The sequence below is a fragment of the Gymnoscopelus microlampas genome, assembly GCF_963454915.1.
Source record: "Gymnoscopelus microlampas genome assembly, chromosome: 8".
NCBI lineage: Eukaryota > Metazoa > Chordata > Actinopteri > Myctophiformes > Myctophidae > Gymnoscopelus > Gymnoscopelus microlampas.
In genome coordinates, this window is record NC_139945.1 from 919,750 (window position 1) to 991,209 (window position 71,460).

Below are 71,460 nucleotides of genomic sequence, written 5' to 3' on the forward strand. Positions count from 1 at the left end.
CCTTTGATACATTTTGTCATCGATATGTGTTTATAATGTTTTTATAGTCATGTGTCACGTGAAGCTTGACCAATCACTTTGTTGACGCACCTGACCAATCAGAACGTTGACGCACGCGGACAAAGTCGGGTATAGACCGGCTAGCGCCGCTAAAAAGCCTATTAGAGACCAGTAGAGTCTAGTACAGTACAGCCTAGTACATCCAAGACTAGTCCAGCCTTTTGGGAGAACAGACTAGGGGAGGGTGGTATAGGCTATACTAGCATGGAACAGGCTGGACTAGGCTAGACTAGGTTGTACTAGGCTGTACTAGACTCTAATAGGCTCTATTAGGCTGTACTAGGCTCTTGTCTACCCTGTAGATCCTCAACCCATAGGGACTAACCACTGTGTACACGGGCAATAGTTTGTGTGTGCACGAGCAATAGTTTTGCATGAACATTTGTAGGCCAAAGTAAAGTACTGCCTTCTATAGCCTAATAGAGCCCAGTAAAGCCTAGCAAAGGCTGCTAGAGCTTAAAGCAGACTATTAGAGCCCAGCAGAGACTAGTACAGTAAAACCTAGTACACCCAGGTCTAGCCTAGTCCAGCCTGGTGGGTGAACATAATAGGGAGGGGGTACCAGGCTATGCTAGGACTGATAAGGCTGGACTAGGATAGATGAGTCTGTACTAGGCTGTACTAGACTCTAATAGGCTCTATTAGGCTGTACTATGCTCTTGTCAGCCCTGTAGATCCTCAACCCATAGGGACTAACCACTGTGTATACGGGCAATAGCTTGTGTGTGCACGAGCAATAGTTTTGCATGAACTTTTGTAGACCATAGTACAGATCTGCCTTGCACAGCCTAATAGAGCCTAGTACAGCCTAGCACAGCCTACTAGAGCTTAAAACAGCCTATTATAGACCAGTAGAGTTTAGTATAGTACAGCCTAGTACACCCATGACTAGTCCAGCCTTTTGAGAGAACAGAATAGGGGAGGGGGTACAAGGCTATGCTAGGACTGATAAGGCTGGACTAGGATATGCTAAGGCTGTACTAGGCTGTACCAGACTCTAATAGGCTCTATTAGTCTGTGCTAGGCTCTTGTCAGCCCTGTAGATACTCAACAGGGACTAACCACTGTGTACACGGGCAATAGCTTGTGTGTGCACAAGCAATAGTTTTGCATGAACCTTTGTAGACCATAGTACAGATCTGCCTTGCACAGCCTAATAGAGCCTAGTACAGCCTAACACAGCCTACTAGAGCTTAAAACAGCCAATTATAGACCAGTAGAATCTAGTATAGTACAGCCTAGTACACCCATGCCTAGTCCAGCCTTTTGGGAGAACAGAATAGGGGAGGGGGTACAAGGCTATGCTAGGACTGATAAGGCTGGACTAGGATAGATTAGGCTGTACTAGGCTGTACTAGACTCTAATAGGCTCTATTAGGCTGTGCTAGGCTCTTGTCAGCCCTGTAGATACTCAGACCATTGGGACTAACCACTGTGTACACGGGCAATAGCTTGTGTGTGCACGAGCAATAGTTTTGCATGAACCTTTGTAGACCATAGTACAGATCTGCCTTGTACAGCCTAATATAGCGTTGTACAGACCAGCACAGCCTACTGGAATTTAAAACAGTCTATTAGAGACCAGTAGAGTCTACAACAGTAAAGCCTAGTACACCCATAGCCTAGTCCAGCCTTTTGATGGAACAGACTAGGGGACGGCGATATAGGCTATACTAGCATGGAACAGACTGGACTAGTTAAGACTAGGTTGTACTAGGCTCTATTAGGTTGTACTAGGCTGTACTAGTCCCTTGTCAGCCCTGTAGATACTCAGACCATTGGGATTAACCACTGTGTACACGACCAATAGTTTGTGTGTGCACGACCAATAGTTTTTTTCCCTGTTGGCCATCTAAGTGTACCTATAGCCATCCCCATCCCACTCTATATAGTTGTGTTGAAAGTAGTTTGTGTTCAGTTATCAGTACCAGTTCTGTGGCTCTAACTCCTCCTGGGGGTGAGTTATACAAGGCAGAAATCCCCATGATAGCGTATTTATGGAACGTCACATTTATTTTCTGGTCATCAGGGGCCAAATGTACCAGGATTTTTACATCATCTAAATATTTTTAGATGTCCTAAGGATGGTAAAAATACAGATAAGTAGAAATAAAATAAAATAAGGGGGATGCGGATGGATCACTTTAAGTACGAAACCGTTTTCTGTAATAGTGGCCTCTAATTTGCATATGTATTTACATTATTTACATCTATTACATTATAAATACCTTCCACACATTGTCTGACCCTCAGAATATAAATATATACACTTTATTTGTCAGATTTGATTGCTTTGTTATAGAGTTATTTAAGAAATACTTCAAAATCGGCAGCCATTTTGATATGCAAATTAGGAGGTTAAGCACTAAGAATTTTGCTTGGGAACAGTGTTTTTCTGATTCAGCACCCTTGAATTATGTAAAATGGCTTTGTTCCCAACTTTTACCCCCAAATGCCTCTAACCTCCTTATAGAAGGCCTTTTTTTCTGAAATCCCTCCTGTCTATTTTGACTATGCTAGCACCTCCTGGTACTCCAACACCTCAGTGTCACTGAAGACTAAGCTTCAAACCTCCCAAAACAAACTGATTCGGCTACTCCTCGGATTGGGGCCCATGACCCACCTTTCTCCCACCCATTTTGCCAGCCTAGGCTGGCTCAGGGTGGAAGACAGGGTTAAACAACTAAAAATGGGAATGGCCTTCGAAATTGTAAATGAAAATTTGCCCGATATGCCCCCTATTCCCGCATATCTGAGTAAATACCTCCAAAAGGTTAGTGACACCCACAGTCACAATACCAGAGGGAGCGTTAACAACAATTTGGTACCACCCACCCATAAAACAAACATGGGCAAATTCTCCTTCTACAGCACTGCCACCCAGGATTGGAATGGTCTAACCCCATCCCTCAAAAAATGCAGTTCGCTGGGCTCATTTAAAACAGCCTTAAAAAAATCACCTTTCAGGAGGCCAAAAGAGGAGGTAGTACCATTTTCCTGTTAGACAGCCGACCCCCCCCCCCGTTCTTGTACATATCTTTCCCCCCTTTTTTATTTATTTTGTTGTACATAGTGTTTTTTTTTTTTTGCTGTTTTATTTTTATTTTCTTTGTGTAATGATATTGAACTGTGGTGCCACTATATATGTCTATGAATTGAATACAAGGCCCTCATTGGAAACAAGTCCGCAAGGACTTTTATGAACGGACCTGTTAGACAAAGTATTTTAAATGTAAATGTGGCGTTTTACATTTTTTGCCTAATAAAATATTCAATCAAATATTCAAAAGCATCAATAATATATCTGTCAATAATAAACTGTTTACAGGCATTGTAATAGTTACCATAATATATAATTGTATAATTATCACTAATAACTATAATTAACCTATATATAGAATCATAAAATATAACCATACTGTTATTACATATATATAGTCCAGGCGTTTCGGGCCAGAATCGTGCACTTTACGATACAAGCATGACATTTGGAACACAGTTAGAGCATGCCATAAGGAACATTTTTGGCTATAGGGCCATCGCAGATTTGTCCTGTGGTAACCATGGCAGCCATTTTCCAAAATGGCCTCCATCTGCTGTTATTTTACCAATAACTCAGGTGCTAGAGCACCTAGGATCTTGATTCTGGTGACTAATCCTACATTTTCAAGGATGAGGAATACAGCGGTACTATTTACAACATTCTACTACCTAACTACATATATCTGGCATTCAGTTAATTAACTCATTCAGTGCCACAATCCGTCAAATCCGTCAAATTGACCAATGGCCTCGAGTGCCACGATCCGTCAAATCCGTCAAAAAAAAAATTTTGGGTGATTTTTTTTTTTTTTGGGTTTCAGTTAGATGGGGCTCTTCCCCAGCCTGTGACTTAATTTGGGGCTTCTATCATGAAAGAAAACATGAAATCATGCCATCAAAAGTCAGGGTGACCTATAATCAAAAACATCTTCTTAAAACATCTTAGTTCCCACGATCAGAAGAACAGCTTCTGTGACGGTCAAACATAAACATTCTGTGATCACTGCCGCTGTCGACCACGTGATCAAAACAACTGTGGGAACACACACACACACACACACACACACACACACACACACACACACACACACACACACACACACACACACACACACACACACACAGCGGTTTCTTTGGTCTAAGGAAACACGTGAGCGAAACAACACACACGCACACGCGTGCGCGCGCACGCACACACACACACACACACACACACACACACAGAGCGTAGGAAAACAAATCCTTGGTGCTTCTTTGATGAAGGAATCACGTGAGAAAACAACTTATTGGGGCCTCTGTGATCAAACAACACCGACGTCAAGTATGGGTCATCTGAGGACAACTTCTTTGAAGAAAGGGTCACGTGAGAAAACAAAGTTGTTGGGACCTCTGAAATCGAACGAACCCAGTGACAACAGCGATCAGGACTGATCATAACAAGCTGTGAGGCTCCGAAGATCAAAGGACCACCTGATCACAACAAAAGTTTATAAAAGTGTGTGGGACATATTGCCCGTTGTGGGGAAGCAGTAAGGAGAGCTTGAGAGAGAGAGCGTAAGCGATCGATCTATTCTATACAGAGAGAGTTTGAGAGAGAACACACACACACACACACACACACACACACACACACACACACACACACACACACACACACACACTAGAGATAACATGCCTGGCCCTAAAAAGCCAGTGAAGCGCAAGCACCCGGCGGCCGCCGAGCGCAGACGCGCTGCTTCCAGTCGCCCTGTCGGCGACCCAGACCCCGGGCCAAGCAGGGCCAGTACTGCCAGCACAGCCAGTACAGCCGCACGTCGCCAGCAGCGCCAGCAAACGATCGAGGAGACGATGAGGTTCCGTCGCGTCGAGGCTCTGGTGACCGCAGTCTCCGCGACCGCGAGCATAGAGGATGAGACGGACGCTGAGATATCTGGCAGTGAGGGGGGACACGTTGAACCGACCCAGCTTCTCCGTCGCAGTGCTAGGGAGAAGACCAGTACCCGTGAGCAACTAGAAAGCCCGTATAATTCACAAAGATCCCTGTCAGACCCAACAGATACTGAGCTGGAGTCAGATGGTGAGGAATGGCTTCCCTTGAGAGAGCTGGACACCAGACCACGTTCTTTCCCAGACAGCAGTGGTAAGAAGTACATTTTATCGTTTATCTATCTATGTATCTATGTATCTATGTATCTATCTATCATCATCTTTCTTCCTATACAATCATCTTTCTTCCTATAAAGTGTGTGTGTCTGTCTGTCTGTCTGTCTGTCTGTCTGTCTGTGTGTGTGTGTTGTCTCTCTCTCTGGCTGTGTGTGTGTGTGTGTGTGTGTGTGTGTGTGTGTGTGTGTGTGTGTGTGTGTGTGTGTGTGTGTGTGTGTGTGTGTGTGTGTGTGTGTGTGTGTGTGTGTGTGTGTCTCTGCCTGCCTGCCTGTGTGTGTCTGTCTGTCTGTCTGTCTCTCTCTCTGGCTGTGTGTGTGTGTGTGTGTGTGTGTGTGTGTGTGTGTGTCTCTCTGTCTGTCTGTCTAGCTGCCTGCCTGCCTGCCTGCCTGCCTGTCTGTCTGTATGCTACTACATACACAATCTGTATAGATTATTGATTATTTATGTGTTATTTTCTTTTTTCTTCTTATATCTCCTGCTCTATCTATCATCCTTCTTCCTATAATATATGTCTGTCTGTCTGTCTCTATCTATCTATCGAAATAATTTGTGATTTTGTGGACATCATCAAATCTAGGTTGCATGTCTGTTGTGTTGCATATCTATCTATCTATCTCCTGACATAATTTGTGATTCAGATATAGATAAGAGTGTCTGCTAATGCCTGAATCTGTCTGTCTGTCTGTCTGTCTGTCTGTCTGTCTGTCTGTCTGTCTGTCTAAATGTAGGTTGCATGCATGTCTGTCTATCTGTCTGTCTAGCTATTTATTTATCTATCTATTTATCTATGTGTCTGTCTGTCTGTCTGTCTGTCTAAATCTAGGTTGCATGTATGTCTGTTGTGTTGCATGTCTGTCTGTGTGTGTATCTATCATCTTTCTTCTCGTGTGTGTGTGTGTGTGTGTGTGTGTGTGTGTGTGTGTGTGTGTGTGTGTGTGTGTGTGTGTGTGTGTGTGTGTGTGTGTGTGTGTGTGTGTGTGTGTGTGTGTGTGTGTGTGTGTGTGTGTGTGTCTCTCCCTGCCTGCCTGTCTAATAATTTGTGATTTTGTGGACATCATATTTACCTACCAATATTTTACTGGGTGTCTTTTTGGGGATTCAGATATAGATAAGAGTGTCTGCTAATGCCTGACATTTGTGATTTTGTGGACATCATATTTACATACCAATATTTTACTTAGACACGTCGGAGGAGGAGGAGGAGGAGGAGAGGGGTGGTGGTGCTGCTGCACACAGTGGCAGTAGAACTAGACCCAGACGTTCTTTCCTAGACAGCAGTGGTAAGTACATTTTATCGTTTATCTATCTATGTATCTATCTATCATCATCTTTCTTCCTATACAATCATCTTTCTTCCTATAAAATACGTGTCTGTCTGTCTGTCTGTCTGTCTGGCTGGCTGGCTGGCTGGCTGGCTGGCTGGCCTGTGTGTCTCTGCCTGCCTGTGTGTGTGTGTGTGTCTCTGCCTGCCTGCCTGCCTGTGTGTGTGTGTGTGTGTCTCTGCCTGCCTGCCTGCCTGCCTGTGTGTGTGTGTGTGTGTCTCTGCCTGCCTGCCTGCCTGCCTGTGTGTGTGTGTGTGTGTGTGTGTCTCTGCCTGCCTGCCTGCCTGTGTGTGTGTGTGTGTCTCTGCCTGCCTGCCTGTGTGTGTGTGTCTGTCTCTGCCTGCCTGCCTGTGTGTGTGTGTCTGTCTCTGCCTGCCTGCCTGTGTGTGTGTGTCTGTCTCTGCCTGCCTGCCTGCCTGTGTGTGTGTGTCTGTCTCTCTCTGGCTGTGTGTCTGTGTCTGTGGCTGGCTGGCTGGCTGGCTGCCTGCCTGTATGCTACTACATACACAATCTGTATAGATTATTGATTATTTATGTGTTATTTTCTTTTTTCTTCTTATATCTCCTGCTCTATCTATCATCCTTCTTCCTATAATATATGTCTGTCTGTCTGTCTCTATCTATCTATCTATCGAAATAATTTGTGATTTAGTGGACATCATATTTACATACCAATATTTTACTTAGACACGTCGGAGGAGGAGGAGGAGGAGGAGAAGAGGGGTGGTGCTGCTGCTGCACACAGTGGCAGTAGAACTAGAGGTAAGCTTTTTATTTTTCTTACTGATATATTTTCACAACAGAATCCAGCTTGCATTGTAGCATACAATAAGTCAATGAATGGAGTTGATATTGATGTGGACCCAAACATTGTGTATTACCTGGGAAGTCAAACAAGTGGACAAATACATTTGTCCACTTGTATCTAAAATGTATCTGTTGGTTCAATGCTAAAAAACCCACATGGCAACTGTAAAAGTCTTCTCTGATTTTGTGCATATCTTTACCATAACTATCTGATATTTTACTATGATTTCAGATACTGAGTCAAGGAAGAAACAGCCAAGATCCAGTTCTGCCGCACGTGTTGGCAGTACAGCTCGAGGTAAGGTTTCCCTGCACATGTGAGATGATATGAATGTATATAGTAAATGGGGTCCATTTGTACACTCTTAGAGTTACAGACCTGTAAGGATCCATTTGGAACCCCCCCACACAAATACAAAAAAGTATTGTAAAATATAATATGTATTTTATAGTAATTATGTATTTCTGTAATTTACAGGTAGACCACAGCCAGGAAAGGAGCGTTGTCGTGACGACGAGCAGCATTCGCAGTCATCTGATGAAGACCTGGGTCTTGGCAGTGGAGCGAGAGGTAAGCTTTTTCTTACTGATACATTTTCACAACAGAAGCCAGCTTGCATTGTAGCATACAATAAGTCAATTGAAAAATCCTTTACAAAGATAAAAACCCACATGACAACCCACCCACACCAATACAAAAAAGTGTTGTAAAATGTAATATGTATTTTATGGTAATTATGTATTTCTGTAATTTACAGGTACACCACTGCCAGGAAAGAAGCGTCGTAGTGGCAAGGAGGTTCCTCTGCCGTTTTTTGACATGGATGACATGGAGTGGGTGCCAGAGGCCTTCCCATTCACAGCAGATCCCGGACCTCTCGATGCTGCTGCTGACCTGGAGTCAGATGATCCAGTGGACTTTCTTGGACTTTATTTGACGGACGAGCTTCTGCAACTTATTGTCGATCAGACAAACCTGTATGCAGAGCAGGTCATTGCGAGTGTCATAAATAAGCCAAAGTCAAGAGTCCATGCATGGTCTGGTCATCTACTCAAAATTGATGAACTGAAAACCTTCATAGGGCTCCTCTTCCTGACCGGCCTGATTCGGAAGAATTCCCTGAAACAGTACTGGTCCACAGATGACGTCTATGCAACTCACTATTTTGGCAGGATCATGCCCCGTAATAGGTTTCAGTTGATCCTTAGATTTCTCCACTTTACAGACAACAGTGTGGCTGATGTGAAGCGTAGAGAAGCTGACAAAATGTACAAGGTACGTCCTGTTTTGGACTACCTAGTGACCAAATTCAGGGACTTGTATCAGCCAGATTCCTCCATCTCAATAGATGAGGGGACCTTGCTATGGAGAGGCAGACTTTCCTTCAAGGTGTATAACCCCCAAAAGCCTATAAGGTATGGCATAAAATCGTACATACTATGTGATTCAGCTACAGGGTACTGCCATAATATGAAGCCATATTGTGGGAAATCTGAAAGTCTACAAAAAACAGTACTCTCTCTTCTTGGTACCCTAAAAGGTCATGGTTACACTTTATTTATGGATAATTTCTATAATTCTGTGAAATTATGCAATAAACTCCTCAACAGGAAGACACACATCTGTGGTACACTCAGGAGGAGCAGGGGTGAACCACCGGCCATAAACTTGGCTTCCAATGCTTCCCTGGGGTTTGGGGAGAGAATTGTCTTGCACAACACAAGGGTGATGGTTACGGCGTGGCGAGACACGAATGTGGTCAGGATGGTCACAAGCTGCCATGAGGACCAGATGCAGAGTGTACCAGCGTGGCGTCGGGTGAAGAAAGGAAAGAGCATTCGAGTGGAAAAACCGAAGCCCGTCTGTGTGATCCAGTACAACCACTCCATGAATGGAGTGGACAAACTGGATCAAAATATTTCCTACTATCCCTTTGCCAGGAAGACCATGAAGTGGACAAACAAGTTTGTCTTCTACTTGCTCCAGATCTGCTGCTTCAATGCCTTCATACAGTACAAGAACAAGAATCCACAGGGCGGGTGGCTAACCATGGAGAAGTTCATGGACAGGCTCGTCAAGGGATGGACCAGGCCTGTACGGGATCCAACAGCACCACCCATTGACCCCGGACCCCTGCAAAGGCTGTCTGCTCTGGGACATGTCCTTGTCCATCATGCGCCCACCCCCAGAAAGGAGCATCCATCTAAGCGCTGCAAGGTCTGTTATAACAAAACAACGAGCAAAAGAACGGAGACAGTATACCAGTGTGCTAAATGTCGTGTCCCTTTATGCCCAGCTTGTTACGAATACGAATACGATCACAAAGTGTAGAACTTGTGAGCAATGTGAACATTTTTGTGTTTGTTATTACAGTTTTTTTGTTATTTTCTACTTACTACACACTCAGAGTCTCAGAGTTCTAGACCTGTAAGGGTCCATTTGGTCCATTTGGTTCTATTTGTACACTCTCAGAGTTCCAGACCTGTAAGGGTCCATTTGGTTCTATTTGTACACTCTCAGAGTTCCAGACCTGTAAGGGTCCATTTGGTTCTATTTGTACACTCTCAGAGTTCCAGACCTGTAAGGGTCCATTTGGTTCTATTTGTACACTCTCAGAGTTCCAGACCTGTAAGGGTCCATTTGGTCCTATTTGTATACACTCTCAGAGTTCCAGACCTGTAAGGGTCCATTTGGTCCTATTTGTATACACTCTCAGAGTTCCAGACCTGTAAGGGTCCATTTGGTCCTATTTGTATACACTCTCAGAGTTACAGACCTCTAAGGGTCCATTTGGTTCTAGTTTTATGTTATTACTCATTTATCACTTTTTTTTTACTACTATTATTACTACACACTCAGAGCTCCAGATCTGTAAGGGTCCATTCGGTCCTATTTGTATACACTCACAGAGTCTCAGAGTTCCAGACCTGTAAGGGTCCATTTGGTCCCTATTTGTATACACTCTCAGAGTTCCAGACCTCTAAGGGTCCATTTGGTCCTATTTGTATACACTCTCAGAGTTACAGACCTCTAAGGGTCCATTTGGTTCCATGTGTGTATATAATCTCAGAGTTGTGAACTGTTTTATTTTATTTTATGTTATTACTCATTTATTACTTTGAACACTTGGAAGTAAAATTTTGTTTTTTATTCAATCTTATTTTTTGTCATTTGTTTGAACATGACTACTGGACACATGTCTGCATCACTGGAGCCAAAAATAAAATGAAGATTGACACAAAAATGCCTTTTACTCATATTTCTATTCTCAGGGCTGTTTTTGATGAAATAGTTTTATTCAACTGCCTATACATAAAAAACGGAACATGCTAGCAACTCACTTTCTTTTCCTGGGCAAAGAAAAGACTCTCATCTTTCTTTTGATATATGGTACGTCATTTTAGTCATAGCACAAAACATTCTGTGGGTCTTTGAAAGTAGATTTCTGCCTGAAAGTTGTCTCCTTCAGAAAAAGGCCTTTATCTCAGGTTTCTATTTTCAGAGGGCTGTGTTTTACATGGGGAAATTGTTTTATTCAACTGCCTATAAATAAAGAACGGAACATGCTAGCAACTCACTTTTTTTTCCTACGCAAAGAAAAGAGTCTCATCGTTCTTTTGAGATATGGTACATACTTTTAGTCATAGCACAAAATATTCTGTGGGCCTAGAAATAGTTGTAAAAATGCTCATACATGTTGGCACTGGGAGCACGTTGCCAGAAAACACTGTGGCACTGAATGAGTTAAATAATAGTAAACCCATCAAAATATGTAATGATGTAGTACAGTAGATGTTTTCAAACTGACACGTGTCAAGAATGCAGTACTTCACTGTTTCTTTTATTAGTAGTAGTATTGCATAATTATTTTCAATGGACTATAAGACACAACAAAGGCAGAGTACTCATGAGTCATAGCCTAATGGCATATAGACCAATTATTTGTTTACCAACATTGAGACTGGACGCACAGGTGATTGTTTCACACAATAAATTCTCAACCTGTTGTTTTGGGGTGCGCTGATTTCAGCACACCCCAACCCCCTCTTGTGTGTTGGCTAGTGAGGCGCGTCCTAGCGAGACCTGATAGAATGGGTTTCATTGCGCGCACACTGGTTCCGCGCAGACTGGTTCTTATCAGTGTGACGTCGACTGTTAAGGGGTCTATTCAATAAAGCCAGATAATCTACACAATGTTAGTTGCACAGTCCACCACAGTTGCAAAGGGCAGTACACTGAAGTGCTGCCTTAACACATCTGCATTGTCCACTGCATCCCTTTTTGCAACCACAGCGGAGGAGTTCCCGAAAGGCCAGGCTCGCTTCTGTGTGGTCCAGTGCACTTCCCATCCTCCTGTCAAAATTAGAATCAGCTTTATTGTCAGATCACAGGTTTACAAGTGTAAAGAAGTGGATTCAATTATTTGTATTCACCCGTCTCCTTCCTCTTCCACCCCCATTCACCTGGGGATGGGAGTTCAGGGGCTGCAACCATCGCCTGTCCCCAACAGTGGCCAGCTTGGTAGGCTGCCCTCTTTGTATGTTGAATCAGTGCAGCTCGTGTTGGGGGGAGTGCATCAATTGTTCTGCCCTTCTGGGTGAATAGCTGCTTCCGTGCCCGTTCACTGATGCCTGGCCGCTAGTGCGGTCATAGAGCAATACCACAAATCGCTCCAGAGGCTCCATCCAGTCATCTATTTTGTCTGGGATGGCAGCTAAGGAACTGAAGGCACGTGTGACGTCACCATAGTTTTTCCAGGTCTCCCATGCCGTCTTCTTGCCTCTGCCTCCAAAAGATGACACTGTGTCACATCCAGTAAAGGCATGGAACATGGGTAAGGCTAAGCATCGATCTGGGCCTAATGCCCTTGCCATCTCATGAGCTGCTAAGTTATGGAAACTTTTCCCAGTTCCAAAAGCAACCCACAGCTCAGTCAAGTGGAGGCGTTGGGCTGACGTTACTGCCAGGACCATGTGCCTATTGTCACCTTGCTATACCCTTTCTTCACATTATCTTCTAGGTGTAATATGACACGAGTATCAGCCTCCTCATGTACTGTAGTTAGTTAGGTAGTTACTAGCATGTTGTGAATAGAACCACTGTATTCCTCATCCTTGAAAATGTAGGATTAGTCACCAGAATCAAGATCCTAGGTGGTCTAGCACCTGAGTCATTGGTAAAATGACAGCAGGTGGTGGCCATTTTGAAAGATGGCTGCCATGGTTACCACAGGACAATTCTATATAGTACCACTGTATTCCTCATACTTGAAAATGTAGGATTAGTCACCAGAATCAAGATCCTAGGTTGTCTAGCACCTGAGTTATTGGTAAAATAAAAGCAGATGGAGGCCATTTTGGAAAATGGCTGCCATGGTTACCACAGGACAAATCTGCGATGGCCCTATAGCCAAAAATGTTCCTTATGGCATGCTCTAACTGTGTTCCAAATGTCATGCTTGTATCGTAAAGTGCACGATTCCATCAAAATATGGCCCGAAACGCCTGGACTAATAATCATAATAACAACAACTATAATAACAATAATTGATAGGACATTATACCAAATATATTGATGGTGTTGCTTACTGTAAAGGTACCAATAATACAATTGTGTTAATAAATACTTTAAACTATATCTGCTCTGCTTTGTCTCTACTTATTATTCTTTTTACCATGTGTTTGAAAAGTGAATCTATATGTTTGGTAATGTATTTAGTCACATGTATTTAACATTTGCAATGAATACAGATGTGTGTTTTTTTTTTTGAATTACTATTCACGATCAGAAGGGTTCTTCACTACTAAAGCTGAACAAAAAGTGAAACTTTGGAATGTAACCTCTCATTAATGCCTAAGCCCATACACATATGAACATAATACACAAAAGTTGTTTGTTTAACTGACAATCATTTTTGCCTTCTACAATCTGGTGTTTTAATTTATTTGACCAACTTATACACTTAACGGTTTGATCCATGCAAGAGTCAAAGCTTGTAATTGAAATTGTTGTCAGACTATAATCTCTGCCTGCTGGACAAAATGGACTTCAATCCCTCTACTGTGTGTAAAATTGTGAAGCAATCTACATGGACATTAGAGCTTATCCAAAACTCCTGCCTGGTGATGACAAGTCTGTCACAATGTAGGCTAAACAATAGTTTTTCATTGTGGTATTGACGTCATTCAGTAACATTGATGTGCCTGATATGCTGGGGAGTATCTATTTTACAATATACAAAATGGTATGGCTTCAACCCAGCTACTAGCCAGGTCAACAAGTATCGTAATGGTTCCACATGTATTATATGGTGAGACATTCCCAAGTACATTACAAGGTATTTAATATCTATTATCAGGCTGGGGGAAAATAGGTGCTGAATCTTATACTCACAAAACATGACATCATAATATAAGGAAAACGTGAAATGTCTTCTGAGTATTTACAACTTGTTTGCAAATGGCAGATATGCCATTTACTCTATATACACAGGGTATTGTCTCCTCTCAATATCTCAGATCAGAACAATAAGGTAAAAAAAAAGGCAAGTTTGCTTTAACAATAATTTATTTTGAGATCTTCAACACCACTGGGGACTGGACTGTGAACTACTATGTGACGATGGATTCCTTGGACCCCCATGGCCGCAACCCAGAACTCTGCGTCGGCGCAACCACACTTTGCAATTGCCCTGAATTGTGAAAATTCTAGTTCAGTTTTATGCTAGATGTGCTCCTGTTTCTGCTCAACATTGTAACAGGGCCTTTTATTTATATGGTATATATTTTACCACGAATGTTTAGCAAAATGTCATGATTCCCAAATCATACCCCATCAACCAAGACAGTTAATAATGGAAAATTATATTATTGAGCATTGGAACACACATTTAATTTAATGTTTAATATGTCCATAATGATTGATGAAGAGCATAGAGTTAAAAAAAAATAAGGGACAGCACCCTCTATGTCTTGTCCGTCAGACTGCAGATGGACCCTTCAGATATCTTCCCAAATCTCGCGAGAGTGTGTTGCTGGGATAGAGAAAAGTCAATAACAAAGTTGATTTCCTCCTCATTTGTGTCTCTAAAAAAAGCCATTTTCCTATGAAAATCTTGTACATATTGTGTGTCTTGTGACGATTGGGTCCAATATTTAGTTCAGTAACCATGGAGCTAAGGAATGGTTCAGAAGCTGTGTTCACGTTCACAAAATAAATATTGGAATTGGTCTATTTGTTCTATTTGATGCCTCTTTGTTATTCATCCTTTGGGAGGCCAAATACAGGCTTATATTTTTGTAACTGTCATTATTCGACTGTTCTCTTGGGATAAAAAAACTAAAACAAAACAAAACAATGAAACGTCAACGGTATAGTTTGAATTACCGGCTTGCTCCTCCGGACGCGAAACGTAACGTCTGGGGGGTTACAGATACATTTTTACACCCACCCTTTGTTATTGTGGTCCAAGTGAAGACGATGATTACTTTTAATTGAAAGCCATGTGTAATAATTCAAAGTAACTTCCCCTACACTGTCTATGAATTGACCTTCCTTCACTCTGTGTCTTCCGGGTTGCAGTTGGAGGTTCTTCACCTGCTGTCTCCAGAACAGAAGGCTGAGCTGCTACTGAGGCCTGAGGTTGCAGGCCTGGACAACGGGACCCTCAGCCTGGTCTTCCACAGCTTGATGACCGGTGGTCCTGGGCCCACCCCCACCTCCACCCCCGGATACACATACACCTCACATAGCCCCTACTCACCACCATCACCACCACAGAATAGCTTCAGAGAGGTTGCATAGCTTTAAATATTATACATTTCTTTCATCCAATTAAACTTTTACCAGATTGTTGATGGTAATCTTCATAACCTTAAACAATATTATTTTGTTCTTTTTGAAACACTTGCAGGTGGTGAATGGGTTGATGGGAGCTTTCAGACCTGTTGGGAGCCTCGTCAGTGAGTTTGTGTCTCTCACACGTGAGGTACATACAGCGTACATACATATACTATATGCATATATGAGAAGCCAATTACTTGTTTTTATATGACTAGTTTATTATGATTATGCATATTACATCTGCTAACCTGACATGACCCTGACATTCCTATCTATCTGTTGCTCTCCAGAGAAATGTATCCGAGATCGGAAGCATGACTCTGACCCAGACCCTGCTGAACTGGACCCTAGCTGAGCTGGCTGGCATGTACACGCCACATAATACGTCCATAGCCCAACCAATGGAAGAGTTTGATGTGACAAATGTGGAGGATTGGTTCAACCATGTTGTAACGCCACTATTACAGAGATTCTTACCCCATGGGCAACTCCCTGACCAAATCAAGTATACCTTCCACCAAGTGTTGTAAGTACAATTCATATTCTTTCATACAGTGAGTAGATGCATGTACAGTCCAGCGTCCATGTCTTTCCAATTATGTTGTGCAGGCTAGTCTTGACCAAAGTCCCAGATTTTCCTGGATGAGCCGAACTAGTTTAATTAAGAGTGCCGGTGGTGTTAGTGGACTTCTGTTTCCTTTCACATTCAACACAACACAACACAAAATAATGGAAATCAACAAAAGGGCAACGTTTATTTATGGATTAACTCAAAACGTTTCTTTGAATATTACATGAGAGATAGCAAATATTGAGTGAGTAATAACTGGAATTGTTGATTGTAACCTTAAACAAGTGACCCAAGCAAGGCAGGACACAACGATTACAAAAGGAAAGACAAACACAAGCCCTTTACTAAGATGTGAACACAGGGTAGGTGGCTGAACAAAGTACAAATTATTAAAGGGAACTTAAATACAAACCGACACAAGGAATTTGTCACTTTGTGATAGTGAACCTAACAAGACAAAGGTCAACAATGTCCTGCTTTTGCAGTGATAACAAAGGTCAGCCTCTGGGCACCCTCTGGTGGCCATCCAGAAATATTGCAGGTTATGTCCTTTGTAAGTCCCTTGTTTTGTCCACTGTCCATTATCTATGAATATGATGCTGATTATTGTGCTTGCTTGTTGAACAGCTATTTGGACATGGGCAATGACACCACTGAGGTCCAGGACACTTGCAGCATCACCCTTGAAGAAAGATCATGTGGCGTGAGAAGGCTTTATTAATTGTTTCTGAATTTCTTTAATTTAAATGTATTACACAAAGGATTCCAGATTCTATTCTAGATGTCGTCAGATAGGAAAGTCATGCCTGTACATCCATTATCCTTCTCCCCATCTCTTATCTATAATATTTTACAACTCCTTTCCCCCCTCGTTTTAGAACTTCAGTGAGCTTGCGTCCCACTTCAGAGAAGTGTTTGCTCAGGTGGGGTCTCCATCCCTGACCCAGGAGAACCTGGAGGACCCAGACTTCATCAGGATGTGGTTCCAGATCAAACTGCTGCCTCTGCTGCCTACAGTTCCCATAAGCCTCCTCGACTGCCTCAGCTTTAAGAACTTCACCTGTCCTGTTTACCAAGCCCTGTGAGTTGTCCCGTTTATAAAGGGAATGCTATATTCTCTAGAACATAACTGTTTCCCAAACATTTTCAGCTTGAGACCTGAAAGATACATTTGGTGACTTCCTGGGACCTAAACTTTTAAGAAAAGTCATTATGAATTATAAAGTATGCATATTTAAAAAATGTATTTCTTAAAATCTTCTGAAAATCTTTTGTATTCCTTTTCCTTTTCTTTCATTTCTGAAAATCTGTTGATTTTTTTTTTTAAAGATTGTGGGACTTTGTTTATTTTTGAAAAAACAAAAAACAAGCAGGATATTTACTTTACCTTACTTTAATTCATAAAACCTGGTCTGTGACCCAAAAATGGGTCAAGAGTAAGACCCTACGTTTGGAAAACACTTATAGTCGAAATACACAAAATAGTCCCGGAATAATGATACATTTCTTTGCATTGCTGGGTCCAGAGTAAAAGATCTGAGTCATCATATGCGTCTCATGGATCCTGATCACAACCACAGCCCAGTGATGTACGAACACTTCATCCATTCCTTCTTGCTACATCACAACACGTCCGGTAAGTGAACCAAGTAGCCATAGCTAGAGACAAGCTCAGAGGACCATTTGTCTGCAGATGTACAGGAATTTCTGTTGCTTTCAGAGTACATTTTTGAGTAAAACATTACTCTATTCTAATACTATTCTATTATAGCCTACACTGACTTGTGTATTTATCTTCAGATCCTCAGTGTGTCTCCTCATTCAGCCATAGTGCAGAATGGCTGGAGGAGAACTTTGGATTCTTCTCCATGTTCGCCCCCATCACAGACTTCTATGACCTCAACCGTGACTTCTCTGGAGTGAGTGTGGATAATCTGAACATTTTTACTGAAAACATTGATTTGATTGTTTGTACTTGACACTACAATTTCAGTAACTTAATAACCTTTCAACCTGGCGTATATTTTGGGCATGTCATCACAGGATTGCAAGATTTTCAAAAACGTAATAGCTGATTTGCGAGTGTGACATTATAATTCGATTACGTATAAAATAGGGCTTCAGTGGTTAAATCTCCTATCCTGCCCTCTCCTATTATGTCCTGTCTGTCTCTCTCTTGTCTTAAACGTGTCCAGATTCTACACCTCCTGACTCCGAAGCAGACTGCAGAGATGCTGCTAGTGCCTACTCCTCCAGAGAAAGACGTCATCATCCATGCAGTGTTTGACCATCTGACACAGTCTCAAGGAGACTTTCCTGAGTTCCTGCACCACCTGGTTCTGCTCGCCAGAGAGGTATCCTCATCTGTAGAGCAAAATAATAATAATAATAATACTAATTATAATTATCATTATTTTAATGGATATTTTATTTCTTAGGTTAAGCCACCCTGTGATGTCTACCAAGTCATGTGAGTGTGTTTTTTAAATCCATAGTTTTAAATGTGGATTTTAAATCCACATTTTAAACCCATAGTTTTTGGAACAGTTTCCAATGTTGATGTGTATTCTGTGGTAATAGTTGTTGTTTTTAAATATTACTTAATATGTTTATTGTGCCAGTGTGGAAAGTCTGTACGAGGCCATACCATATGTACTACCAGAGATAGAACCAGCCGTCTGGGCCAGCATAGATGACCTGAGACATTCTGCACCAGAGGGTTAGCTATACTCACACACTCGCACGCACGCATATGCACAAATGCCTCCCATCATGTACACAAGAGCCAGGACATTTAACTTTGTTTACTCTAGTCTACTACTCAAGAGAAGACTTAATCATTGCCGTTTTCTAAACTTTTTCTGTGTTGATTTGGACAGGTTGTTTGACAGCCAATTTCACGGTGAGATTTCATTTATACTCCGACTGCTATTGCTATTATGGCTCTCATTTTAAATCCTTTGATTTGATGATCTTTATAAATTGTCCAACCTGTCATCCACAGTGCCCAGTGACTCACTTCAATGGTAAGAGCACTTACATAAATAATATAACTCATAAATCAGCTACTTTTCCCTTAATTCATAATGGAGCCTTATTTGCTTTCATCTTGCCTTTAATTTAACAGGTAGTATGATCTGCAGTGGAGTTGACATGTAAGTCATTCTCCTGTATTGAGCATTTTCTATAATATATCAGTGTTGACCCTGTTGAAATATTTACTGGTTTATTAATTAATTTGTATTTATTTTCTACATCTATTTACAGCAATGAGTTGCAGAATGACTTGGACACATCTGGTCCCATGGATTTACCCTGCAATTTTACCCTTGAGCAATATGCATGTGCAGAGGTAATTATTTTGTTATTTATTTATTCAGATCGAAATCTGATTCAATTAGCAAGGACATATGGACATATTCCTCAATCAGAGTAGATTTTAAGCACTACCTTTCTTATCTGGCTGAATAACCATTATGTCTCACAATACAAAATCAGGAGGTAAGACATGCATATGAAGTGTTACATGTGTTTGCTTTATTAATTTACTTTTCCTCCTCTTTCTTTCTCTCTCTCTCTCTCTCTCTCTCTCTCTCTCTCTCTCTCTCTCTCTCTCTCTCTCTCTCTCTCACAATCACTCACTCACTCACTCACACACACACACACACACACACACACACACACACACACACACACTCACACTCACACTCACACTCACTCACTCACTCACTCACTCACTCACTCACTCACTCACTCACTCACTCACTCACTCACTCACTCACACACTCACACGGTACTACTACTACGGTAGTTAAAGAACTTTACAGCGAATCAGCTGGTGTCTCTTCTGCAATGTCATCTGCCTGGTATGAGCGGAGCGTCTAAAGTCACATGGAAGATGCTGCTCAGCAAGCTGTCCTTTGTCTTGGACCCAGCTTTGGATATAATTGCTAATAAGGTTTGTGGATAGACGTGTTTCAAAGTGCATCAACGGTGCAACATCTGTACACTTTTTTTCAGTTGAAAATCATCATCTTTTCAAGTTCCAAGTCTCATGTTTTTATGTGGTGAATGTGGATAGAAACAACTCAATGTCAAATGATCAATTCATCAATTAATGAATAATAAATATCCTTTTGGACAGAGCCTGTTTCTGAGTGGCCACCAGAGGGCACCCAGAGGATGAACTTTGTTATCTCTTGATCAGTTTTAGGGAGAAACGTTAAGAATAACTCTCAATAATCAGCTGTTCAATTGCATCTTTCTCTTAGTCCCTGACCTTTACTGGTCCATCAGCCTCTGTGGTTCTGGATGTGATTGGAGAGATGAGAGTGTCAAAAATGACTGATGAACAGTTGAGGGACAGTGAGGTCATCAAGACGTGGTTCTCTGGACGTTTGAGAGGGTTCCTGTCATCTGCATCAGGAATGTTTCTATACTGCCTCAGCAACAGGAACCTCAGCTGTCACACATACCAGCAAATGTAAGCACAGAGCTGGATAATCCTTTAACATTATATTACCCTGTCACAAATTCGTCACATCTGCTGTAACTCTATCACATCTATGTATTTTGTGTGTGTATTTTGGTCACTGTAACATAAAGTTACTCTCACAATCTTTATATTAAACATTTGTTTCTCTAGTCTAGACGGATAAATCATCCATTGTGAAGTTGAATATAAAGCAAGTATTTCTCATTCTGTGTGCTGTTGTTTGACCCACAGATTGCAGGAGTTTTGCCATCAGTTTGACAACATGACCTCAAAGCAGCAGCATTTGGTCCTGAATGAACTAATCCTCCCTTTCCTGTCCAAGCCACAGTCAGGTACTGACTACAATATCTCAATAACAGACTGTTTGGCTCTCATTTCCAAATTTGTTTGAGTGGAATCGGTCTAATGTAAAACCCATTAACCCTTGAAATAGTATCCTAAAGTATTTAGTGTTTCCAGACCTCTTCATATTTGAATGCCTTAATGTTTCGTTCTGATCTGTCCCCTCCAAACCAAGCCTGTGTGTCCAACACACAGCGTGCGTCCAGCAGTGTTTACTGGTTGCAGAAAAACTTTGGCCGATTCTCAGTCCTTGTGTCTGTCAGAGAAATCCTGAATCTCAACCCGAGCTTCTCCCCTGTAAGACTTTAGAGCTGCTACTTTACAAAACATTGATTCATTATTAGAGCTATATGAGATAATTACCTTGTTACTATCAAATAAAATCCAGTTGTGGTGATAATGCTTTCCTTTGTGTTATTTCTGTCCAGCTGGAGGCTGTAAAGCTCCTGTCTCCATAGCAGAGAGCAGAACTTGTGGTGTTGCCTCTTCCTGCTGAGAAAGACGTTGTCATCAACTCAGTGTTTGACTCCCTGACTGCATCTCCAACTGAGTTGGCTGAGTTTGTGTCCCACCTTGTTATGTTCTCTGTAAAGGTAAAAACTATAAAGTAATAATAATAGAAACAGTAACTATGCACATTTGGTTTTTAATGACAACCTCTTTTTCGTAATTTCTCAGGGACTCGTCATTCCAAATAATGTGAGTTCAAAGTTATCTATATCCTGGATATTGAAGACGTGGTTAATATTTCATTAAAGTGGTATTAACTTCAACTTGTTGGGTTTCAGTTTCACCAGACTGGACCAGGCCATGCCTACTGTTCCTTCAAGTGTAGCATCATTGATCTCATACAACAAGCTGGCTTTACTTCAGCAAGTTCCACCAGGTGAGATTGTCTATCTACATAACTTAAAGTGATGTTTCACTTTGCTGTTGTTCATATTTACGTGTAATTAGCAGTGGATGTTTTCTAATCGTGTTTGTTATTAACAAAAACTATGTGCAATTGTATTCTCCTAGGCTGCATCACATACAGTGGAGCCCTAAGTACCTGGAATTGTATTCAGAGTTTAAAGTCTAACCAGAATATTGACTGAATGTCTGCAAATTCACAACCATTTCACTCTTTTTCTTTCCCAAGTGCAACATTACTCAAGCAAATGGTAAGTGTATTGTGTTCTTGATTTCTTTTTTTTATCAAACATTTATTCATTCTTTTGGCATTGAAGAATACGCTTGTGCTTCAGTAAGCCACTAAAGTCTTTCAGATTTAACTCAACAGCACCTTTTCTAATCTTGACTTCTTTAAACGTTTCCTGAATTTCGTTCTGTTCTGCTCTGTCCATGATCTCCACCCAGGTGTCCATGTTGACAGCACAGGATCTGGCAGCAGTGATGAAGTGTAACCAGTCCCCCAGCTCCACTGGTTCCAGACCAGTCTGGAAGCTGTTCCTAGGTCCAAGGCCTCTGGGGTGTTGGATGCAGCTCTGGATCTTCTTGCCAACACGGTACATAAAATGAGTTTTAACCAGACACTTAAATAAACTCAAATTTAACTTCTAAGTATTATGGTGAAGATACAGTACAGTATGACCAATCACAGAAAGGAATGAAAATGGCAGATGAAGTTAGATAACAAAAATACTTCATAAAGCATACCGTGCAGATTTACAAACAGTTACATGTACAGTTTATTGGTCTAATTAATCTTTATTTAAATGCACCAATACAAACAAAATATATATATTTTTAAATCAAGCAATTCGGTGAAAGATTTTCAAGATTTCTGTAAACTATGTGGCTGACTATGTTGACAATGGACAATGACGTAGTAACATTGGCATGGTCCTTCAAGATTTGAAATAAATCGCTCTAATATTATAGAGCGAGAATGCTTATTATTCCATTCTCCAAATGTCCTCTCATATAGTAATTCATATTTAAATGGAATATTGATCCATTCCTTGTCTTTCCCCTAGTCCATGACCATGACTGGTCCATCAGCGTCTGTTGTTCTGGATGTGATTGGAGAGATGAGAGTGTCGATGTTGACTGATAAACAGTTGAGGGACAGTGATGTCATCAGGACGTGGTTCTCTGGACGTTTGAGAGGGTTCCTGTCATCTGCATCAGGAGGGTTTCTACAATGCCTCAGCAGCAGGAACCTCAGCTGTCACACATACCAGCAAATGTAAGTGTTGAGCTGGAGACTCTCTACATACTTATTACCCTTTCACAGAATTATCACACCTTCTGTAATTTTATCAATTCTATATGTGTTTCACATTTAATAATTCATATTGGGGCGCTTCGCTGACTCACCTGGTAAAGAGGCATACCAAGCTGGCCCGGGTTTCAATCTGGCCGAGGTCCTTTTCTGCATGTTCCTCCCCATGTCTCGCTCCTGCCAGTTTCACTACACTATAGCTATCAAATAAATAATATTTCTTATTGGTGTGTTTGTTTCAAGAGGTTAAGTCCCCAAACCTTTAAGTCACTTCCAGAATGATTTAAATGTTTTTTTTCTCTCTAGAAGAGTGGGGTAATAAGTCATCTACTGTATAGTAAAGTTGAATTGAAAATAATTATTTCTCACTGTGTTTGTTTTTGTATTTGATTCACAGATTGCAGGAGTTTAGCCATCAGTTTGACAACATGACCTCACAGCAGCAGCATTTGGTCCTGAAGGAACTAATCCTTCCTATCCTGTCCCCGATCCCGGCTGTGTGTCCAACAACAGTGTTTACTGGTTGCAGAACAACTTTGGGCCATTTTCAGTCCTTGTATCTGTCAGAGATTTCCTGCATCTCAACCCGGGCTTCTCCCCTGTAAGCTACAACATATCAATCACTGATGAATTATTAGATCTTAGACCCTTTTACTTTCTTTTCTTTTGCTTTTCATATTTTTTTACCATCAAATAAACATCAGATGGTGGTGATAATGTTTTTCTTCATGTAATTTCTGTCCAGCTGGAGGCTGTAAGGCTCCTGTCTCCAAAGCAGAGTGCAGAACTTGTGGTGTTGCCTCTTCCTGAGAAAGACGTTGTCATCAACGCAGTGTTTGACTACCTGACTTTTGAGTCTCCAAAGGAGGGGGGATTGGCTGAGTTTGTGTCACACCTTGTTATTTTCGCCGGGGAGGTAAACACTATGAATTAATATAAATAGAAACAGTAACTGTAAATCTTTGGTTTGAAATGACAACTTCTTCTTTTTATTTTTTTAAGGGAAACATTTCCTGCTCATCGTTCAACATAATGTAAGTTTATATTCATCTATATTATGGTTTGACCCATTTAATAATAATAATAATAATAAACTTTATTTGTATAGCACCTTTCATGACATGAAATGCAGCTCAAAGTGCTTTACAGAGCAAGAATACAATTACAGAAAAAGTACAACTAAATCAGGCAAAACAGTGAGGACATCACTAAAAACAACTAAAAGCAATAGTGAAGAAATAGGTCTTGAGCTGTGCTTTAAAGCTATCCACAGAGGCTGTGTGTAGCATTTAGACCGGGAAAGCATCTGTGTCATTTTAGATTGCTTTGTTAAAAAATAGCAGATCTACAAGCTCATAGCACAGCACCGAGTGCCGTGCTATGAGCTTGTAGATCTGCTATTCTTTTTTAAATCGTGTTTTTTTTGTGCAAATCATTGAATGTATTTTTCATTTAAAAAGTAAATAAATATATTATTTTTAAAAATTGAAGACATTTGTAGAATCGGCCTCAGGTCGTTAAAATCAGGTAGAAATAATTTCATTCATTATTATTGGCTGATGCTAACCCTGACTTGTTGGGTTTCAGTTTCACCAGACTGGACCAGGCCTTGCCTACTCTTCCTCAGAGTGTAGCATCATCCATCACGAACAACAAGCTGGCTTTACAGCAACAAGTTCCACCAGGTGAGACTTTCTATCTACATGACTTAAAGTGATGTTTCACTGTTATTGTTGATGTTTTTTACAGGTTATTATTAGCAATGGTTGTTTTGTTTTCCCATTGTGTGTTTAAATACATATAAAACTTGTCTTTTCTTAGGCTGCACCATATACAGTGGAAAAGTAAGTACTTGACATTATATTTAGGCTTTAAACTCTAACCAGAGTATTGACTGTCAGCTAATTCACAACCATTTTCCTCTTTTATTTCCCTAGTGCAACGTTACTCAAGCAAATGGTAAGTTTAAAGTGTTTTTAATGTATTTTTTAATCAAACCTTTATTGTGTTTTTGTTATCATCCTCATTAATTCATTTACTCTCATGTTTTCACAGAAAAAGACATTTGTATTGGAGTTAACAGGTGAATTTCCTGAATCAAAGATTCCGATATCTCACCATTATTATTATGCTTTTCATAAAGAATACTTTTGTTGTAATGTAAGAAATGTTTCATCTTCTTTTCCATTCCTCTACCCTAGCACTGCACTACAGCTCCTCCTCAACAATGGGCAGATGAGTGGACGTTTTTGTGACTTTGCCATCGAAGAATACGCTTGTGCTTCAGTAAGCCACTAAAGTCTTTCATATTTAAAACAGCAAAAACTTTTCTCATTTTGACTTCTTTAAACATTTCCTGTATTTCTTTCTGTTCTGCTCTGTCCATTTGTCTCCACCTAGGTGTCCATGTTGACAGCACAGGATCTGGCAGCAATGATGAAGTGTAACCAGTCCCCCAGCTCCACTGGTTCCAGACCAGTCTGGAAGCTGTTCCTTTCCAAGGCCTCTGGGGTGTTGGATGTAGCTCTGGATCTTCTTGCCAACACGGTACCAAAACTTCTAACCAGACACTTTAATAAACTGAAATTTAACTGCTAAGTCTTATCCAAGTTCAAGTGTATTATGTTCCAAACTGGGCAATTTATGTTTCAGCAGATAATAATAAGAAACTCCAAAACACAGTAAACATACATACATAAGACATAAATATAGACATAGACATGATCACAAGCTCCAGATAATAATGGCTATCTCCTCCTGCTTCCATTATTGATGGCACAAATGGAAGGATTGTTGTTTTTAGTTGCAGGGGTCTTTAACCCCTGGCCGGAAGGCAAGAATTCAAATTCAGGATTTAGGCGATGAGATCTGTCCGCTCTAATAGATGACGCTTTCTTAAGCACCTGCTGGTCATATATATGACTCAGACAGCTGAATTGTACCCCCACAATCTCGCTAGCCCCCCTCACAACCCCGTTAAGGGCATTTTTCTGTCTAACGCCAAGGTCTCCATACCAACAAATGGCAGCAAAGGAAATAACAGACTCTATGAAAGCTCTGTAGAACAAAATCATCAGTGACTTATCCACCTGAAATGGCGAAGATAGAATGACCAATCACTGAAACTAAGTAAACTAAAAGGCAGATAAAGATAGATAACAGAAATGCCTCAATTAGCACACCTCAGACCTACACATAATTTGTTTATGGTTCTAGTTAGTAATTAGAAAATTCACCAATGCAAAAAATAAATAATAATTATAATAATTGTAATTACTCAGTAACTAGAAGCTATGTCCACATAAAGTGAAACAGTCCATCACGATTTCAAATAAAAGTTCTCTATAATAGAGCTAGAACATGTGCTCACATGTAATGCATGTTTAAATGAAATATTTACCTGTGTAATCTTTCTCCAAGTCCATGACCGGTCCATCAGCGTCTGCTGTTCTGGATGTGATTGGAGAGATGAGAGTGTCGATTCTGACCGATGAACAGTTGAGGGACCCTAATGTCATCAGGAAGTGGTTCTCTGGACGTTTGAGAGGGTTCCTGTCATCTGCATCAGGAGGGTTTCTATACTGCCTCAGCAGTAGGAACCTCAGCTGTCACACATACCAGCAAATGTAAGTACTGACCTGGAGAGTTTTTACATCCTTATTTCACCCTTTCACTGAACTTTTACAACTATTGTAATTCTATCAACACTACAGTATATGCATGTATTTCACATTTAATATCCCTTAACGGCGTTGTTGAAAAGCTTAGGTACCCATAAAGTTAGGTCAAACTCACAATTATTTGAAAGGCTGTTTTTTCTCGACAGTAATAAGTCATCTATAGTGAAGTTGAATTGAAAGCAAGTATTTCTCATCCTGTTTTGTATTTGATTCACCGATTGCAGGAGTTTAGCCATCAGTTTGACAACATGACCTCACAGCAGCAGCATTTGGTCCTGATGGAACTAATCCTCCTGTCCCGACCACAGTCAGGTACTGACTACAATATCTCAATAACAATTGTGGATCCATTTTACAGTCTATTTCAGATTATATTTGAATGTAGTACTTTTACTGGAAATTCCATTGACACCTAGAATTTACAGTAGTATTTGATATTTCCAGACATCTTACTTTTGAATGCCTTAATGTTTCATCCTAACCTGTCCCCTCCAGACCGAGTCTGTGTGTCCAACAGCAGTGTTTACTGGTTGCAGAACAACTTTGGGCCATTCTCAGTTCTTGTGTCTGTCAGAGAATTCCTGAACCTCAACCCAGGCTTCTCCCCTGTAAGCTACCACTGATTGATTATTATTGGCAAGAAAAATACACTATGTAGTATACTGTATACACATGCACGCAAGCATGCATACACGCACAGACAGATATATAATGTAGATAGATATACATATAGATATATGTATAAATATACCATAACATAAATTCCAGGTGGTGATAATAATGATAATTCTTTATGTTATTTCTGTCCAGGTGGAGGCTGTAAGGCTCCTGTCTCCAAAGCAGAGTGCAGAACTTGTGGTGTTGCCTCTTGCTGAGAAAGACGTTGTCATCAACGCAGTGTTTGACTCTCTGACTACTGAGTCTCCAGTTGGAGAGCCTGGACCCTTTTTACAATAGACAGCTGATTATGAAGACCAGGGCCATTCAGCAGGACAGTGCTCATCCACTCAAGGCAGAGTATAGGATGTTGCCATCTGGCCGCCGCCTAGAGGCCTCTGGTGCTAGAAACAACAGGTATAAGCACTCTTTTGTACCTGCCTCAATTCATGCAGACAACGCTGCTAGGAACAGGTAAAGAATGATATAATGTTGTTGTTGATGATGATGATGATGATGACGAAGATGTTGATGATGGTGTATAACTAAGCACTTTATGCCAGCACTTTATATCATAGCACTTTTCTGGACAGAGCTTTTATTTTGTCTGATAACGGTGCACGAACAAGCACTTTATGCCAGCACTTTATATCGAAGCACTTTCTAGATGTAGCCTTTATTTTTATTTTTTATTGTCTTTCTATATTTGCACTAGAGCGCCCAGGTTTCTGTTTATGCAATGATGTCCCACGTCCTGTTGTCCTGTACTGTCTGTATGTTTTAAACTAATACTACCTCTTTGCTGTAAACCCAATTGCCCTTTTGGGACACTAATAAAGACCTTGAACCTTGAACCTTGAACCTTGTCTCCAAAGGAGTTGGCGGAGTTTGTGTCTCACCTTGTCATGTTCTCTGGAATGGTAAAAACTATAAAGTAAAGATAATTGACACTGTAACTGCACATATGGTTTGAAATTACAACCTCTGTTTTTCTTTTCTTTTTTCCAGAGAAACATTTCCTGTTCATCATTCAACATAATGTAAGTTTGTATTTAATTATACTGTATTATTGTTTTTGAAGACAATGTACAGTAGAAAGAATTTCATTTATTGTTATTCACTGATTTATTCACTGATGTTAACCCCAACTTGTTGGGTTTCAGTTTCACCAGACTGGACCAGGCCATGCCTACTCTTCCTCTGAGTGTAGCATCATCCATCACATACAACAAGCTGGCTTTATTTCATCACGTTCCACCAGGTGAGATCTTCTATAAACATGACCTAAAGTGATGCTTCACTATGCTATTATTGATGTTTACATGCAATTAGCAATGGTCTTTATGTTGTTTGGTGTTTTTAATTACATAAAAAAAATTCTTAGGCTGCATCATATACAGTGGAAAGGTAAGTACTTGGAATTATATTTAGGCTTTAAACTCTAACCAGAGTATTGACTGTCAGCAAATTAACATGCATTTTACCCTTTTCTTTCCCAAGTGCCCTGTTACTCGAGCAAATGGTAAGCATATATAAAATTAAATAAATGTTTATCAGATATTTATTTAAAAAATAATAATCATCATCGTTAATGAATTGATCTACTCTCATGTTTTTACAGAAACAGACATTTGTATTGGAGTTAACAGGTGAGTTTCCTGAATCAAAGATTCCAACAACTGAACTTTATTATTATTATTATTTTTGAATAGAATAATATTTTTGTAATATAAGAAATATTTGATTTATTTTCCTTTCCTTTACCAAAGCACTGCACTACAGCTCCTCCTCAACAGTGGACAGATGAGTGGAAATTTCTGCGACTACGGCATTAAAGAATACGCTTGTGCTTCAGTAAGCCACTAGTCTTTCAGATTGAACTCAACAGCATCTTTTATAATCTTTACTTCTTTTAGAAATATCCTATATTTCTTTCTCTTCCAATACCTGTAATACCTGTCCATTATCTCCACACAGGTGTCCATGTTGACAGCACAGGATCTGGCAGCAGTGATGAAGTGTAACCAGTCCCCCAATTCCACTAGTTCCATACCAGTCTCCAAGGCCTCTGGGGTGTTGGATGCAGCTCTGGACCTTCTTGCCAACACGGTACAAAAACTAGATCTAACCAGACAGAAAAATAAACTGAAACTAAACTGCTAAGTGTTATGGCAAAGATAGAATGACCAATCACTGAAACTAATTAAAATGAACAATGATGACTCAGTTAGTACATCTCAGACCTACACATAATTACAGTCTATTTATAATTAGTAATTATAAAATGCACCAATGCAAAATAAAAATAAAAAATCAATTATTTCTGCCCAGAAGCTGTTATTTGTCCACATACAGTCCACCCAGGTTTGGAATGAAAGTTCTCTATTGTAGAGCGAAAAGCCCTGTCCACTATTCTTTACACCAAATGAGCTCACACGTAATGAAATATTGACCCATGTAATCCTTCCCCTAGTCCATGACGATGACTGGTCCATCAGCGTCTGCGGTTCTGGATGTGATTGGAGAGCTGAGAGTGTCGATTCTGACTGATGAACAGTTGAGGGACAGTGATGTCATCAGGAAGTGGTTCTCTGGACGTTTGAGAGGGTTCCTGTCATCTGCATGGTTTTTACGCTGCCTTAGCAGCAGGAATCTCAGCTGTAACTCATACCAGCAAGTGTAAGTATTGACCTGCATGTAATTTAGCCCCACTAGCAGCAGGGCTCTAAGGATGGCTACTGTATGTTGGTTATTTGGTCTATACGTTCATCTGCCACTTTGGTCCCAAAGAAGATGTCTTGAAAACTACTGGCTGGATTTCCATAGACTTTGCTGTGGGATGACTCATTTTGATTTTGATGACTCCGTTGCCTTTTCTCTAGCTTCACCAATAAGCTAAGAAATAAGTATTTCTCATTCTGTGTTTGATTCACAGATTGCAGGAGTTTAGCCATCAGTTTGACAACATGACCAAACAGCAGCAGCATTTGGTCCTGAAGGAACTAATCCTCCCTTTCCTCTCCCGACCACAGCCAGGTACTGACTAACTGCAATATCTCAATAACAGTTTGGCTCTCATTTTCAAATGTATTTGCTAAATAAATATATTCCTATTCTATTTTCAATTGGAATGGGACATTTTCTTTACTGGAAAATGTTTTGACTGGTATTTACAGCCATTTTTCTGTTTGGATGCCTTCATATTTTGTTCTATATCCCTCCAGACCAAGGCTGTGTGTCCAACAGCAGTGCTTACTGGTTGCAGAACAACTTTGGGTCATTCTCAGCCCTTGTGTCTGTCAGAGAATTCCTGAATCTCAACCCAGCCTTCTCCCCTGTAAGACTTCATCGCTGCCACATAAAAAAATACGCTAAAGAATGATTAGACCAAATAGTTACCTTATTATTATCAAATAAAATCCAGTTGTGGTGATGAATCTTTTCTTGACTGTGTAGCATCATCCATCGCATACAACAAGCTAACTTTACTTCATCACGTTCCACCAGGTTAGATCTTCTATCTACATGATGTAAACATTGCTGTTACATTTACCTTTGATTTGTATCGGTTATTTTGTTTTGCCATGGTGTTTTAGAAATGAACAAAAGCCTAATATCTGCACTTTTCTTTTCTTAGGCTGCACCATATACAGTGGAGAGGTATTGACCTTAATTTGTAATCAAGCTTTAAATGTTAAGCAGAGTATTATGTTAATTTCAGTCAATTCACAACCATTTCACCCTTTTCCCTTAAGTGCAACATTATTCCAGCAAATGGTAAGTGTTTATACTTTTCTATACCTACAGTACAGTAATTTAAAAAACATTATAATATGGCAAGGCAAGTTTATTTGTACAGCAGATTTCACACGTACATAAATATGGATAAATTAATACATTAATTCATTTACTCTCATGTTTTCACAGAAACAGACATTTGTCTTGGAGTTAACGGGTGAGTTTTTTTAAAGCAGCACATCTCAGCTTTTTTATTAAGAATAATTTTGTTGTAATGCAAGAAATGTTTGATCCTATTTTCCATTTCTATAGCACTGCACTACAGCTCCTCCTCAACAATGGACAGATGATGAGTGGAAGTTTTTGTGACTATGGCATTGAAGAATACGCTTGTGCTTCAGTAAGCCACTAAAGTCTCTCAATTCTACTCAACAGTAGCTTTTCTCATCTTGACTTCTTTAAACATTTTCTGTATTTTCTTTCTGCTCTTCTTTCCACCCAGGTGTCCATGTTGACAGCACAGGATCTGGCAGCGGTGATGAAGTGTAACAAGTCCCCCAGCTCCACTGGTTCCAGACCAGTCTGGACACTGTTGCTCTCCAAGTCCTTTGGGGTGTTGGATGCAGCTCTGGATATTCTTGCCAACATGGTACAAAACGTAGCTCTAACCAGACACTGAAATAAACTAAAATTAAACTGCTAAATTGTATACTGAATATACAATGACCAATCAACAAAATGTATTAAAAGGGCAGATGCAATTTATAATTTACAATGTAGGTATTTAGCATACGCATATAATGTTAACATAAATAGAGTGCAGGCGATAGAGAAGAAATAATTTTATTGGTACATATAGAAACAGTCTATCAAGATTTGAAAAAATATCTCTATTATAGAGACAGTATCTTTATCCACTATTCCATATACCAAATATCCTCACGTTATAGTGATACAAATTTAAAATAAATATTGACCCATGTAATCCTTACCCTAGTCTACTTCCATGACTGGTCCATCATCGTCTGTGCTTCTGGATGTGATTGGAGACGTGAGACTATCGATGCTGACTGATGAACAGTTGAGGGACAGTGGTGTCATCAAGACGTGGTTCTCTGGACGTTTGAGAGGGTTCCTGTCATCTGCATTGGGAAGGTTTCTTCAATGCCTCAGCAGCAGAAACCTCAGCTGTCACACATCAGCAAATGTAAGTGTTGAGCTGGATGTTTTTTAGCCCTGTTTGCGGCAGGGCTCTAAGGCACTTTAAGGCAGTACCACTTGTACTAGTAGAAGTGGTAACCAGTAGTTGACCTACCAGACCACATGATCTCTAAATTTCTCAATAGAGCAGGGACATCAAAATAACCTTTTACAGTATGCACTTCAAAGTTACAATGTAGCTTTAAGTCAAAATTATTTTAAACGTTTTTTGTTCCCCTATCTATACTAATCAATCATTCAGAGAGACTCATTGAAGGCAAGTATTTCTCATTCTGTCTTATGTTTTCTTCACAGATTGCAGGAGTTTAGCCATCAGTTTGACAACATGACCTCACAGCAGCAGCATTTGGTCCTGATGAAACTAATCCTCCCTTTCCTGTCCCAGTCAGGTAGCTATAACATCTCAATAACAGATCGTATGGAAAACGTATTATTTCTAGATACCTTTCAGTTTGAATATGTTTCATTCTGATCTGTCCCCTCCAGGCCAAGGCTGTGTGTCCAACAGCAGTGTTCACTGGTTGCAGAACAACTTTGGGCCTTTCTCAAGTCTTGTTTCTGTCAGAGAATTCCTGAAGCTCAACCCAGGCTTCTCCCCTGTAAGACCTCATCACCTATAAAACACCAAAGAATGATTAGACCTTTATTAATTACTAGATTGTTTTAAATAAAATACAATCCAGCAATTAATTGTTCTTGTTTTTCTTTATGTGCAGCTGGAGGCTGTAAAGCTCCTGTCTCCAAAGCAGAGTGCAGAACTTGTGGTGTTGCCTCTTGCTCAGAAAGACGTTGTCATAAATGCAGTGTTTGACTACCTGACTGCATCTCCAAATGAGAAAGGATTGGCTGAGTTTGTGTCCCACCTTGTCTCTGGGAAGGTAAAAACAATAAAGTAAAGATAATAGAAACAGTAACTGTGCACATTTGGTTTGAAATTATAACGTCTTTTTGTAACTTTTCAGGAAAACATTTCCTGCTCATCATACAAAATAATGTAAGTGTATATCCGTCAATCCATCAATATATTGTGGATTTTGAAGACTTGGTAGATGGGATTCCATTCATTATTATTAGCTGAAGTTAACCTCCGACTTGTTGATCTTCAGTTTCACCAGACTGGACCAGGCCTTGCCTACTCTTCCTCTGGGTGTAGCATCATCCATCACATACAACAAGCTGGCTTTATTCCAGCAAGTTCCACCAGGTGAGATCTTCTATCGAAAGGACGTAAAGTGATATTTAACTTAGGTTAATTAAGCTGTTACATTTACTTTTGATTTGCAATGGTCATTTTGTTATGCCATGGTGTTTTAAGAGTGAACCAAGGCCTTACAGTATCTGCACTTTTTTTCTTAGGCTGCATCATATACAGTGGAGAGGTATTTGCCTTAATTTTGTTTTCAAATTTTAAACGTTAAGTAGAGTATTATTTAAATGTCATCAAATTCACAACTATTTCCCCCCATTTTTCCCCCAAGTGCAACTTTATTCCAGCAAGTGGTAAGTGTTGTATACTTTTCTTGACCTAGTAGTTTGTGAAACATTGTCAAGTATGGCCAAATGTATTTGTAAATGAAAATTTCATACACAAAGGCAATATCAATATTCTTTACATAAGGCATTTAAAGAGAGAAACATATATCAAGAAACAAATAGAAGATAGAGTATGGAGAAAATGCATAAAACATTATGGTCAAAGTGCAGTTATAGTTTAACTTTTTCAGTCAAGTTGAACAATATCAGCAATAACTGTGCCTTCATCAAGAGTGTTGTATGTATATAGGAGCATCTGTCCTTATGTTCAGGCATCAACACATGGAACTTATGTCATTACTAGTTTTGTGTTTCAAAAACACGCGTCAGAGACGCCATGCCTTCCTAAATACCTTTGAACAGAAATTGTTTCCAAACCACTTACATTCCCAGAACATATTCTCTAGTTATTTTTTTCAATCCTTAATTCGTTTGCACTGTTTTCACAGAAGCAGACATTTGTCTTGGAGTTAACAGGTGAATTTTATTTCTCAGATTTATTTAATAAATAATCATGTTGTTGTAATGTAGGAAATGATTGAACCTTTTTTTCCTTTCCTTTACCAAAGCACTGCACTACAGCTCCTCCTCAACAGCGGGCAGATGAGTGGAAGTTTTTGTGACTATGGCATTGAAGAATACGCTTGTGCTTCAGTAAGTCACTTAAGTCCCTCATTGTAGAAAGCCTGTCAGCGACGCCTAGTGGCCTGACATGGTACTTACCACTGACAGTCTATTTAGTTAGAGTGTTTGACATAAGCAGGACCAGTCAGACACGAAGATCTCTGTATGTTTCCTCCTGTTCCCTTGTTCCTTGATCCCCTATCCTTTGTGCGTCCATGAAACGATACCACACATTCACCCTCACACATTCATACTGTTGTAAGACCAATAACCCAATGCCCTTTGGAGAGAAATAAATTATTGGAAAGAAATCCCTTCTCCAGACTCCCCTGATTCTCTGACCGGAATCTAGTCCATATTCGCTGCCTCAACCAGTATATTCTATATAAAAGTAAACAGAGGTGTCCCCCTTCGTTACATTCATATTTTAAACAACAGAACCTTTTCTCATCTTGACTTCTTTAAACATTTCCTGCATTTCTTTCTGTTCTGCTCTCTCCATTTTCTCCACCCAGGTGTCCATGTTGACAGCACAGGATCTGGCAGCGGTGATGAAGTGTAACCAGTCCCCCAACTCCACTGGTTCCAGACCAGTCTGGAAGCTGTTCTTGTCCAAGTCCTTTGGGGTGTTGGATGCAGCTCTGGATCTTCTTGCCAACACGGTATTAAAAAATGCTTTAACCAGACACTGAAATAAACTCAAATTAAACTTCTAAATTGTGTAATGAATTGGTATACAACAATGACCAAACACTGAAAGTAATTTAGTCAAACATCATATTGACACATGTAATCCTTTGTTTAGTCTGAGACCATGACTGGTCCATCGGCGTCTGTGGCTCTGGATGTGATTGGAGAGATGAGACTATCGATGCTGACTAATGAACAGTTGAGGTACAGTGTTGTGATCAGGAAGTGGTTCTCTGGACGTTTGAGAGGGTTCCTGTCATCTGCATCGGGATGCCTCAGTGACAGGAACCTCAGCTGTCACACATACCAGCAAGTGTAAGTAATAAGTATTGACCTGGAAGCTATTATTCATCATTATAACCCAATCACATTAATGTGCTAATGTAATTCACTTTGAATATTGGTTTGATCTGACATGTTGTTTGATTTAAGAGTTTAGGTCCCCATAAGGTTAAGTCATACTCACAATGATAACTTTCCTCTAGATTCTAGAATAATAAGTCCGTCATAGAGTAGATTATTTCTCATTGTGTGTTTGTTTAATTCACAGTTTGAAGGAGTTTAGCCATCAGTTTGACAACATGACCTCACAGCAGCAGCATTTGGTCCTGAAGGATCTAATCCTCCCTTTCCTGTCCCGCCCACTGTCAGGTACTGACTAACTACATTATCTCAATAATAAATAATGAGTCTATGGGCTCTTTTTAATGGATAATTTACTATTGACTGACATTTTCATATACCATTTTGTTTGAAAGGGATAGTTCACCCCATGGAGACTTCATGGATATTTTGTTGTTTTTGTCGCATTCCTAAGCCAATAATTTGATGACCAGTGGACCGGTAGGCAGCGGTTCCGGTAGCAGACATAAAGGAGACCCTGTGTGTCCTACCGGAACTGCTGCCGGTCATCAAATTATTGGCTTAGGATGCGACAAAAACAAAAAAACGTCCACGAATTCAAGTCTCCGTGGAGTGACTAATCGATAGAAAAAAAGTCATTTTGGGGGTGAACTATCCCTTCAATGTTTCATTCTGATCTGTCCCCTCCAGACCGAGGCTGTGTGTCCAACAGCAGTGTTGACTGGTTGCAGAATAACTTTGGGCCGTTCTCAGTCCTTGTGTCTGTCAGAGAATTCCTGAATCTCAACCCGGGCTTCTCCCCTGTAAGACTTATAACTTATAGACTTAAGCTTATACACACATAACATGGAAAAATTATCAAACATACACGTAATAGGTAATTACTTACTTAATATAATATATAATATATATATATGTTACTGTAATATAAAATAATAATAATATTTTTCTGTATGTTTTTTCCCGGTCCAGCTGGAGGCTGTAAAGCTCCTGTCTCCAAAGCAGAGTGCAGAACTTGTGGTGTTGCCTCTTCCTGCTGAGAAAGATGTTGTCATCAACTCAGTGTTTGACTACCTGACTGCGTCTCCAGAGGAGAGGGGATTGGCTGAGTTTCTGTCCCACCTTGTTATGTTTTCTGGAACGGTAAAAACTATAGCATGATAATGAGAGAAACAGTAACTGTGTATGTTTGTTTTGAAATGACAACCTCTTTTTTTTGTCATTTGACAGGGAAACATTTCCTGCTCATCATACAAAATAGTGTAAGTTTATATCAATATTTTTGTTTTGTTTTGTTTTTTGAAGACCAGGTCAAAGTTATTTAATTCATTATTATTGGCCTATGTTAACCGCAACTTTTTGGGTCTCAGTTTCACCAGACTGGACCAGGCCTTGCTTACTCTTCCTCAGAGTGTAGCATCATCCGTCACAAACAACAAGCTGGCTTTACTTCAGCAAGTTCCACCAGGTGAGATCTTCTAGATCTGCTGTATATGTTTACACTTGACTTCATTTGCAATGGTCATTTTTGCTTAGCCATGGTGTTCTTAAAATTGAACCAGATCCTTATTATATCCAATTTTCTTTTCTTAGGCTGCACAATATACACCGGAGAGGTAAGTACCTTCATTTGAATTTAAGCATTAAATCTTAAGCAGAGTAGTGGCTCATTGTCTGCTAATTCACAACCATTTCAATCTTTTTTTCCCCCAAGTGCAATGTTACTCCTACAAATGGTAAGTATTATATACATTTTCTTGACTTATTCATGTTAAATATATTTGTTTGTTTTGTTAATTATTATCATTAATCCATTTACTCCTTTGTCTTTTCAGAAAAAGACATTTGTGCTGGAGTAAACAGGTATGTTTTCTGAGGCAACTCTTCTGATCAGATTTATTTGCGGCATTGAAGAATACGCTTGTGCTTCAGTAAGCCACTAATTATGTCTCTCATATTTAACTCAACAGTAGGCTACTCTTTCTCATCTTGACCTCTTTCAACTTTTCCTGTATTTCTTTCTGTTCTACTCTCTCCATTATCTCCATCCAGCTGTCCCAGTTGACAGCACAGGATCTTGCACAGTTTTAAAATGTTACCAGTCCCCCAACTCCACTGGTTCCAACCCAGTCTGGAAGCTGTTCCTGTCCAAGGCCTCTGGTGTGCTGGATGCAGCTCTGGATCTTCTTGCCAACACGGTAAAAGATTTAGTTATAACTAGACACAGAAAACAAAAACAAATAACTGCTAGGAACAACTATAGGATGTATTGCATTTTTTTCTTAACTGACCAGGAGTTGCTATTGGAAAATGAAACTACTCTCCCAAGTTATGAACTCAAAATACCATTATAATACCATTTATAATCCCAATGTCCTTATCTTTAAAATAAAACATTTACTAATATAAATCTTGTGATAAACATTTGTGAATAATTCTGCTTGCATCTCCCCGTTCCTTGTAGACATTTAACCCTAGCAACCCTGCAACATCGCTGATTCTGGATTCCATTGGAGAGATCCGACTGGACACCTTCAGCTCAGACAACTTTGAGAAACCTGCGTTTATTGATCTGTGGTTCAAGCAAAGGCTCTGCCCATTCCTGCCAGCTGTGTCCAAAGATTTCCTGTCCTGTCTCACCACTAAAAACCTAAATTGCCTCTCCTACCAAGCCCTGTAAGTGTCATAGCCCCCAACACTGTAACTGTTGTACATAACCTGGCTGTGAGCTTCACTGTTGTGTTGTACCAGAGTGCTCCACTCATACACACAGTATATGCTGTACCTTAGACCTGTTCTTTGCCACAAGAGCCAACGATCAGTAAACTCAAACAATATGAATGTAACTATACAAGGGCCCCTATGCTAGGGATGTTCATAGTTGAGCTGCGTGGTTCATTGGCAGATGACCACCATGGGTAGTGTAGAAGTTATGTATATGTGTTACATTATGTAAGTTATGTATATGTGTCTGTATACATTCATTCAATACAACATTTTACCAATCACTTTGCTGCTAAACTAAATACAATATAATGAATGACCTTTCAACTGCTCCCTGTCAACCACAGTGTTGAGGTCTTGGGTGAGCACCAGTCACAGATGGAGCCTTCCAGACCGGTCACTGTGTACCTGTACTTCATCAAGGCCTTCCTCACCAGGAACACAACCACAGGTTAGGACTTCCATTCATCCTAACTGCAAATCAATGGCACAAGCTTGATGAACACCTTATATCCTACAGCAGTGATTATCTATATTTCAAAGACCCCCAATTATGCATTGATTAGGCCACAGACCCCCATTTGATACCTTTTCTATTTCAAAGTCCTCAATATAACTCTATGGGTGTACACATTTCTACACTCTTGAGTTACGGACCATTAAGTCTACCAGTTGTATTCATTAAAATAAGAACCAGAATGTAGCTTTTCAGATTCAGATTCAGATTCAGATTCAGATGACTTTATTTATCCCCGGGGGGCAATTCAGTTTCTACAGATCTCACCATGACATGACATACGTAGAGCAACAGTAAAAACACGAAACAGAGAACGCTCATATTGATCGACCTAGTACATTGTACATTGTTCCTTGTGTTAAGAGTAGAGCAGCAATGCATAGAAAAAGACATAGATATATGTATTCAAAAACACACAGTAGAAAAAAGTACATAAGGTGCGTATACATAGTGCAGGTTTTTAAATAGTTGCATACTGTCGTTGAGGTATACACACATAAATAAATAAAAAAAGCACTTCAGTTATTTATCAGCATTTAGCAGCCGAATGGAATGTAGCTTTTAAAATAATAATGATCTTAAAATAAAAAATGAAATATCCACATTGATGTATTATGTACTTCCTGGTCCAGATCCTAGCTGTAGTTCACAATATCCAGCCAGTGGAGAATGGTTGCAGAAGAACTTTGGAGCCTTTGCTGCTGTTGTCTCATTCCGTGACCTAGGGACGCTCTACTCCAACTTTTCAGCGGTATTGTTTACAGTTTTTTTTATAGATTAGAATTTGTTTCCTGTCTTAAAATCTCTATGGTACGCTGTTCATTTTAAATCTCTCTACACGGTTTGTGATATTGTGTATCCACTCACTGTTCGTGTGTGTGTGTGTGTGTGCGTGCGTGCGTGCGTGCGTGCGTGCGTGCGTGCGTGCGTGCGTGCGTGCGTGCGTGCGCGCGCGTGTGTGTGTGTGTGTGTGTGTGTGTGTGTGTGTGTGTGCGTGCGTGTGTGTGTGTGTGTTGTATGCTTGCATGGTTGCAGATGGACGCCCTGACCCAGCTTACAGTGACACAGTTAGCAGAGGTCTCGTCCACACCTGGTCAGCTCACCTCATCTTCTCAGGTCGCCATGGTGATGAACCACGTTCCCAACAAACACCTCACAGCGTTCTTCGATGACTTCTCGCCTGCCATCCTGGTGAGAGGGGGACACATTTCAACATTAAACTGCCTTTTCCAGTGATGAAAAGTAATTAAGTATATTTAGACGGTAGAGGTATATTTAGATGTAGAGGTACTTTGACTTTACTTGAGTATGTCAATTTTTCAATACTATACTATACTTCTACTACACTGCATCTCAGAGGAAAATCTAGTACATTTACTCCACTACAATCATTTGAAAACTTTAGTTACTAGTTACTTTGCAGATTTGGATTATCAATACAAAACATATGTATAATATTAACCAATTACTTACTTAATCTCCATTTCATTACTCTCTTTTTCTGCAGGCTCATGAGAGTTCGTTCCCCGCTACAGTGAGGTCTGCCATGTTGCAAGTCGTGTTTGACCGCGCCAACCTCTCTGAGCCCTCTGTGGAAGACAGCAGTGTGCAAGCGTGGCTCCACATGCGCCTACGCCCCCTACTGGTTGACCTCTCACCGAGCCATGTCGGCCCTTACTTCAGCATTGTGGCAGGGAGGAGCTGTGCCACAAAGCAGCAAGCGTAAGTGGAGCACCTTTACCTGTTCTTTTCCTTGGGGATAGCAGGGGGATTGCCCTTGGCCTTTAGCTGAACGTTTTTTTGTGGGAAACATTGGGTGTATTCCCAGTGGGTGAGAGATCATGGGGTAAAAAGTATTATATTATCTTGTAATATAATACTATAATATAATATATCCTGGTTGACACACTTACTTTTTTATTGTTGTTGACCTACAAACTAGTGGCACAGTAACAACATCTTTAGAATTTGAGCTTTTAGTATGCCTTCTCTTTTTGTGACGCAGAGTTACTGTCCTGAATGTGATTCTATCAACGCTTGGGGACGTCACACAGACGGAGATACACAATCACATCATTCAGTCTCTCAAAGGTAAAGGACGACCACAAAGTAAACACTGTAGCTCATGAATGAATGAATGAATGACAGGCAGCATTCTTACTGTACATCTATCTACCCTGTTCTTATAGGATCAACTCCTCTCCGCTGCTATGGTGACAACTACAACCTCCGTTTCTATGGTTTCCTGGAGAGCTCATTCATGTGTGTGTGTGTGTGTGTGTGTGTGTGTGTGTGTGTGTGACCTAAAGACCTGAAAGTGCAGCACAAAATAGACGCTCAGGTTATCATCACGTTGCTGTGGTTTCCAGCATAGCGGTAACGCAGCGCTCCTATTGAAAACAATTCAAAACATACGCTGCACTCAGGGGAAAAAAACGCCTTGGTGGACACACAGCCCCTATGAGAGAAATGGCTGCTGTGTGAATAATGCTCACGTTTCCGTTATGCTACTGTAACTGTGTCTTCAGCTGCTGAACTCCATGACACCTTCAGACCTTGGCAGTTTCCTCCGTCGCCCTGGTGTTGTTGACGATGAGGGACAACTCTGCCAGATCTACCAGAACTACATTCAGACTACTGTGTTCCTGGAGAACGTATAGGCACTACACAACCACAGAGCAGACACTCATGTGTATATGTATAGTGTATACATGATACTGTATACAGTATAGAGCAGTTGTTCTAACATTTTCATGTCAAGGACCCCCAAATTGCTTGTATTTGGACGTAGACCCCCATTTGACTGCAGTCCAGAGACCCCATAAGAGAAGATTTGTTAAAAACTAAAATATTTTTAAAAAAATGTGAAAAGTCAAAAGTTATGCTAACATAAAAAGCTTGTTTCTATGGTGGTCCGTTGTACTGTGAACTCCCTCAAGGACCCCACTTTACGTATTGTATTGTATGCTGACTGCAGGAGAGACTCCCTGCGGTTGTGCGGCGTCCCACGCTGCCTCGCGTCATTTTCGATTTCTTTGGCTATTCAAAAATAGCAGATCTACAAGTTTATATTCACGCTATGAACTTGTAGATCTGCTATTTTTGAAAAATAGTGAAAATGTGTGCAAATCTTTGAATATATATATTTCTAAAGAGAACATTTTTAACTCAAATCTTTGCTTCTGGGGTCCCTGGAACTAAATATTTTGAGATGGGGATCCACGGCCAAATACATATCATTTTGGGGGTCCTTGACATGAAAGTGTTCACTGATATAGCAACATACGTTTTTTTTAGGATTTAGTAGACATTTGTAGAATATATATTCAAAGATTTGAAAAAAACAATGCCAAAGAAATCTAAAAATGACACAGATTCTTTCCCGGTCTAAATGGGTTAACCCTGGCATCCCTATTTTAGCGTTTTTTATTTTAATTTTTACAAATCAAACCCAGTGCCTAAATGTGTCAGCTCACTGACGATCTCCACTCACTGCTTCCAGGCTTCCTCTGCTGTGTCGATGCCTTGCCCCTGGTGCATCTTTCAGTCAGCTGACCTCCTCACAGAGCATGATCATTCTGTACAACCTGACAACACACTGCACAGACCTCGACCCAGAGGTAACACATTCACACACATGCGCCGCACACATTCATGCTTTTGACACTGACGGGTTGTGTTTAACCCTTAATCTCCCATTTGTTGTAGATTGCTGCTGCTTTGGCAGGCAACAGTGGTGGCAACCTCAATGCAAACTACATCACTGCCCTCGGCAGACAGTGCGTGGGCTTATCCTCCGGCCAACTCGCCGGCGCAAGGCCGGGAGACATCCATGCCTCGCTTGGCATTCTCAGCGCTGTAAGCGGCTGGAATCTGGGTCAGGCCATGGCAATCATCCAAGCCCTGATGACTTCAGGATTGTTTCAGGTCGGTTTATGTGCGTGTGCGTGTGCGTGTGCGTGTGCGTGTGTGTGTGTGTGTGTGTGTGTGTGTGTGTGTGTGTGTGTGTGTGTGTGTGTGTGTGTATGTATGTGTGTGTGTGTGTGTGTGTGACTTGTCCTGGATTCACAGAAGGAAAATGCAAAACAAGGTCTCTCCCAGTGCCAAAGATAAAGATGTACAACATCAGTCATGCTCTCATGCATGTGGTAACCTATCTCCATGCTTCCACCCACAGATCAACAGTGCCTCATCGTTGTTCACTCTGGGTTCTCTGGTGGTGGGCCTTCCTGCATCCACCATTAATGGCATCGGAGGCTCTCAGCTTCTTACTGCCGGCCAGAATCCCACGTTTGTGACACACATGGTGACTGCGCCTCAAGTCATCAAGCAGACCGTTGTCACCCAGGTATGAGAGTTACATGTGCTACTGTATACATGTTATTTAGATAGAATAGAGTAAACACAGTGCTTAGAAAACAAGAATGATACAAAGTATCTTGCATATAGCATTGTGGACTCAATCAAACTGAGCTTGTTGTAGAATTGACATAACCACTAAAACTGGGAGAAAAGGTGAAGTAAAAAAGAGAACAGAAGAAAATGGAAGTGATTCATTACTGATGCTGATACTGATTTATTTTTCTCATTTTTTTATTATTATTATTATTATGTCTGCTTCTCTACTGGGGGGGTTGTGATCTCCTTCAGGTTCGTATATAACAATTACATCCTTTTTTTCCTCACACTAGATTATATCAGTGAACAGCAACAGTGCGAACATCATACAGAATGTTCCTGATGATCTGGCTGGCGAGATCCCTCGCGCCCTGCTGCAGGGCTTCACCAGCTCCACTGGCACTGTGCTCAACCCAAAGAAATGGAAACAAGAGCAGGTAGGGAATGCAACACACATGCATACTTCATGTACACATAAAGTAAACACACACACACACACACACACACACACACACACACACACACACACACACACACACACACACACACACACACACACACACACACACACACACACACACACACACACAGGTAGATGTATGTTCAAACAAGCTGCTTATTTTCTTTTTCCAGGCAGTATTGTTCATTGACACAGTAGCTACTGGATATGAAAGCAGTCCAGATAAGTAAGTTGTGAACACATTTCTTCTAAAAAAAAATAATAATAATAATTTCCAAGGTGGCCAAAGTAATGTGGCATTTGGTATGACACAGTGTAATGGGTAATGTGTGTGTGTGTGTGTGTGTGTGTGTGTGTGTGTGTGTGTGTGTGTGTGTGTGTGTGTGTGTGTGTGTGTGTGTGTGTGTGTGTGTGTGTGTGTGTGTGTGTGTGTGTGTGCATAGTTTGACATCATACGTGCTCCAAGGGTTCACATGCACCAGAGTGACGACTATGGCCAAGGTTCTCATCAAGAAGCTGGTCAAATCCTGTAGGAGGAAGAAGAGGAGGAGGAAGGTCGTACTGCAGGAGACACAGGTGAGTGTGTGTGTGTATGTATGTGTGTGTGTGTGTGTGTGTGTGTGTGTGTGTGTGTGTGTGTGTGTGTGTGTGTGTGTGTGTGTGTGTGTGTGTGTGTGTGTGTGTGTGTGTGTGTGTGTGTGTGTGTGTGTGTGTTTGTCCATTTGAAAATATTATAAGTTTTAAAAATATTCCAAATTATTCCCATCTTTCAAGATTTTTTTTAAATAGCAGATCGACAAGCTCACACTGTGTTGCATCGCAATGCGTTATGAGCTTGTAGATGTATATTGGGTTAAAGTGGTTTTGGTGATGCTGGGCCCCCCTGGAACCTCCTCAAGGATGGGGGACCATACTTTGAGAACCACTGTGTGTGTGTGATAGAGAGAGAGAGAGAGAGAGAGAGAGAGAGAGAGAGAGAGAGAGAGAGAGAGAGAGAGAGAATCATAATATGAAGGTGGGAGATAGACAATGTTTGCTGCTTGCCTCACCAACAGCTGACCTGCATGTACAACTACATCAAAGGAGAAGCAGATGTCACCACCTTCAGCGACTACCCTCCAGATGTTCTCCTCTATTATGAGTAAGTACAGTATGAATGATACTCACAGCTGCCCTTAATGATATGGACTTAACCCATTAAGACCTGAGGCCCATTCTGCAAATGCCTTCAAAACCGTGACTTCTCTGGAGTGAGTGTGGACAATCTGAACATTTTTACTGAAAACATTGATTTGATTGTTTGTACTTGACACTACAATTTCAGTAACTTAATAACCTTTCAACCTGGCGTATATTTTGGGCATGTCATCACAGGATTGCAAGATTTTCAAAAACGTAATAGCTGATTTGCGAGTATGACATTATAATTCGATTACGTATAAAATAGGGCTTCAGTGGTTAAATCTCATATCCTGCCCTCTCCTATTATGTCCTGTCTGTCTCTCTCTTGTCTTAAACGTGTCCAGATGGAGGTTCTACACCTCCTGACTCCGAAGCAGACTGCAGAGATGCTGCTGGTGCCTACTCCTCCAGAGAAAGACGTCATCATCCATGCAGTGTTTGACCATCTGACACAGTCTCAAGGAGACTTTCCTGAGTTCCTGCACCACCTGGTTCTGCTCGCTAGAGAGGTAACCTCATCTGTAGAGCGTCTTATGACAGCTTAAAAAACGTACAGCAAAATATAATAGTAATTATAATAATAATTATTATTATTATAATGCATGGACTTTTATTTTATTTCTTAGGTTAAGCCACCCTGTGATGTCTACCAAGTCATGTGAGTGTGTTGTGATGATGTGACGAAAAGTGACGAGTGACGAAAACAGAAAAAAAATTGTTCCCCCAAAAACCTGTTAGGAGCACGTTTCAGGCAATTTAAAGCTGATTGGTAGTGATTTTTTTGTGATTTTTTTTTTCCGTTTCGGTAGTGACGAAAAGTGACGAGTGACGAAAACAGAAAAAAAAATTGTTCCCCCAAAAACCTGTTAGGAGCACGTTTCATGCAATTTAAAGCTGATTGGTAGTGATTTTTTTGTGATTTTTTTTTCCCGTTTCGGTAGTGACGAAAAGTGACGAGTGACGAAAACAGAAAAAAAAATGTTCCCCCAAAAACCTGTTAGGAGCACGTTTCAGGCAATTTAAAGCTGATTGGTAGTGATTTTTTTGTGATTTTTTTTTTCCGTTTCGGTAGTGACGAAAAGTGACGAGTGACGAAAACAGAAAAGAAATTGTTCCCCCAAAAACCTGTTGGGAGCACGTTTCAGGCAATTTAAAGCTGATTGGTAGTGATTCTTTTGTGAATTTTTTTTTCCGTTTCGGTAGTGACGACTAGTGACGAGTGACGAAAACAGAAAAAACATTGTTCCCCCAAAAACCTGTTAGGAGCACGTTTCAGGCAATTTAAAGCTGATTGGTAGTGATTTTTCTGTGAATTTTTTTCCCCGTTTCGGTAGTGACGAAAAGTGACGAGTGACGAAAACAGAAAAAAAAATGTTCCCCCAAAAACCTGTTAGGAGCACGTTTCAGGCAATTTAAAGCTGATTGGTAGTGATTTTTTTGTGATTTTTTTTTTTTCGTTTCGGTAGTGACGAAAAGTGACGAGTGACGAAAACAGAAAAAAAAATGTTCCCCCAAAAACCTGTTGGGAGCACGTTTCAGGCAATTTAAAGCTGATTGGTAGTGATTTTTTTGTGAATTTTTTTTCCATTTCGGTAGTGACGAAAAGTGACGAGTGACGAAAACAGAAAAAAAATTGTTCCCCCAAAAACCTGTTAGGAGCACGTTTCAGGCAATTTAAAGCTGATTGGTAGTGATTTTATTGTGATTTTTTTTTTCCGTTTCGGTAGTGACGAAAAATTACGAGTGACGAAAACAGAAAAAAAAATGTTCCCCCAAAAACCTGTTAGGAGCACGTTTCAGGCAATTTAAAGCTGATTGGTAGTGATTTTTTTGTGAATTTTTTTTCCCGTTTCGGTAGTGACGAAAAGTGACGAGTGACGAAAACAGAAAAAAAAATTGTTCCCCCAAAAACCTGTTAGGAGCACGTTTCAGGCAATTTAAAGCTGATTGGTAGTGATTTTTTTGTGATTTTTTTTCCCGTTGCGGTAGTGACGACTAGTGACGAGTGACGAAAACAGAAAAAAAATTGTTCCCCCAAAAACCTGTTAGGAGCACGTTTCAGGCAATTTAAAGCTGATTGGTAGTGATTTTTTTGTGCATTTTTTTTTCCGTTTCGGTAGTGACGAAAAGTGACGAGTGACGAAAACAGAAAAAAAATTGTTCCCCCAAAAACCTGTTAGGAGCACGTTTCAGGCAATTTAAAGCTGATTGGTAGTGATTTTTTTGTGATTTTTTTTTTTCGTTTCGGTAGTGACGAAAAGTGACGAGTGACGAAAACAGAAAAAAAATTGTTCCCCCAAAAACCTGTTGGGAGCACGTTTCAGGCAATTTAAAGCTGATTGGTAGTGATTTTTTTGTGATTTTTTTTTTTCGTTTCGGTAGTGACGAAAAGTGACGAGTGACGAAAACAGAAAAAAAATTGTTCCCCCAAAAACCTGTTGGGAGCACGTTTCAGGCAATTTAAAGCTGATTGGTAGTGATTTTTTTGTGAATTTTTTTTCCATTTCGGTAGTGACGAAAAGTGACGAGTGACGAAAACAGAAAAAAAATTGTTCCCCCAAAAACCTGTTAGGAGCACGTTTCAGGCAATTTAAAGCTGATTGGTAGTGATTTTATTGTGATTTTTTTTTTCCGTTTCGGTAGTGACGAAAAATTACGAGTGACGAAAACAGAAAAAAAAATGTTCCCCCAAAAACCTGTTAGGAGCACGTTTCAGGCAATTTAAAGCTGATTGGTAGTGATTTTTTTGTGAATTTTTTTTCCCGTTTCGGTAGTGACGAAAAGTGACGAGTGACGAAAACAGAAAAAAAAAATTGTTCCCCCAAAAACCTGTTAGGAGCACGTTTCAGGCAATTTAAAGCTGATTGGTAGTGATTTTTTTGTGATTTTTTTTCCCGTTGCGGTAGTGACGACTAGTGACGAGTGACGAAAACAGAAAAAAAATTGTTCCCCCAAAAACCTGTTAGGAGCACGTTTCAGGCAATTTAAAGCTGATTGGTAGTGATTTTTTTGTGCATTTTTTTTTCCGTTTCGGTAGTGACGAAAAGTGACGAGTGACGAAAACAGAAAAAAAATTGTTCCCCCAAAAACCTGTTAGGAGCACGTTTCAGGCAATTTAAAGCTGATTGGTAGTGATTTTTTTGTGAATTTTTTTTTTCGTTTCGGTAGTGACGAAAAGTGACGAGTGACGAAAACAGAAAAAAAATTGTTCCCCCAAAAACCTGTTGGGAGCACGTTTCAGGCAATTTAAAGCTGATTGGTAGTGATTTTTTTGTGATTTTTTTTTTTCGTTTCGGTAGTGACGAAAAGTGACGAGTGACGAAAACAGAAAAAAAATTGTTCCCCCAAAAACCTGTTAGGAGCACGTTTCAGGCAATTTAAAGCTGATTGGTAGTGATTTTATTGTGAATTTTTTTTCCCGTTTCGGTAGTGACGAAAAGTGACGAGTGACGAAAACAGAAAAAAAAATTGTTCCCCCAAAAACCTGTTAGGAGCACGTTTCAGGCAATTTAAAGCTGATTGGTAGTGATTTTTTTTCCCGTTGCGGTAGTGACGACTAGTGACGAGTGACGAAAACAGAAAAAAAATTGTTCCCCCAAAAACCTGTTAGGAGCACGTTTCAGGCAATTTAAAGCTGATTGGTAGTGATTTTTCTGTGAATTTTTTTTCCCGTTTCGGTAGTGACGAAAAGTGACGAGTGACGAAAACAGAAAAAAATATGTTCCCCCAAAAACCTGTTAGGAGCACGTTTCAGGCAATTTAAAGCTGATTGGTAGTGATTTTTTTGTGATTTTTTTTTTTTCGTTTCGGTAGTGACGAAAAGTGACGAGTGACGAAAACAGAAAAAAAATTGTTCCCCCAAAAACCTGTTGGGAGCACGTTTCAGGCAATTTAAAGCTGATTGGTAGTGATTCTTTTGTGATTTTTTTTTTCCGTTTCGGTAGTGACGACTAGTGACGAGTGACGAAAACAGAAAAAAAATGTTCCCCCAAAAACCTGTTAGGAGCACGTTTCAGGCAATTTAAAGCTGATTGGTAGTGATTTTTCTGTGAATTTTTTTTCCCGTTTCGGTAGTGACGAAAAGTGACGAGTGACGAAAACAGAAAAAAATATGTTCCCCCAAAAACCTGTTAGGAGCACGTTTCAGGCAATTTAAAGCTGATTGGTAGTGATTTTTTTGTGATTTTTTTTCCCCGTTTCGGTAGTGACGAAAAGTGACGAGTGACGAAAACAGAAAAAAAAATGTTCCCCCAAAAACCTGTTAGGAGCACGTTTCAGGCAATTTAAAGCTGATTGGTAGTGATTTTTTTGTGATTTTTTTTTTCCGTTTCGGTAGTGACGAAAAGTGACGAGTGACGAAAACAGAAAAAAAAAGGTTCCCCCAAAAACCTGTTAGGAGCACGTTTCAGGCAATTTAAAGCTGATTGGTAGTGATTTTTTTGTGATTTTTTTTTCCCGTTTCGGTAGTGACGAAAAGTGACGAGTGACGAAAACAGAAAAAAAAATGTTCCCCCAAAAACCTGTTAGGAGCACGTTTCAGGCAATTTAAAGCTGATTGGTAGTGATTTTTTTGTGAATTTTTTTTTCCGTTTCGGTAGTGACGAAAAGTGACGAGTGACGAAAACAGAAAAAAAAAGGTTCCCCCAAAAACCTGTTAGGAGCACGTTTCAGGCAATTTAAAGCTGATTGGTAGTGATTTTTTTGTGATTTTTTTTTTCCGTTTCGGTAGTGACGAAAAGTGACGAGTGACGAAAACAGAAAAAAAAGGTTCCCCCAAAAACCTGTTAGGAGCACGTTTCAGGCAATTTAAAGCTGATTGGTAGTGATTTTTTTGTGAATTTTTTTTTCCGTTTCGGTAGTGACGAAAAGTGACGAGCGACGAAAACAGAAAAAAAAATGTTCCCCCAAAAACCTGTTAGGAGCACGTTTCAGGCAATTTAAAGCTGATTGGTAGTGATTTTTTTGTGATTTTTTTTTCCCGTTTCGGTAGTGACGAAAAGTGACGAGTGACGAAAACAGAAAAGAAAATGTTCCCCCAAAAACCTGTTAGGAGCACGTTTCAGGCAATTTAAAGCTGATTGGTAGTGATTTTTTTGTGAATTTTTTTTTCCGTTTCGGTAGTGACGAAAAGTGACGAGTGACGAAAACAGAAAAAAAAAAGGTTCCCCCAAAAACCTGTTAGGAGCACGTTTCAGGCAATTTAAAGCTGATTGGTAGGGATTTTTTTGTGATTTTTTTTTCCCGTTTCGTTAGTGACGAAAAGTGACGAGTGACGAAAACAGAAAAAAAATTGTTCCCCCAAAAACCTGTTAGGAGCACGTTTCAGGCAATTTAAAGCTGATTGGTAGTGATTTTTTTGTGAATTTTTTTTTCCGTTTCGGTAGTGACGAAAAGTGACGAGTGACGAAAACAGAAAAAAAAAGGTTCCCCCAAAAACCTGTTAGGAGCACGTTTCAGGCAATTTAAAGCTGATTGGTAGTGATTTTTTTGTGATTTTTTTTTTCCGTTTCGGTAGTGACGAAAAGTGACGAGTGACGAAAACAGAAAAAAAAGGTTCCCCCAAAAACCTGTTAGGAGCACGTTTCAGGCAATTTAAAGCTGATTGGTAGTGATTTTTTTGTGAATTTTTTTTTCCGTTTCGGTAGTGACGAAAAGTGACGAGTGACGAAAACAGAAAAAAAATTGTTCCCCCAAAAACCTGTTAGGAGCACGTTTCAGGCAATTTAAAGCTGATTGGTAGTGATTTTTTTGTGATTTTTTTTTTTCGTTTCGGTAGTGACGAAAAGTGACGAGTGACGAAAACAGAAAAAAAAATGTTCCCCCAAAAACCTGTTGGGAGCACGTTTCAGGCAATTTAAAGCTGATTGGTAGTGATTTTTTTGTGAATTTTTTTTCCATTTCGGTAGTGACGAAAAGTGACGAGTGACGAAAACAGAAAAAAAATTGTTCCCCCAAAAACCTGTTAGGAGCACGTTTCAGGCAATTTAAAGCTGATTGGTAGTGATTTTTTTTTTCCGTTTCGGTAGTGACGAAAAATTACGAGTGACGAAAACAGAAAAAAAAATGTTCCCCCAAAAACCTGTTAGGAGCACGTTTCAGGCAATTTAAAGCTGATTGGTAGTGATTTTTTTGTGAATTTTTTTTCCCGTTTCGGTAGTGACGAAAAGTGACGAGTGACGAAAACAGAAAAAAAAATTGTTCCCCCAAAAACCTGTTAGGAGCACGTTTCAGGCAATTTAAAGCTGATTGGTAGTGATTTTTTTGTGATTTTTTTTCCCGTTGCGGTAGTGACGACTAGTGACGAGTGACGAAAACAGAAAAAAAATTGTTCCCCCAAAAACCTGTTAGGAGCACGTTTCAGGCAATTTAAAGCTGATTGGTAGTGATTTTTTTGTGCATTTTTTTTTCCGTTTCGGTAGTGACGAAAAGTGACGAGTGACGAAAACAGAAAAAAAATTGTTCCCCCAAAAACCTGTTAGGAGCACGTTTCAGGCAATTTAAAGCTGATTGGTAGTGATTTTTTTGTGAATTTTTTTTTTCGTTTCGGTAGTGACGAAAAGTGACGAGTGACGAAAACAGAAAAAAAATTGTTCCCCCAAAAACCTGTTGGGAGCACGTTTCAGGCAATTTAAAGCTGATTGGTAGTGATTTTTTTGTGATTTTTTTTTTTCGTTTCGGTAGTGACGAAAAGTGACGAGTGACGAAAACAGAAAAAAAATTGTTCCCCCAAAAACCTGTTAGGAGCACGTTTCAGGCAATTTAAAGCTGATTGGTAGTGATTTTATTGTGAATTTTTTTTCCCGTTTCGGTAGTGACGAAAAGTGACGAGTGACGAAAACAGAAAAAAAAATTGTTCCCCCAAAAACCTGTTAGGAGCACGTTTCAGGCAATTTAAAGCTGATTGGTAGTGATTTTTTTTCCCGTTGCGGTAGTGACGACTAGTGACGAGTGACGAAAACAGAAAAAAAATTGTTCCCCCAAAAACCTGTTAGGAGCACGTTTCAGGCAATTTAAAGCTGATTGGTAGTGATTTTTCTGTGAATTTTTTTTCCCGTTTCGGTAGTGACGAAAAGTGACGAGTGACGAAAACAGAAAAAAATATGTTCCCCCAAAAACCTGTTAGGAGCACGTTTCAGGCAATTTAAAGCTGATTGGTAGTGATTTTTTTGTGATTTTTTTTTTTTCGTTTCGGTAGTGACGAAAAGTGACGAGTGACGAAAACAGAAAAAAAATTGTTCCCCCAAAAACCTGTTGGGAGCACGTTTCAGGCAATTTAAAGCTGATTGGTAGTGATTCTTTTGTGATTTTTTTTTTCCGTTTCGGTAGTGACGACTAGTGACGAGTGACGAAAACAGAAAAAAAATGTTCCCCCAAAAACCTGTTAGGAGCACGTTTCAGGCAATTTAAAGCTGATTGGTAGTGATTTTTCTGTGAATTTTTTTTCCCGTTTCGGTAGTGACGAAAAGTGACGAGTGACGAAAACAGAAAAAAATATGTTCCCCCAAAAACCTGTTAGGAGCACGTTTCAGGCAATTTAAAGCTGATTGGTAGTGATTTTTTTGTGATTTTTTTTCCCCGTTTCGGTAGTGACGAAAAGTGACGAGTGACGAAAACAGAAAAAAAAATGTTCCCCCAAAAACCTGTTAGGAGCACGTTTCAGGCAATTTAAAGCTGATTGGTAGTGATTTTTTTGTGATTTTTTTTTTCCGTTTCGGTAGTGACGAAAAGTGACGAGTGACGAAAACAGAAAAAAAAAGGTTCCCCCAAAAACCTGTTAGGAGCACGTTTCAGGCAATTTAAAGCTGATTGGTAGTGATTTTTTTGTGATTTTTTTTTCCCGTTTCGGTAGTGACGAAAAGTGACGAGTGACGAAAACAGAAAAAAAAATGTTCCCCCAAAAACCTGTTAGGAGCACGTTTCAGGCAATTTAAAGCTGATTGGTAGTGATTTTTTTGTGAATTTTTTTTTCCGTTTCGGTAGTGACGAAAAGTGACGAGTGACGAAAACAGAAAAAAAAAGGTTCCCCCAAAAACCTGTTAGGAGCACGTTTCAGGCAATTTAAAGCTGATTGGTAGTGATTTTTTTGTGATTTTTTTTTTCCGTTTCGGTAGTGACGAAAAGTGACGAGTGACGAAAACAGAAAAAAAAGGTTCCCCCAAAAACCTGTTAGGAGCACGTTTCAGGCAATTTAAAGCTGATTGGTAGTGATTTTTTTGTGAATTTTTTTTTCCGTTTCGGTAGTGACGAAAAGTGACGAGCGACGAAAACAGAAAAAAAAATGTTCCCCCAAAAACCTGTTAGGAGCACGTTTCAGGCAATTTAAAGCTGATTGGTAGTGATTTTTTTGTGATTTTTTTTTCCCGTTTCGGTAGTGACGAAAAGTGACGAGTGACGAAAACAGAAAAGAAAATGTTCCCCCAAAAACCTGTTAGGAGCACGTTTCAGGCAATTTAAAGCTGATTGGTAGTGATTTTTTTGTGAATTTTTTTTTCCGTTTCGGTAGTGACGAAAAGTGACGAGTGACGAAAACAGAAAAAAAAAAGGTTCCCCCAAAAACCTGTTAGGAGCACGTTTCAGGCAATTTAAAGCTGATTGGTAGGGATTTTTTTGTGATTTTTTTTTCCCGTTTCGTTAGTGACGAAAAGTGACGAGTGACGAAAACAGAAAAAAAATTGTTCCCCCAAAAACCTGTTAGGAGCACGTTTCAGGCAATTTAAAGCTGATTGGTAGTGATTTTTTTGTGAATTTTTTTTTCCGTTTCGGTAGTGACGAAAAGTGACGAGTGACGAAAACAGAAAAAAAAAGGTTCCCCCAAAAACCTGTTAGGAGCACGTTTCAGGCAATTTAAAGCTGATTGGTAGTGATTTTTTTGTGATTTTTTTTTTCCGTTTCGGTAGTGACGAAAAGTGACGAGTGACGAAAACAGAAAAAAAAGGTTCCCCCAAAAACCTGTTAGGAGCACGTTTCAGGCAATTTAAAGCTGATTGGTAGTGATTTTTTTGTGAATTTTTTTTTCCGTTTCGGTAGTGACGAAAAGTGACGAGTGACGAAAACAGAAAAAAAATTGTTCCCCCAAAAACCTGTTAGGAGCACGTTTCAGGCAATTTAAAGCTGATTGGTAGTGATTTTTTTGTGATTTTTTTTTTTCGTTTCGGTAGTGACGAAAAGTGACGAGTGACGAAAACAGAAAAAAAAATGTTCCCCCAAAAACCTGTTGGGAGCACGTTTCAGGCAATTTAAAGCTGATTGGTAGTGATTTTTTTGTGAATTTTTTTTCCATTTCGGTAGTGACGAAAAGTGACGAGTGACGAAAACAGAAAAAAAATTGTTCCCCCAAAAACCTGTTAGGAGCACGTTTCAGGCAATTTAAAGCTGATTGGTAGTGATTTTTTTTTTCCGTTTCGGTAGTGACGAAAAATTACGAGTGACGAAAACAGAAAAAAAAATGTTCCCCCAAAAACCTGTTAGGAGCACGTTTCAGGCAATTTAAAGCTGATTGGTAGTGATTTTTTTGTGAATTTTTTTTCCCGTTTCGGTAGTGACGAAAAGTGACGAGTGACGAAAACAGAAAAAAAAATTGTTCCCCCAAAAACCTGTTAGGAGCACGTTTCAGGCAATTTAAAGCTGATTGGTAGTGATTTTTTTGTGATTTTTTTTCCCGTTGCGGTAGTGACGACTAGTGACGAGTGACGAAAACAGAAAAAAAATTGTTCCCCCAAAAACCTGTTAGGAGCACGTTTCAGGCAATTTAAAGCTGATTGGTAGTGATTTTTTTGTGCATTTTTTTTTCCGTTTCGGTAGTGACGAAAAGTGACGAGTGACGAAAACAGAAAAAAAATTGTTCCCCCAAAAACCTGTTAGGAGCACGTTTCAGGCAATTTAAAGCTGATTGGTAGTGATTTTTTTGTGCATTTTTTTTTCCGTTTCGGTAGTGACGAAAAGTGACGAGTGACGAAAACAGAAAAAAAAGGTTCCCCCAAAAACCTGTTAGGAGCACGTTTCAGGCAATTTAAAGCTGATTGGTAGTGATTTTTTTGTGAATTTTTTTTTTCGTTTCGGTAGTGACGAAAAGTGACGAGTGACGAAAACAGAAAAAAAATGGTTCCCCCAAAAACCTGTTGGGAGCACGTTTCAGGCAATTTAAAGCTGATTGGTAGTGATTTTTTTGTGATTTTTTTTTTTCGTTTCGGTAGTGACGAAAAGTGACGAGTGACGAAAACAGAAAAAAAATTGTTCCCCCAAAAACCTGTTAGGAGCACGTTTCAGGCAATTTAAAGCTGATTGGTAGTGATTTTATTGTGAATTTTTTTTCCCGTTTCGGTAGTGACGAAAAGTGACGAGTGACGAAAACAGAAAAAAAAATTGTTCCCCCAAAAACCTGTTAGGAGCACGTTTCAGGCAATTTAAAGCTGATTGGTAGTGATTTTTTTTCCCGTTGCGGTAGTGACGACTAGTGACGAGTGACGAAAACAGAAAAAAAATTGTTCCCCCAAAAACCTGTTAGGAGCACGTTTCAGGCAATTTAAAGCTGATTGGTAGTGATTTTTCTGTGAATTTTTTTTCCCGTTTCGGTAGTGACGAAAAGTGACGAGTGACGAAAACAGAAAAAAATATGTTCCCCCAAAAACCTGTTAGGAGCACGTTTCAGGCAATTTAAAGCTGATTGGTAGTGATTTTTTTGTGATTTTTTTTTTTTCGTTTCGGTAGTGACGAAAAGTGACGAGTGACGAAAACAGAAAAAAAATTGTTCCCCCAAAAACCTGTTGGGAGCACGTTTCAGGCAATTTAAAGCTGATTGGTAGTGATTCTTTTGTGAATTTTTTTTTCCGTTTCGGTAGTGACGACTAGTGACGAGTGACGAAAACAGAAAAAAAATGTTCCCCCAAAAACCTGTTAGGAGCACGTTTCAGGCAATTTAAAGCTGATTGGTAGTGATTTTTCTGTGAATTTTTTTTCCCCGTTTCGGTAGTGACGAAAAGTGACGAGTGACGAAAACAGAAAAAAATATGTTCCCCCAAAAACCTGTTAGGAGCACGTTTCAGGCAATTTAAAGCTGATTGGTAGTGATTTTTTTGTGATTTTTTTTTTTTCGTTTCGGTAGTGACGAAAAGTGACGAGTGACGAAAACAGAAAAAAAAATTGTTCCCCCAAAAACCTGTTAGGAGCACGTTTCAGGCAATTTAAAGCTGATTGGTAGTGATTTTATTGTGAATTTTTTTTCCCGTTTCGGTAGTGACGAAAAGTGACGAGTGACGAAAACAGAAAAAAAAATTGTTCCCCCAAAAACCTGTTAGGAGCACGTTTCAGGCAATTTAAAGCTGATTGGTAGTGATTTTTTTTCCCGTTGCGGTAGTGACGACTAGTGACGAGTGACGAAAACAGAAAAAAAATTGTTCCCCCAAAAACCTGTTAGGAGCACGTTTCAGGCAATTTAAAGCTGATTGGTAGTGATTTTTCTGTGAATTTTTTTTCCCGTTTCGGTAGTGACGAAAAGTGACGAGTGACGAAAACAGAAAAAAATATGTTCCCCCAAAAACCTGTTAGGAGCACGTTTCAGGCAATTTAAAGCTGATTGGTAGTGATTTTTTTGTGATTTTTTTTTTTTCGTTTCGGTAGTGACGAAAAGTGACGAGTGACGAAAACAGAAAAAAAATTGTTCCCCCAAAAACCTGTTGGGAGCACGTTTCAGGCAATTTAAAGCTGATTGGTAGTGATTCTTTTGTGAATTTTTTTTTCCGTTTCGGTAGTGACGACTAGTGACGAGTGACGAAAACAGAAAAAAAATGTTCCCCCAAAAACCTGTTAGGAGCACGTTTCAGGCAATTTAAAGCTGATTGGTAGTGATTTTTCTGTGAATTTTTTTTCCCGTTTCGGTAGTGACGAAAAGTGACGAGTGACGAAAACAGAAAAAAATATGTTCCCCCAAAAACCTGTTAGGAGCACGTTTCAGGCAATTTAAAGCTGATTGGTAGTGATTTTTTTGTGATTTTTTTTTTTTCGTTTCGGTAGTGACGAAAAGTGACGAGTGACGAAAACAGAAAAAAAATTGTTCCCCCAAAAACCTGTTGGGAGCACGTTTCAGGCAATTTAAAGCTGATTGGTAGTGATTTTTTTGTGATTTTTTTTCCCCGTTTCGGTAGTGACGAAAAGTGACGAGTGACGAAAACAGAAAAAAAAATGTTCCCCCAAAAACCTGTTAGGAGCACGTTTCAGGCAATTTAAAGCTGATTGGTAGTGATTTTTTTGTGATTTTTTTTTTTCGTTTCGGTAGTGACGAAAAGTGACGAGTGACGAAAACAGAAAAAAAAGGTTCCCCCAAAAACCTGTTAGGAGCACGTTTCAGGCAATTTAAAGCTGATTGGTAGTGATTTTTTTGTGATTTTTTTTTCCCGTTTCGTTAGTGACGAAAAGTGACGAGTGACGAAAACAGAAAAAAAATTGTTCCCCCAAAAACCTGTTAGGAGCACGTTTCAGGCAATTTAAAGCTGATTGGTAGTGATTTTTTTGTGAATTTTTTTTTCCGTTTCGGTAGTGACGAAAAGTGACGAGTGACGAAAACAGAAAAAAAAAGGTTCCCCCAAAAACCTGTTAGGAGCACGTTTCAGGCAATTTAAAGCTGATTGGTAGTGATTTTTTTATGATTTTTTTTTTCCGTTTCGGTAGTGACGAAAAGTGACGAGTGACGAAAACAGAAAAAAAAGGTTCCCCCAAAAACCTGTTAGGAGCACGTTTCAGGCAATTTAAAGCTGATTGGTAGTGATTTTTTTGTGAATTTTTTTTTCCGTTTCGGTAGTGACGAAAAGTGACGAGTGACGAAAACAGAAAAAAAATTGTTCCCCCAAAAACCTGTTAGGAGCACGTTTCAGGCAATTTAAAGCTGATTGGTAGTGATTTTTTTGTGATTTTTTTTCCCGTTGCGGTAGTGACGACTAGTGACGAGTGACGAAAACAGAAAAAAAATTGTTCCCCCAAAAACCTGTTAGGAGCACGTTTCAGGCAATTTAAAGCTGATTGGTAGTGATTTTTTTGTGCATTTTTTTTTCCGTTTCGGTAGTGACGAAAAGTGACGAGTGACGAAAACAGAAAAAAAATTGTTCCCCCAAAAACCTGTTAGGAGCACGTTTCAGGCAATTTAAAGCTGATTGGTAGTGATTTTTTTGTGCATTTTTTTTTCCGTTTCGGTAGTGACGAAAAGTGACGAGTGACGAAAACAGAAAAAAAAGGTTCCCCCAAAAACCTGTTAGGAGCACGTTTCAGGCAATTTAAAGCTGATTGGTAGTGATTTTTTTGTGAATTTTTTTTTTCGTTTCGGTAGTGACGAAAAGTGACGAGTGACGAAAACAGAAAAAAAATGGTTCCCCCAAAAACCTGTTGGGAGCACGTTTCAGGCAATTTAAAGCTGATTGGTAGTGATTTTTTTGTGATTTTTTTTTTTCGTTTCGGTAGTGACGAAAAGTGACGAGTGACGAAAACAGAAAAAAAATTGTTCCCCCAAAAACCTGTTAGGAGCACGTTTCAGGCAATTTAAAGCTGATTGGTAGTGATTTTATTGTGAATTTTTTTTCCCGTTTCGGTAGTGACGAAAAGTGACGAGTGACGAAAACAGAAAAAAAAATTGTTCCCCCAAAAACCTGTTAGGAGCACGTTTCAGGCAATTTAAAGCTGATTGGTAGTGATTTTTTTTCCCGTTGCGGTAGTGACGACTAGTGACGAGTGACGAAAACAGAAAAAAAATTGTTCCCCCAAAAACCTGTTAGGAGCACGTTTCAGGCAATTTAAAGCTGATTGGTAGTGATTTTTCTGTGAATTTTTTTTCCCGTTTCGGTAGTGACGAAAAGTGACGAGTGACGAAAACAGAAAAAAATATGTTCCCCCAAAAACCTGTTAGGAGCACGTTTCAGGCAATTTAAAGCTGATTGGTAGTGATTTTTTTGTGATTTTTTTTTTTTCGTTTCGGTAGTGACGAAAAGTGACGAGTGACGAAAACAGAAAAAAAATTGTTCCCCCAAAAACCTGTTGGGAGCACGTTTCAGGCAATTTAAAGCTGATTGGTAGTGATTCTTTTGTGAATTTTTTTTTCCGTTTCGGTAGTGACGACTAGTGACGAGTGACGAAAACAGAAAAAAAATGTTCCCCCAAAAACCTGTTAGGAGCACGTTTCAGGCAATTTAAAGCTGATTGGTAGTGATTTTTCTGTGAATTTTTTTTCCCGTTTCGGTAGTGACGAAAAGTGACGAGTGACGAAAACAGAAAAAAATATGTTCCCCCAAAAACCTGTTAGGAGCACGTTTCAGGCAATTTAAAGCTGATTGGTAGTGATTTTTTTGTGATTTTTTTTTTTTCGTTTCGGTAGTGACGAAAAGTGACGAGTGACGAAAACAGAAAAAAAATTGTTCCCCCAAAAACCTGTTGGGAGCACGTTTCAGGCAATTTAAAGCTGATTGGTAGTGATTTTTTTGTGATTTTTTTTCCCCGTTTCGGTAGTGACGAAAAGTGACGAGTGACGAAAACAGAAAAAAAAATGTTCCCCCAAAAACCTGTTAGGAGCACGTTTCAGGCAATTTAAAGCTGATTGGTAGTGATTTTTTTGTGATTTTTTTTTTCCGTTTCGGTAGTGACGAAAAGTGACGAGTGACGAAAACAGAAAAAAAAGGTTCCCCCAAAAACCTGTTAGGAGCACGTTTCAGGCAATTTAAAGCTGATTGGTAGTGATTTTTTTGTGATTTTTTTTTCCCGTTTCGTTAGTGACGAAAAGTGACGAGTGACGAAAACAGAAAAAAAATTGTTCCCCCAAAAACCTGTTAGGAGCACGTTTCAGGCAATTTAAAGCTGATTGGTAGTGATTTTTTTGTGAATTTTTTTTTCCGTTTCGGTAGTGACGAAAAGTGACGAGTGACGAAAACAGAAAAAAAATTGTTCCCCCAAAAACCTGTTAGGAGCACGTTTCAGGCAATTTAAAGCTGATTGGTAGTGATTTTTTTGTGATTTTTTTTTTTCGTTTCGGTAGTGACGAAAAGTGACGAGTGACGAAAACAGAAAAAAAAATGTTCCCCCAAAAACCTGTTGGGAGCACGTTTCAGGCAATTTAAAGCTGATTGGTAGTGATTTTTTTGTGAATTTTTTTTCCATTTCGGTAGTGACGAAAAGTGACGAGTGACGAAAACAGAAAAAAAATTGTTCCCCCAAAAACCTGTTAGGAAGCACGTTTCAGGCAATTTAAAGCTGATTGGTAGTGATTTTATTGTGATTTTTTTTTTCCGTTTCGGTAGTGACGAAAAATTACGAGTGACGAAAACAGAAAAAAAAATGTTCCCCCAAAAACCTGTTAGGAGCACGTTTCAGGCAATTTAAAGCTGATTGGTAGTGATTTTTTTGTGAATTTTTTTTCCCGTTTCGGTAGTGACGAAAAGTGACGAGTGACGAAAACAGAAAAAAAAATTGTTCCCCCAAAAACCTGTTAGGAGCACGTTTCAGGCAATTTAAAGCTGATTGGTAGTGATTTTTTTGTGATTTTTTTTCCCGTTGCGGTAGTGACGACTAGTGACGAGTGACGAAAACAGAAAAAAAATTGTTCCCCCAAAAACCTGTTAGGAGCACGTTTCAGGCAATTTAAAGCTGATTGGTAGTGATTTTTTTGTGCATTTTTTTTTCCGTTTCGGTAGTGACGAAAAGTGACGAGTGACGAAAACAGAAAAAAAATTGTTCCCCCAAAAACCTGTTAGGAGCACGTTTCAGGCAATTTAAAGCTGATTGGTAGTGATTTTTTTGTGCATTTTTTTTTCCGTTTCGGTAGTGACGAAAAGTGACGAGTGACGAAAACAGAAAAAAAAGGTTCCCCCAAAAACCTGTTAGGAGCACGTTTCAGGCAATTTAAAGCTGATTGGTAGTGATTTTTTTGTGAATTTTTTTTTTCGTTTCGGTAGTGACGAAAAGTGACGAGTGACGAAAACAGAAAAAAAATGGTTCCCCCAAAAACCTGTTGGGAGCACGTTTCAGGCAATTTAAAGCTGATTGGTAGTGATTTTTTTGTGATTTTTTTTTTTCGTTTCGGTAGTGACGAAAAGTGACGAGTGACGAAAACAGAAAAAAAATTGTTCCCCCAAAAACCTGTTAGGAGCACGTTTCAGGCAATTTAAAGCTGATTGGTAGTGATTTTATTGTGAATTTTTTTTCCCGTTTCGGTAGTGACGAAAAGTGACGAGTGACGAAAACAGAAAAAAAAATTGTTCCCCCAAAAACCTGTTAGGAGCACGTTTCAGGCAATTTAAAGCTGATTGGTAGTGATTTTTTTTCCCGTTGCGGTAGTGACGACTAGTGACGAGTGACGAAAACAGAAAAAAAATTGTTCCCCCAAAAACCTGTTAGGAGCACGTTTCAGGCAATTTAAAGCTGATTGGTAGTGATTTTTCTGTGAATTTTTTTTCCCGTTTCGGTAGTGACGAAAAGTGACGAGTGACGAAAACAGAAAAAAATATGTTCCCCCAAAAACCTGTTAGGAGCACGTTTCAGGCAATTTAAAGCTGATTGGTAGTGATTTTTTTGTGATTTTTTTTTTTTCGTTTCGGTAGTGACGAAAAGTGACGAGTGACGAAAACAGAAAAAAAATTGTTCCCCCAAAAACCTGTTGGGAGCACGTTTCAGGCAATTTAAAGCTGATTGGTAGTGATTCTTTTGTGAATTTTTTTTTCCGTTTCGGTAGTGACGACTAGTGACGAGTGACGAAAACAGAAAAAAAATGTTCCCCCAAAAACCTGTTAGGAGCACGTTTCAGGCAATTTAAAGCTGATTGGTAGTGATTTTTCTGTGAATTTTTTTTCCCGTTTCGGTAGTGACGAAAAGTGACGAGTGACGAAAACAGAAAAAAATATGTTCCCCCAAAAACCTGTTAGGAGCACGTTTCAGGCAATTTAAAGCTGATTGGTAGTGATTTTTTTGTGATTTTTTTTTTTTCGTTTCGGTAGTGACGAAAAGTGACGAGTGACGAAAACAGAAACAAAATTGTTCCCCCAAAAACCTGTTAGGAGCACGTTTCAGGCAATTTAAAGCTGATTGGTAGTGATTTTTTTGTGCATTTTTTTTTCCGTTTCGGTAGTGACGAAAAGTGACGAGTGACGAAAACAGAAAAAAAATTGTTCCCCCAAAAACCTGTTAGGAGCACGTTTCAGGCAATTTAAAGCTGATTGGTAGTGATTTTTTTGTGCATTTTTTTTTCCGTTTCGGTAGTGACGAAAAGTGACGAGTGACGAAAACAGAAAAAAAAGGTTCCCCCAAAAACCTGTTAGGAGCACGTTTCAGGCAATTTAAAGCTGATTGGTAGTGATTTTTTTGTGAATTTTTTTTTTCGTTTCGGTAGTGACGAAAAGTGACGAGTGACGAAAACAGAAAAAAAATGGTTCCCCCAAAAACCTGTTGGGAGCACGTTTCAGGCAATTTAAAGCTGATTGGTAGTGATTTTTTTGTGATTTTTTTTTTTCGTTTCGGTAGTGACGAAAAGTGACGAGTGACGAAAACAGAAAAAAAATTGTTCCCCCAAAAACCTGTTAGGAGCACGTTTCAGGCAATTTAAAGCTGATTGGTAGTGATTTTATTGTGAATTTTTTTTCCTGTTTCGGTAGTGACGAAAAGTGACGAGTGACGAAAACAGAAAAAAAAATTGTTCCCCCAAAAACCTGTTAGGAGCACGTTTCAGGCAATTTAAAGCTGATTGGTAGTGATTTTTTTTCCCGTTGCGGTAGTGACGACTAGTGACGAGTGACGAAAACAGAAAAAAAATTGTTCCCCCAAAAACCTGTTAGGAGCACGTTTCAGGCAATTTAAAGCTGATTGGTAGTGATTTTTCTGTGAATTTTTTTTCCCGTTTCGGTAGTGACGAAAAGTGACGAGTGACGAAAACAGAAAAAAATATGTTCCCCCAAAAACCTGTTAGGAGCACGTTTCAGGCAATTTAAAGCTGATTGGTAGTGATTTTTTTGTGATTTTTTTTTTTTCGTTTCGGTAGTGACGAAAAGTGACGAGTGACGAAAACAGAAAAAAAATTGTTCCCCCAAAAACCTGTTGGGAGCACGTTTCAGGCAATTTAAAGCTGATTGGTAGTGATTCTTTTGTGAATTTTTTTTTCCGTTTCGGTAGTGACGACTAGTGACGAGTGACGAAAACAGAAAAAAAATGTTCCCCCAAAAACCTGTTAGGAGCACGTTTCAGGCAATTTAAAGCTGATTGGTAGTGATTTTTCTGTGAATTTTTTTTCCCGTTTCGGTAGTGACGAAAAGTGACGAGTGACGAAAACAGAAAAAAATATGTTCCCCCAAAAACCTGTTAGGAGCACGTTTCAGGCAATTTAAAGCTGATTGGTAGTGATTTTTTTGTGATTTTTTTTTTTTCGTTTCGGTAGTGACGAAAAGTGACGAGTGACGAAAACAGAAACAAAATTGTTCCCCCAAAAACCTGTTGGGAGCACGTTTCAGGCAATTTAAAGCTGATTGGTAGTGATTTTTTTGTGATTTTTTTTCCCCGTTTCGGTAGTGACGAAAAGTGACGAGTGACGAAAACAGAAAAAAAAATGTTCCCCCAAAAACCTGTTAGGAGCACGTTTCAGGCAATTTAAAGCTGATTGGTAGTGATTTTTTTGTGATTTTTTTTTTCCGTTTCGGTAGTGACGAAAAGTGACGAGTGACGAAAACAGAAAAAAAAGGTTCCCCCAAAAACCTGTTAGGAGCACGTTTCAGGCAATTTAAAGCTGATTGGTAGTGATTTTTTTGTGATTTTTTTTTCCCGTTTCGTTAGTGACGAAAAGTGACGAGTGACGAAAACAGAAAAAAAATTGTTCCCCCAAAAACCTGTTAGGAGCACGTTTCAGGCAATTTAAAGCTGATTGGTAGTGATTTTTTTGTGAATTTTTTTTTCCGTTTCGGTAGTGACGAAAAGTGACGAGTGACGAAAACAGAAAAAAAAAGGTTCCCCCAAAAACCTGTTAGGAGCACGTTTCAGGCAATTTAAAGCTGATTGGTAGTGATTTTTTTATGATTTTTTTTTTCCGTTTCGGTAGTGACGAAAAGTGACGAGTGACGAAAACAGAAAAAAAATTGTTCCCCCAAAAACCTGTTAGGAGCACGTTTCAGGCAATTTAAAGCTGATTGGTAGTGATTTTTTTGTGATTTTTTTTTTTCGTTTCGGTAGTGACGAAAAGTGACGAGTGACGAAAACAGAAAAAAAAATGTTCCCCCAAAAACCTGTTGGGAGCACGTTTCAGGCAATTTAAAGCTGATTGGTAGTGATTTTTTTGTGAATTTTTTTTCCATTTCGGTAGTGACGAAAAGTGACGAGTGACGAAAACAGAAAAAAAATTGTTCCCCCAAAAACCTGTTAGGAGCACGTTTCAGGCAATTTAAAGCTGATTGGTAGTGATTTTATTGTGATTTTTTTTTTCCGTTTCGGTAGTGACGAAAAATTACGAGTGACGAAAACAGAAAAAAAAATGTTCCCCCAAAAACCTGTTAGGAGCACGTTTCAGGCAATTTAAAGCTGATTGGTAGTGATTTTTTTGTGAATTTTTTTTCCCGTTTCGGTAGTGACGAAAAGTGACGAGTGACGAAAACAGAAAAAAAAATTGTTCCCCCAAAAACCTGTTAGGAGCACGTTTCAGGCAATTTAAAGCTGATTGGTAGTGATTTTTTTGTGATTTTTTTTCCCGTTGCGGTAGTGACGACTAGTGACGAGTGACGAAAACAGAAAAAAAATTGTTCCCCCAAAAACCTGTTAGGAGCACGTTTCAGGCAATTTAAAGCTGATTGGTAGTGATTTTTTTGTGCATTTTTTTTTCCGTTTCGGTAGTGACGAAAAGTGACGAGTGACGAAAACAGAAAAAAAAATGTTCCCCCAAAAACCTGTTAGGAGCACGTTTCAGGCAATTTAAAGCTGATTGGTAGTGATTTTTTTGTGCATTTTTTTTTCCGTTTCGGTAGTGACGAAAAGTGACGAGTGACGAAAACAGAAAAAAAAGGTTCCCCCAAAAACCTGTTAGGAGCACGTTTCAGGCAATTTAAAGCTGATTGGTAGTGATTTTTTTGTGAATTTTTTTTTTCGTTTCGGTAGTGACGAAAAGTGACGAGTGACGAAAACAGAAAAAAAATTGTTCCCCCAAAAACCTGTTGGGAGCACGTTTCAGGCAATTTAAAGCTGATTGGTAGTGATTTTTTTGTGATTTTTTTTTTTCGTTTCGGTAGTGACGAAAAGTGACGAGTGACGAAAACAGAAAAAAAATTGTTCCCCCAAAAACCTGTTAGGAGCACGTTTCAGGCAATTTAAAGCTGATTGGTAGTGATTTTATTGTGAATTTTTTTTCCCGTTTCGGTAGTGACGAAAAGTGACGAGTGACGAAAACAGAAAAAAAAATTGTTCCCCCAAAAACCTGTTAGGAGCACGTTTCAGGCAATTTAAAGCTGATTGGTAGTGATTTTTTTTCCCGTTGCGGTAGTGACGACTAGTGACGAGTGACGAAAACAGAAAAAAAATTGTTCCCCCAAAAACCTGTTAGGAGCACGTTTCAGGCAATTTAAAGCTGATTGGTAGTGATTTTTCTGTGAATTTTTTTTCCCGTTTCGGTAGTGACGAAAAGTGACGAGTGACGAAAACAGAAAAAAATATGTTCCCCCAAAAACCTGTTAGGAGCACGTTTCAGGCAATTTAAAGCTGATTGGTAGTGATTTTTTTGTGATTTTTTTTTTTTCGTTTCGGTAGTGACGAAAAGTGACGAGTGACGAAAACAGAAAAAAAATTGTTCCCCCAAAAACCTGTTGGGAGCACGTTTCAGGCAATTTAAAGCTGATTGGTAGTGATTCTTTTGTGAATTTTTTTTTCCGTTTCGGTAGTGACGACTAGTGACGAGTGACGAAAACAGAAAAAAAATGTTCCCCCAAAAACCTGTTAGGAGCACGTTTCAGGCAATTTAAAGCTGATTGGTAGTGATTTTTCTGTGAATTTTTTTTCCCGTTTCGGTAGTGACGAAAAGTGACGAGTGACGAAAACAGAAAAAAATATGTTCCCCCAAAAACCTGTTAGGAGCACGTTTCAGGCAATTTAAAGCTGATTGGTAGTGATTTTTTTGTGATTTTTTTTTTTTCGTTTCGGTAGTGACGAAAAGTGACGAGTGACGAAAACAGAAAAAAAATTGTTCCCCCAAAAACCTGTTGGGAGCACGTTTCAGGCAATTTAAAGCTGATTGGTAGTGATTTTTTTGTGATTTTTTTTCCCCGTTTCGGTAGTGACGAAAAGTGACGAGTGACGAAAACAGAAAAAAAAATGTTCCCCCAAAAACCTGTTAGGAGCACGTTTCAGGCAATTTAAAGCTGATTGGTAGTGATTTTTTTGTGATTTTTTTTTTCCGTTTCGGTAGTGACGAAAAGTGACGAGTGACGAAAACAGAAAAAAAAAGGTTCCCCCAAAAACCTGTTAGGAGCACGTTTCAGGCAATTTAAAGCTGATTGGTAGTGATTTTTTTGTGATTTTTTTTTCCCGTTTCGGTAGTGACGAAAAGTGACGAGTGACGAAAACAGAAAAAAATTGTTCCCCCAAAAACCTGTTAGGAGCACGTTTCAGGCAATTTAAAGCTGATTGGTAGTGATTTTTTTGTGCATTTTTTTTTCCGTTTCGGTAGTGACGAAAAGTGACGAGTGACGAAAACAGAAAAAAAATTGTTCCCCCAAAAACCTGTTAGGAGCACGTTTCAGGCAATTTAAAGCTGATTGGTAGTGATTTTTTTGTGCATTTTTTTTTCCGTTTCGGTAGTGACGAAAAGTGACGAGTGACGAAAACAGAAAAAAAAGGTTCCCCCAAAAACCTGTTAGGAGCACGTTTCAGGCAATTTAAAGCTGATTGGTAGTGATTTTTTTGTGAATTTTTTTTTTCGTTTCGGTAGTGACGAAAAGTGACGAGTGACGAAAACAGAAAAAAAATGGTTCCCCCAAAAACCTGTTGGGAGCACGTTTCAGGCAATTTAAAGCTGATTGGTAGTGATTTTTTTGTGATTTTTTTTTTTCGTTTCGGTAGTGACGAAAAGTGACGAGTGACGAAAACAGAAAAAAAATTGTTCCCCCAAAAACCTGTTAGGAGCACGTTTCAGGCAATTTAAAGCTGATTGGTAGTGATTTTATTGTGAATTTTTTTTCCCGTTTCGGTAGTGACGAAAAGTGACGAGTGACGAAAACAGAAAAAAAAATTGTTCCCCCAAAAACCTGTTAGGAGCACGTTTCAGGCAATTTAAAGCTGATTGGTAGTGATTTTTTTTCCCGTTGCGGTAGTGACGACTAGTGACGAGTGACGAAAACAGAAAAAAAATTGTTCCCCCAAAAACCTGTTAGGAGCACGTTTCAGGCAATTTAAAGCTGATTGGTAGTGATTTTTCTGTGAATTTTTTTTCCCGTTTCGGTAGTGACGAAAAGTGACGAGTGACGAAAACAGAAAAAAATATGTTCCCCCAAAAACCTGTTAGGAGCACGTTTCAGGCAATTTAAAGCTGATTGGTAGTGATTTTTTTGTGATTTTTTTTTTTTCGTTTCGGTAGTGACGAAAAGTGACGAGTGACGAAAACAGAAAAAAAATTGTTCCCCCAAAAACCTGTTGGGAGCACGTTTCAGGCAATTTAAAGCTGATTGGTAGTGATTCTTTTGTGAATTTTTTTTTCCGTTTCGGTAGTGACGACTAGTGACGAGTGACGAAAACAGAAAAAAAATGTTCCCCCAAAAACCTGTTAGGAGCACGTTTCAGGCAATTTAAAGCTGATTGGTAGTGATTTTTCTGTGAATTTTTTTTCCCGTTTCGGTAGTGACGAAAAGTGACGAGTGACGAAAACAGAAAAAAATATGTTCCCCCAAAAACCTGTTAGGAGCACGTTTCAGGCAATTTAAAGCTGATTGGTAGTGATTTTTTTGTGATTTTTTTTTTTTCGTTTCGGTAGTGACGAAAAGTGACGAGTGACGAAAACAGAAAAAAAATTGTTCCCCCAAAAACCTGTTGGGAGCACGTTTCAGGCAATTTAAAGCTGATTGGTAGTGATTTTTTTGTGATTTTTTTTCCCCGTTTCGGTAGTGACGAAAAGTGACGAGTGACGAAAACAGAAAAAAAAATGTTCCCCCAAAAACCTGTTAGGAGCACGTTTCAGGCAATTTAAAGCTGATTGGTAGTGATTTTTTTGTGATTTTTTTTTTCCGTTTCGGTAGTGACGAAAAGTGACGAGTGACGAAAACAGAAAAAAAAGGTTCCCCCAAAAACCTGTTAGGAGCACGTTTCAGGCAATTTAAAGCTGATTGGTAGTGATTTTTTTGTGATTTTTTTTTCCCGTTTCGTTAGTGACGAAAAGTGACGAGTGACGAAAACAGAAAAAAAATTGTTCCCCCAAAAACCTGTTAGGAGCACGTTTCAGGCAATTTAAAGCTGATTGGTAGTGATTTTTTTGTGAATTTTTTTTTCCGTTTCGGTAGTGACGAAAAGTGACGAGTGACGAAAACAGAAAAAAAAAGGTTCCCCCAAAAACCTGTTAGGAGCACGTTTCAGGCAATTTAAAGCTGATTGGTAGTGATTTTTTTATGATTTTTTTTTTCCGTTTCGGTAGTGACGAAAAGTGACGAGTGACGAAAACAGAAAAAAAATTGTTCCCCCAAAAACCTGTTAGGAGCACGTTTCAGGCAATTTAAAGCTGATTGGTAGTGATTTTTTTGTGATTTTTTTTTTTCGTTTCGGTAGTGACGAAAAGTGACGAGTGACGAAAACAGAAAAAAAAATGTTCCCCCAAAAACCTGTTGGGAGCACGTTTCAGGCAATTTAAAGCTGATTGGTAGTGATTTTTTTGTGAATTTTTTTTCCATTTCGGTAGTGACGAAAAGTGACGAGTGACGAAAACAGAAAAAAAATTGTTCCCCCAAAAACCTGTTAGGAGCACGTTTCAGGCAATTTAAAGCTGATTGGTAGTGATTTTATTGTGATTTTTTTTTTCCGTTTCGGTAGTGACGAAAAATTACGAGTGACGAAAACAGAAAAAAAAATGTTCCCCCAAAAACCTGTTAGGAGCACGTTTCAGGCAATTTAAAGCTGATTGGTAGTGATTTTTTTGTGAATTTTTTTTCCCGTTTCGGTAGTGACGAAAAGTGACGAGTGACGAAAACAGAAAAAAAAATTGTTCCCCCAAAAACCTGTTAGGAGCACGTTTCAGGCAATTTAAAGCTGATTGGTAGTGATTTTTTTGTGATTTTTTTTCCCGTTGCGGTAGTGACGACTAGTGACGAGTGACGAAAACAGAAAAAAAATTGTTCCCCCAAAAACCTGTTAGGAGCACGTTTCAGGCAATTTAAAGCTGATTGGTAGTGATTTTTTTGTGCATTTTTTTTTCCGTTTCGGTAGTGACGAAAAGTGACGAGTGACGAAAACAGAAAAAAAAATGTTCCCCCAAAAACCTGTTAGGAGCACGTTTCAGGCAATTTAAAGCTGATTGGTAGTGATTTTTTTGTGCATTTTTTTTTCCGTTTCGGTAGTGACGAAAAGTGACGAGTGACGAAAACAGAAAAAAAAGGTTCCCCCAAAAACCTGTTAGGAGCACGTTTCAGGCAATTTAAAGCTGATTGGTAGTGATTTTTTTGTGAATTTTTTTTTTCGTTTCGGTAGTGACGAAAAGTGACGAGTGACGAAAACAGAAAAAAAATTGTTCCCCCAAAAACCTGTTGGGAGCACGTTTCAGGCAATTTAAAGCTGATTGGTAGTGATTTTTTTGTGATTTTTTTTTTTCGTTTCGGTAGTGACGAAAAGTGACGAGTGACGAAAACAGAAAAAAAATTGTTCCCCCAAAAACCTGTTAGGAGCACGTTTCAGGCAATTTAAAGCTGATTGGTAGTGATTTTATTGTGAATTTTTTTTCCCGTTTCGGTAGTGACGAAAAGTGACGAGTGACGAAAACAGAAAAAAAAATTGTTCCCCCAAAAACCTGTTAGGAGCACGTTTCAGGCAATTTAAAGCTGATTGGTAGTGATTTTTTTTCCCGTTGCGGTAGTGACGACTAGTGACGAGTGACGAAAACAGAAAAAAAATTGTTCCCCCAAAAACCTGTTAGGAGCACGTTTCAGGCAATTTAAAGCTGATTGGTAGTGATTTTTCTGTGAATTTTTTTTCCCGTTTCGGTAGTGACGAAAAGTGACGAGTGACGAAAACAGAAAAAAATATGTTCCCCCAAAAACCTGTTAGGAGCACGTTTCAGGCAATTTAAAGCTGATTGGTAGTGATTTTTTTGTGATTTTTTTTTTTTCGTTTCGGTAGTGACGAAAAGTGACGAGTGACGAAAACAGAAAAAAAATTGTTCCCCCAAAAACCTGTTGGGAGCACGTTTCAGGCAATTTAAAGCTGATTGGTAGTGATTCTTTTGTGAATTTTTTTTTCCGTTTCGGTAGTGACGACTAGTGACGAGTGACGAAAACAGAAAAAAAATGTTCCCCCAAAAACCTGTTAGGAGCACGTTTCAGGCAATTTAAAGCTGATTGGTAGTGATTTTTCTGTGAATTTTTTTTCCCGTTTCGGTAGTGACGAAAAGTGACGAGTGACGAAAACAGAAAAAAATATGTTCCCCCAAAAACCTGTTAGGAGCACGTTTCAGGCAATTTAAAGCTGATTGGTAGTGATTTTTTTGTGATTTTTTTTTTTTCGTTTCGGTAGTGACGAAAAGTGACGAGTGACGAAAACAGAAAAAAAATTGTTCCCCCAAAAACCTGTTGGGAGCACGTTTCAGGCAATTTAAAGCTGATTGGTAGTGATTTTTTTGTGATTTTTTTTTTCCGTTTCGGTAGTGACGAAAAGTGACGAGTGACGAAAACAGAAAAAAAAAGGTTCCCCCAAAAACCTGTTAGGAGCACGTTTCAGGCAATTTAAAGCTGATTGGTAGTGATTTTTTTGTGAATTTTTTTTTTCGTTTCGGTAGTGACGAAAAGTGACGAGTGACGAAAACAGAAAAAAAATTGTTCCCCCAAAAACCTGTTAGGAGCACGTTTCAGGCAATTTAAAGCTGATTGGTAGTGATTTTTTTGTGATTTTTTTTTTTCGTTTCGGTAGTGACGAAAAGTGACGAGTGACGAAAACAGAAAAAAAATTGTTCCCCCAAAAACCTGTTGGGAGCACGTTTCAGGCAATTTAAAGCTGATTGGTAGTGATTTTTTTGTGAATTTTTTTTCCATTTCGGTAGTGACGAAAAGTGACGAGTGACGAAAACAGAAAAAAAATTGTTCCCCCAAAAACCTGTTAGGAGCACGTTTCAGGCAATTTAAAGCTGATTGGTAGTGATTTTATTGTGATTTTTTTTTCCCGTTTCGGTAGTGACGAAAAGTGACGAGTGACGAAAACAGAAAAAAAAATTGTTCCCCCAAAAACCTGTTAGGAGCACGTTTCAGGCAATTTAAAGCTGATTGGTAGTGATTTTTTTTCCCGTTGCGGTAGTGACGACTAGTGACGAGTGACGAAAACAGAAAAAAAATTGTTCCCCCAAAAACCTGTTAGGAGCACGTTTCAGGCAATTTAAAGCTGATTGGTAGTGATTTTTTTGTGATTTTTTTTTTTCGTTTCGGTAGTGACGAAAAGTGACGAGTGACGAAAACAGAAAAAAAAATGTTCCCCCAAAAACCTGTTAGGAGCACGTTTCAGGCAATTTAAAGCTGATTGGTAGTGATTTTTTTGTGCATTTTTTTTTCCGTTTCGGTAGTGACGAAAAGTGACGAGTGACGAAAACAGAAAAAAAATTGTTCCCCCAAAAACCTGTTAGGAGCACGTTTCAGGCA

General features: G+C 39.4%; 3 protein-coding genes and 3 long non-coding RNA genes across 6 annotated transcripts; all 6 read left to right on the forward strand.

Annotated features, from left to right (window-relative positions):
• Window positions 1-16,744: 16,744 nt before the first annotated feature.
• LOC311050678 lies at window positions 16,745-17,627 on the forward strand. The gene is made up of 3 exons (XR_014601316.1): window positions 16,745-16,889; window positions 17,335-17,444; window positions 17,609-17,627. It is a non-coding gene; the product is annotated as an uncharacterized lncRNA (long non-coding RNA).
• Window positions 17,628-17,676: 49 nt separating this feature from the next.
• On the forward strand, window positions 17,677-27,509 carry LOC311050060 (uncharacterized protein; the record flags this gene model as incomplete). Its single annotated transcript, XM_084064026.1, has 13 exons — window positions 17,677-17,727; window positions 18,004-18,162; window positions 18,247-18,278; window positions 18,430-18,527; window positions 18,688-18,710; window positions 18,813-18,834; window positions 18,936-18,963; window positions 19,076-19,160; window positions 19,620-19,766; window positions 20,080-20,291; window positions 20,535-20,635; window positions 27,048-27,160; window positions 27,363-27,509. The coding sequence occupies 13 exons, from the start codon at window positions 17,677-17,679 to the stop codon at window positions 27,507-27,509; spliced, it is 1,218 nt and encodes a 405-aa protein (XP_083920152.1).
• Window positions 27,510-28,829: 1,320 nt separating this feature from the next.
• LOC311051173 lies at window positions 28,830-29,273 on the forward strand. The gene is made up of 3 exons (XR_014601383.1): window positions 28,830-28,858; window positions 28,979-29,063; window positions 29,187-29,273. It is a non-coding gene; the product is annotated as an uncharacterized lncRNA (long non-coding RNA).
• Window positions 29,274-30,667: 1,394 nt separating this feature from the next.
• Window positions 30,668-32,477, forward strand: LOC311050061 (uncharacterized protein; the record flags this gene model as incomplete). Its single annotated transcript, XM_084064027.1, has 8 exons — window positions 30,668-30,716; window positions 30,847-30,869; window positions 30,965-30,986; window positions 31,137-31,164; window positions 31,260-31,347; window positions 31,450-31,596; window positions 31,945-32,154; window positions 32,463-32,477. The coding sequence occupies exons 5-8, from the start codon at window positions 31,294-31,296 to the stop codon at window positions 32,475-32,477; spliced, it is 426 nt and encodes a 141-aa protein (XP_083920153.1). The 5' UTR covers window positions 30,668-30,716; window positions 30,847-30,869; window positions 30,965-30,986; window positions 31,137-31,164; window positions 31,260-31,293.
• Window positions 32,478-36,421: 3,944 nt separating this feature from the next.
• On the forward strand, window positions 36,422-37,114 carry LOC311051174. Its single transcript, XR_014601384.1, has 5 exons — window positions 36,422-36,521; window positions 36,609-36,640; window positions 36,749-36,846; window positions 36,972-36,994; window positions 37,093-37,114. It is a non-coding gene; the product is annotated as an uncharacterized lncRNA (long non-coding RNA).
• A 129-nt stretch (window positions 37,115-37,243) lies between these two features.
• LOC311050062 (uncharacterized protein) lies at window positions 37,244-45,204 on the forward strand (the record flags this gene model as incomplete). The annotated part of the gene is made up of 16 exons (XM_084064028.1): window positions 37,244-37,301; window positions 37,431-37,576; window positions 37,843-38,054; window positions 38,450-38,553; window positions 39,252-39,370; window positions 39,655-39,810; window positions 40,127-40,341; window positions 40,625-40,710; window positions 40,809-40,881; window positions 42,122-42,239; window positions 42,328-42,546; window positions 42,797-42,967; window positions 43,311-43,454; window positions 43,651-43,703; window positions 43,921-44,053; window positions 45,004-45,204. The coding sequence occupies 16 exons, from the start codon at window positions 37,244-37,246 to the stop codon at window positions 45,202-45,204; spliced, it is 2,208 nt and encodes a 735-aa protein (XP_083920154.1).
• Window positions 45,205-71,460: the final 26,256 nt, after the last annotated feature.